Below are 69,744 nucleotides of genomic sequence, written 5' to 3'. Positions count from 1 at the left end.
TCCTGGTGCTCTTCGCCGCGGTTCCCTGCCCCGCTTGTTCGGGAGCAGGTGAAGCAGCCCCACGGCACGGCAGGGCCAGGTGCATACTCCCTCTGCTCTTCCCTGAGCAGGCCGGCGGGGCTCCTGCAAACTCTAGTCCAGACGGGACTGGCAGCTGGACCCCTCCCGGCTCCAGCCTTCCTTTACCCTGGCTGAGAGGCTGCCCGGTCTGCGGCAGCCGGAGTACGTGTGTCATCCGCTGCTGCTTGCCCTCGCCCCTCGGCCTCCCTCAGCCAGTAGGGCGGCCAGCAGTGCATCACCCCCGGGGCGGCACAATGAGGTGCCAGTGCCCCTGCATGGCTCCCTGTCTCTCTCGTGTCTTTCCCGTGCCTCCCGGGTGCCTCTGTGCTAGCCCGTGTCCCACGAAACTCATCCCGCGGAGACCGCGCGGACCACGGAATTCAGGGAGGCGTTGCGGGAAGCAACAGACCTCCTTGGGTCTTTGCCCCGCTCCATCCGCTCTGAGGACTGTCGTGGGGTACATTCAGCATCTCAGGGTCCCGCCTTCCCGGCGCCCTGCTGTGCCGGATTGCTGAGCTCTCCCTCCCCCGAGGGGTGCCACGCTCCCCTAAGCTGCAACCGACGAACCCCAAACTCATTTGAGAGCTGCAGCCAGAATGGGTTTTATTTCTTTCCTTAAGCTCCAAAAGAGAACCCTGGAAGGAAGGACATACACCTGCGGTCTCTCTCGCTCTCGGGACCCTCGGGACGTGTTCAATAACTAAGGTCAACGTGGCAGCCTGAAACCGGGGGAGCGAGTCAGGAAAACCCCGCTACGGCAACGTGGCTGCGGCTCGTCGTACCTGCTGGGGCTCCCCGCAGATACTGCTTCCACACCGCTACCCTTTTGGCTTGTTTAGAGGCACCTGGGACCCTATATCAGGCAATTCCGAGGCTTACCCCATAGCCCATGTGCTCTCCGCCTTTGCTCCTGCCTGATAGAGTACCTTTAGACCAGGAGAGAGCTGTACTGTAGCTGGGAGAGAGTCTCCAACTCCTGGGGGTGCCTCGCTTATGAAGGATTTTCACCTCTTGCTCCTGCTCTGACCTACCCGTGGGGCAGCGCAGGTGAGAGCTCTGCTCTTCCTGGAACATCCTGTGGGCTAGAGAGTGAGATTCACAGAGACAGAAGATGAAAAGGTTTAAAGATTAAGGGAATTTAAGGGATTGCTGCTACAGGGGATGGAAGGGTGTCGTGGGGTTCTGCTTCCTGGGTACTTTATTTAGATACTTATGGGGTAAAATGCAGGCGTTGCTCAGCATGCAGAACTCCAGCAGAAACCTCAGATCCGAGTGAAACAAGTGATTTCAGGCTTTGATGCTTAGCTTCTGAAAGATGCCTAGCAAGGATAGCCAAGAACAACTAAAGGAGAAGGACATTAGCCACATCTTTTTATTGGGAACCCCCGTTGGAAATCCCAGTGTAAGCCTCCAGCGTGGTTTGTGCATGTGCATGGTCAGACCCGTGAGACTCCAATGTCATCTTGGCCCCTGACTTGTGTGTACTGCTAAGCCCATTTCTTGAGTGCATCGTGTTCTGGGGTGTCACTGGTCAATGACATCTCATTAGAACTTCCTGTAATTGCCCACGTCTAGCTGGTGGTTGGGCTGTGGTCATTTCTCAACCAGCCTTTCTGGACCTTGTTACTGTAATTACTGAAGAATAAAGGCATGCCTGAAATTTGTTTACATGGCCTGAATATTCTGTATACAGGATAAATAGTACTTGTTCTTGTATCTCTAGCTAAATTTAGCAATTAGCAAGGAGCATTCAAAATAGTCCAGGAACCAGTATTACTGGCCATCATTTACTGAAACACTTTGTAGAAAGTGTCCATTTATACACAGCTGCACAAATCAAATGATATTTTTTGTTTGTTTGGTTTGTTTTGTTTTGTTTCATTGTGAAGACACAGTCTCGGACTGCGCTGGGGAGGTTTGGGCTGGAGGTGAGGAGAGGGTTCTTCACAAGGGAGAGTTGTTGCCCATTGGAGTGTGCTGCCTGGGGAGGTGGTGGAGTCGCTGTCCCTGGGGGTGTTCAGGAGGGGACTGGGCGTGGCACTTGGTGCCGTGGTTTGGTGGTCATGAGGTCTTGGGTGGCAGGTTGGACTTGATGATCTTTGAGGTCTTTTCCAACCTTGTTGATTCTGTGATTCTATGATATTGTCACATCCAGATTATTAGAAGTCAATAATATTAACATTGATGTTTTAGTGCATTTTGAACATAATCTCACCAATTTAAATAGAAAAAAAGTTCCAAAAGAAAAAGTAATCAGACGGCAACAACATTGGGATTATATTGGTCATAGATAAAAGACACTGTGAAAAATCCAGACCACTCTAAGGAGAATGACATCTCTACCAAGGATTTCACCACGACCAGGCTTTCACCCAACTTTTTTTTTCTTCTTTTTTTTTTTTTTTTTTTTTTTTTCTGTTGTTGATGTTTTGCAATAAATTAATCAGTTTCTGGGCTCCAAACTCTTCCGAGGGTCATAAATCCTGATGAAAACATGCTCCCTCTTGAAGCTGCACCTGGATCACTTATAGGAACATTTTTTAAAAATTTATGTAAAAGTTCCTTTCTGCCTAATTAAGTGGAAAGTTGATAGCAGGTTACATGAAAATTTAGTCTTTTATTTACATCTCAGAAGTATCCTTGAGAATGCTCTTTTTCTGACATGAGCTAGTGACAAACTTATCTCATACATGACCTAGTGTAGGACACATTAATTAAAGATTACTAATCAAAACGATTGCTAGAAGACTTTCCCCTCCCCCCCTCCCCCCCGATTTATTTGCTCTGAATTCCTCAATAACTATTTTTATTATATCAAATAAGATGTGCCTAAGGCAGATTTCCTCTAAATGAGCAGAATATTCTACCTCGATCTTGTAATGAAGAAAAAGAGCTCTTGCTTTTGGAAGATTCAGGTAGAAGCCTGGAAAGTTTTAGCAAGAGGATACTCTTTATGGGAGACTGATTTTGTAGGTATTGCTTCAATATGGCTGACAAAGTCTCTGTCAGTCTCCAAACCCCACATTTAAAAAAGATTCATTCTCTTCTGTGCTACCTTTCTATAAATAGAAAGGAGGGGAGGTAAGTCACCTACTAAAATATTTATTCATGATCAGCTGTGGAGAAGAAATGATAACCTCAGAGCAAGTTTGCCCTAGCCAGGTATGACAGTACTTCTGACAAATACACCTGTCTTCTGGGAACACTCTGCAAAGTTCTGATAGAGCTGAACCTCTAGTAGCAAACTGATACTAGCTGCAGCTATAAGATGAGCTAATATCCCACCTTGCTAAACACGTCCTGTTAATGGTAGAAGATATTTCAACCAACCTCTTCCCTTGGACATACCACCTGTGATTGCTCTCTCAAGGTTGTCCATCTAGCTGTTTTAAGTTCTGGCCCATGGTTTATTTTCATCCTCTTCAAACTCTTAGATGCCTCTGACACCTGTAGCCATGCTCTTCAGGATTCATTTCCTTTGTGGTGGTGTGGGTGGCTTTGTTTTTAATTTTTTTTTTTTTTTAATTTTTTTTTTTTTTAAATTTTGGACATGTTTTAAATCTCTTTCTTCCAGCCCAGGGTTCTGACAGCACCCTGATGCTGCTCACACTTTCTTTTAGCTAAGTCCCAAAGTCTTGCCTCTTTAATCTTTTCTTTCTCTTACCTCTCCTTTCCCTGGTGACTCTAGAGAAGAAGATGGCTTAAGATATCATCTTCACTGTGACAGCAGATGAGTATCCCTCTTCACCCAGTCAGAACGTGTCTTTGTAGTTGTTTTCAAAATGCCTTATCTTCATGTTTTTAAACATTCAGCATAGCTCAGAGTGAGCCCCTAGTTTCTCAGACTTCAAGAATTTTCTCCCACTCTCCTCCCTTAGTATTCCTACCAACCTTTCTGAACCTTGACTTTCCCTTACTGTCTTTTAAACCAAACTCAGGTCAAGTGTTACAGAATTGAGATTAATGTACATTCCTTTGACAAATAATCACCTTCCCTCTACCTTTACATAGCAGTGCATGGATATCCTTCACCCACGCGACCACATTCTGCTGTGCTTTCCTCCTCTTTTCTCTGCACAACTTTTAACAGTTTCAACACAACTGTTATGCTACTGTTGACAGCTGTGTGTCTTACTCCATCTTATTTCTTAACTACAGTGTTGCTGTATGTGCTTCTGCCTTTCTCATGCTTTCAACACTATCTGCATGATACCTTGGTTCTGCTCCCCTCTCAAGCTTCTCCAGCTTTGCCCAGTTCTCTGTCCAAGGAGTTTCCTGTGAGGTTCTCCTCCTAACCTCTCCTTAAATTTGACCTCTCTAATCACATCAGCAAAATGCTCAACAAACTCAAGGTAATTGGTAGCTGGATGGGTGCTTATTCCAATATGAGTGGCAATTCTACTCTTTCCTTCACCTTGCACGTCCAAGTATCTGTTGTCTTGTATCATACACGAGGCTTGTTCACTTTCCAGTTCCAGGAGTGTATCTCAGGTTTCATGCACAGTGGTGCTAGCTGAAGAATACAGTTTTCTCTCATCGAGATGTAAACATAGACTCACACATGTACACAATGTACAGACATGCAGCTGCAAGGCATTTCTAGGGCTCCAACTGGCCCAGGAGTTTGGACTCCAAGACATCATACTAGAACTTGGCCTCTGAATCCCAGCCCTGCAGCAGGCAATTATTAAGTTCATTAAGACCATTTATAGGGGCCTGGGCTCAAGTCAGTGTTTCCAGGGAAGGTCCACCAGAGATACCTTCAGGATTTCATAAGGGATACAAGTCTTCTCAAGGACCCTGCATAAGCTCTGTGGGGCAAAGATTCATCTTCTGTATGAAGATAGTATGAAAGATGACAAGTGATGATCTGAAATTAATTTTTGGCCATAGAATATGAAAGGTCCATTCCAATTACCAGAGGTAACAGCTCCTTCCCAACTTAAATCAGTATTATTATGTGTGGTTGCAAGGAACTCTGACTATGGACCTAAGTGCCAGCTTATTATATTATATATATGCCAAGGTTATTTTGCATCCATCTGTGTGGAAACAAATGCTGGGACCCAGCACGGGCTTTAGGCAAACTCAGGAATGTAGTGAGACAGAAACATGAGAATGCATGAGAGCCTTTTGATGAACCAATACACAAAAGAATATGAGAAAGGAATATGTACAGCATTGATGGCTGCTGAAAGGAAAGAGAAATCCATGTTCATGTAAGCAAATATTCCATCACTTTGACATTGTTGTTTTACTTGCTCCCCTTGGATTATCACAGCTTACACCTTGGTGATTCTGCAGTTAGATATTGGATAGTTACCTGTCTAAATGGTCTTCATCAATATGTTGGCATAAATAGCAGTGTCCAGCTAGGTTTTTACTTTCAGAGAAATTTCTAGGGTATGTTTGAGTATAACAAAACAAAACAATACAATATACGAAAGAACTGACATGGAGCCAATTGTGGTTTTACTTTCATATTCTTTACTCCTATCCATTTATTTGTCACTACTTATACCCTCCATTTTGGTACTGCTACTATTTTTAGCAATTACAATCATCATTGACATCAATAGCAGTGGGAAAGGTATAAGTAGTTGAAATGCGCAGTGCTCCTCTTAGGACCCTGTATAGGTGATGTCCATGTTATGTAGATTCCCAAGCAGTTCCAGGCTCAGCAAGCCTACATTTGCATGGAGTTGTGTATTATGGTTGGAAATAGGCCTAATTTTTGGAATTATGTTCAAGATCTGTCTGAAACTTTTCCTTGGGACTCTCATCTCTGAGCTTACATTGGAGCCTTTCCCTCTGGAATCACCAGACTGGGTTTTCCTCTCATACAGAGCCACGCATTTCCATAACAAAAGGCTGCTAGACCATCTCCCATCAGCCAGATTTGCCTGAATTTGGCCAAAGAGATAAGCTGTTTTCAGGAAGGGACCATCACAGAGCCTTCCCTAAGTACACTTCCTGGTAGTACAACCTCTTTTCCATTAGGAAACCAGCCTGAAAATCACTGTGCGTGTCCATGGACTGAAAAGTCTGCCAGAGATGGAAGAAGAAACACTCATGCATAGTGTCACATCAGCAGTGATCTGGCTGAGAATTAACTAATTTTAAATTTTTTTCCACACTGGATTGTTTTAAAGGTAGATCATTTTGACAGAACTAGGCTGGCAGTGAGGTTGTCACAATTCACATGGGCAAATGTGTGGGGCTCTTGCCCCCATGGGATGGCTGGCAGTGTTTGGGCAGTGTAAGGCCAGACCTTACAGCCAGTACTACCAGACTGTGTCTGATCAGACCCCAAACCAAGGTGTCCACACATCAGTTTGCAGAAATGCTCCCAGGGGCATGTTAGCTTCCTGGGAAGCCCCATGTCCCAGGGACTCAGCCCCACAGGTGGAGGACTCAGCTCCACTGATGATATCTCAAGTCTCAGAGATTCAGCCCTAGCAGCATGGGGCAGATGCACGGTGCGCCAGGATAGAGGAATGGAGCACCAGCCTCCCCTCTGGGGCCAGGAAGAGGGACGGAGCAGGGGCCCAGCCCAGAGCCAACCTGATGTTCGCTGACCATGTGCAGTGGGCCTCACATGGCTCTCAGCCAGGCCCTGTGTGTCCATGGCAGGCAAGAAAGTGGCGGCAGGGGCTTTTGGCTGCCAAATGAGGGGCAGCCTGAGTCTGGGTTTCTGCTTACATATTGCTGTGGTGAGGTAAAACATCAAAAGATGAGTTGGGTGACATCTGGAGACATGATTTGAAAAGATGACTCATGTTTGTGGACGTGTGTGTCTGTGACAAGATTGTCCTTTTTCCTCCCATGCTGAAGAACCAGAGGAGGTCAACCAAATGGATTGCTGATATATCTCCCAACTCTAGCCATGGGCCACCAGGTAAGGTCGTGCTGTCAGGGCTGGGGCTGCTGCAGCCAGCTCTGCAGGGAGTGACTTCCACGGGCAGGGAGGTTTGCGGGGTAATGAACAGCCTTATCGTCACTGGTATCTTTACAAGTGCTTAGATGGCTTTTTAATTGTGGCTTAATGCATTTAATTATGACAACTCTTCTCCATTTTCAAGTATGATGTATTAATATTACAGATCATTAACATTGCTAAATTACTGTAATGACACAGAGTCCTCAGTGTCCCAGTTAGATGGAAAAAAAGACCCGCTCTTCTCATTTGGCTCTTTTGTTATTTGCCTTATAGGAAATTCATGCACGATTCTTGAGTCTTTAAAGCATGTAGGAGAGGCTGCTGCTGCTGCTGCACCCTCCTTATTAAATTATGGATGAAGAAAATCCCCCATGTAAAACTTCCTGAGCCCGAGACAGCACAGGAGCTAATATTGTCTTTCTAATATCCACTTCATCAATGTAAAAGTTAGAAAGCCTTGGCTCTTGTGTGGGTGTCCCCCCCCTTCTCGTTCATAATTAGAGCAGACCATATTTAACATCTGCAAAATAGTCATGCTTATAAGGAATGAGAAATGCGAGATGTTCCATTCTGTTTGCAATGGTTAGACCGTTTTAATCTCTTAACTTCAATATATGTCCTCTAGCAGGCTATACTTCTTGGATTTCATTTTTAGATCCTTAAGGCTGCATATATCTGTCAAACAGACATAATGAATTTAAAGTGCTAATGCCTAGAAGACCAGGGAGGAAAAAAAAAAAAAAAAAAAGCCCCACACATTGAAATATATCCTTGGTTGATTAAATTACCACCTCTAGCTACTTTACCTCCTTATGTCCAGATTTCCCTTTTTACTTACCAAGTACCGGATCTGGAAGATGTGGAAGATCTAATTTAATGGAGAAAACCAAACCAAACCACCACCACCAACTAAAACCTAACCAAAACCCAACCCATGCATGGGTCTTTAGACAAGTACATGATTTATCTTTTCTGATATACGTCTATATATGCCTATATATGTCTACTACAGGACTTGCCACTGACTGGAGATATTTTTCAGTGATACCCAACCCTCAGGATGACCCTGGTGTGGGAGCCAGTGACTTTCCTGCACTCTCCTCCACTGAAGGTGATGTGGGAGGGTTGGGCATGGGGGGCGGTAATCGCGGGGGCAAGAAGAAGATGCATCCGACGGCGGCGGCGGGAGCGAAGGGTGGCCCTGTCTGGCACTTTGGTTCTGCCTCCTCCCTGGGGGCGCTCCGTGCTCCCCCCCCACCATTGCCTGGCCCCGGTGGGGCGGCCCAGGGAAGGGAGTAAGGATGATCCCGGCCCCGAGGACGCCGCGCATCTGCGAGGGACCGGCGAGCCGGGGGAGAGCGGGGACGGAGCAGATTTGTCGCGCTTTGAAATGAAACGTTATAATCCCTCCAACAATCCTGTTGACTGTGAGCTCTAGCGCCGGGAGTACAACACGGCAAAAAAAGAAAAAGAAAAAGAAAAAAAAAAAGAAAAAGAAAAAGAAAAAGAAAGATACATTGTTGGATAAACATCTCCTTATAGGTAAAAACTGAATGGGCCAAATAGATGAATAAGGCGACACAATGGGGGGGTGGGGGTGGGGGTAGTGGTGGTGAAAGGAAACGAGTCGGTGGCAGTGGAAGAGAAAGGTAAAAGTGAACAGAGGAGAGAAAAGAAAAAAATGTAAATGAGTGAGACAAAAAAGCAAAGAGAAAAAGAAAAGAGAACAAGAGGGGGAAAGAAGTAATATTTTCCTTGATAAAAATGCACAAAAGGGAAGATGAACTTTGTTCTTTTTCTCTTTCTACTCTCCTCTCTCTTTCTGCTTTTCGCCTCGCAGCACGCCAGCCTAAGCTGAGAGCTGTAATGTCATTAAATTGCAAATGCTTTTTCATTTCCGACACACACTGTTTACTTATCTGGCAAAAACATATGTTGGAAGGAATCCGTTAAATTCTGCCCATTGCCTTGGGTAAAAGTGCAATGGAAACGGACCCACTGAGCTTCTTCTTTCTTCTTCTTTTAGCACTTCCCTTATCTACAAGACTGCTTCGCAGAAAACTGGCTAGTTCAATGAAAAATGAAGATACAGCAGGAGATTAGAGAAGAACACTGAGCAAAAAATTCCTGGAGAGAGGGTCACTCCATTGCAAATGATTTCACTCCTCTAGATCTGCATAAATTACTATTTTTAAGGCATCTCCAAAGTCTGTATATTTTTCTCACTCTGTCAAACATTTAATTTCACGCCCCGTGTTCTGAATATGCTAAAATGCATATCTCTGATGCACCTTTAAGCCAGAAAAACGAATGCAAAATTGAAGATAAAATGATGTGATTTGCACTACAAGCCTATTACTTGAGGTATTTACATATAGTTTACCTCTGCAGTTCTGAGAATGATTTATTAAAAAAAAATCTGGATTAAGCTCATATAAATATGTATAAATCTTTGTTTAGAAAATAGATTTTGCAGCTGTTGTGTCAAAAAGTTCTTTAAGATTCTGTGAAGAATTTTCCTTTAGCCTGCTTTTAAAGAAAAAAGGGAAAAAGGACAGCATTTGACATCCTGCTTTGGCAGGAAGGAAAACACATGCACACACACACACACACACGCGTTCAGACAATCAGGATTTTTCTAAAGACTCGGTTGTTGGATTTTTTTTTTTTTTTTAATTTAATGTCTTTTTTATTTATTTCACACTTTTCTTCTCAAACTTGTCTGCTGCCTTTCCTCTTCCTCGCCTCATTCGCTGGGACTCGGTACCAGCCGCGCTCTGGGCTTTCCCGAGTGCGTGAAGTAGCGGGTCAGGTGTATCTAAACAGCTATAGGCTGGGGCAGCACAGACAAAACCAAACTAAAATTCCAAAGACAAGGAAAAGCATCTCGAAGCGGCTACCAGCCCAGTCCGGCTGTGCCTGTGTCCCAGCGGAGACTCAGCCCGGTCCGGCCCGGCGAGAGGACCTGCGGCAGTGTCTTGATTCGGGGCCTCGGCCCCGCTGCTGGTAGAGCCTTGCCGCGGCTCCCGCCTCTTCGGACCCTCTCCTTTTCTTCGCGCTAAGTAATGCGAAGCAAAATGCCACCCCACCCCCACCCCGCGGTTCCCTGCTCTTCGCCGATGGCAGGAAGGCTGGGCGGCAGCGACTCGGCAGCGGGAAAGGCTGGCTTCACTCCCCGTCTGCCCTGCCCGGCCGCTCCGGGAGAGGCCTCCTCGTCCAGCAGGTATCGGGCAGGGACGCTACTTCTGAAGTGAGACCGATGTGCTACAAGCAGAGTGTGGACCTTGCCGTGCCAGGCCAGACCGTCACGGCCCCTCACCGGAGCGCGGCACCTCTCGCCTGGCGACCATCCGGGCCGGGACAGCTCGTGGCGGCGCGGAGCGGCCCGAGGGCCCCCCCTGGCGGCCCAGGCCCGGCCTCAGCAGCCCTGCCGCGACCCCGATCTTGAGCGGCTTCCCCTCCGAGGGTGAAACGCAGCAGCACCGGTCCCCGGGGTGTCACGGCGAGGTTTCCCCCTCCTCCCCGAGCCGCCTTCCCCGGCGTAGAGACTTCCACGCCCTGGGAAGGACACATTTTCGCCGCGGGTGGGCCTGCGGGGGATGGCACCCATCTCTCCTTATGGAGAAACTTGCAGTTATCACCCCAGATGCAGAGGAGGGGTGTAGACCCTCACAAGCCTTGCACTGTCACAGCTGTAATTCATGGAATTAACCTGAATAAACTTAACTAAACCACCTCTTAGGGCACTGCTTGCATTTCCTTTCTCTAGCGCATGTAACAGCCATGACCGGGGGGGGGAGATGTGCAAGGAGTGAGAGCACTTGCTGGGATAACCACATGCTCGGCAGGGAGGAATAGACTTCCCAGATAACTTCAAGGTTAATTTGAGATTTAGCTGCAAAATCTAGACTTTGAATAATACATGAACTGCAACGATTCCACTGGGATATGGTGCCCAGGAAGCGATTTCCCCCTCTGCTCTGGTCCTACCATCCTCCTTTCATCTCCAGAAAAGAAGCCTCAGGTTTGCTGGTATCCCCAACAAAGAGATGTGTTGTCGCATGACATGACACAGTCACTTGCAATAGTGCAATCCATATTATACACACCACTGTGCATTTTGGTCTCTGGTAACACACCTCAGAGATAAGAAATTGAAACTCAGAGTCTACACATCACAAACTTGGTGGTAGAAATAGATCTATCTATATAGGTATGTATGTACATATGTATGTATATATGTTCGTTTTGTTGGTTTTTTTCCCCCCCTTTGAAGGTGGTCTGCTCTTCTGGTAGGTGCATGGCAATTTCCCCTTGCAGAAATACATGATGCTGAGGGCAGCTGCCAGCTCCTCTAGTGTCACTGGATAAAGGTTTTGTACTTTGTCCTTTTTGGCAGTTCTAGGCTAACTAAGGCCATTGACAGAGAGCCAGCACAGGTTGCTGCCTTGAAGGGATGGAGACCAGAGTCTGTACTTGTCCTCACAAACGTAGGAATGAAAGAAAAGCCAAATGTGTTCAGTTCTTGAGGAGAAGCAGCAATAATCCTCATGCACTGACGACATCAGTGAGGATGGTGTGGCAGTGGAGATTGCTGAAGGCCATCGCTTCATGTTTAAACAGGAGAAAAATGAAGTTACGAGGGAAATTAAGATGGTCTTGCAAAGGCCTTTATTTTGGACAGCAAAGGTTCATCATCTCACTGGCATCCCAGACATCCCATCCCAGAGACAGGTCTTGACAACCATCAAGTTATGTAGTAACCAAACCCAATTACTTGCAGGGTGAAACAATGATGTACAGAGAGAGGGCAACCCAGGCTCCTCTGCCATGTCTCTCTCACAGTAGTGGGACAGAACTAGGGTATCCTTACTGCAATCACAGAACACTTGTCCCTCTGCAACTGGCATTGTGAAGAATGTCTAGACAGTGTCCCTTTTTCAGAATAGGCTAGCTTGCTGAAGCTCCACAGGCTCAATAGTCAAGTGAAATCATGTACTCCATCACCTCCACACCACTGTTTCAAAAGGCATTTATTAATGCTCCCTGGCATATTCTACTTTTATGTGTCAAGACACTGAGTCTGCACTGTCATTACTACACCAAGATTAGTGTTCTTAGAGTCTTAATTCCCACTGAAAGCAACTAGAAAAGCTACACTTTGCCATGGCAGAAATGACACTAAGTAAAGGCTCTGTCATTTGAAGTTGCCTTTCTCTCACTTGAATTCCCCACCACACAAGCTGGCTTTGCGTTGGAGGAACAGATCGAGGTTCTCTCCACTGAGGGGACAGCTGAACACAAACATACAGAGACACTTTCAAGAACCAAAGTAGCTCTATAGAGAAGGACAGGCAAGCAATTGGATCACAGTAATGAACACGTATTTGCAAAACTTTGCAGTTACTGGAGACCTGAATACCACAAGTACAGCCATTCCAAGGGGAACTCATCAGGGACAGATGCTGTCTCTCTCCCTACCATTTCACTAATGAAAACAGGGTGATGGAAATAAGAGAAATTGCTGAGCTGTTCCCAGTTTAAGGCATAGTCCTGTTCCTTCTCTTACCACTTTGAGGATCAATGCTAACTTTAAGGAGTTTGCAACCACTTGCTTGGTCTTTTTCTTCCCCTTGGTGTGAAAGCTAGAGATGATCAGCTACCAGGGAAGCACTGGAGACATGATTGCATGGGAATCAAGAGTAACAAGGAAAGCAGAGAGAAGATCAAATATCCATAGCTCTAGAGGATGAAATAATTAAAAAGTATCTGTTGATACTGCTTAACTTTAAGTCTCTCACGACACAGACACTATATAAACTGCAATCCTTTCCCAAATTCCTCCCAACTTCCTGGCCCAGCATTGCCTCCAAGCCATTTTGGTTCCTTTCTATGAAAAGGGAGCAATACAAGCCCATCTGTGTTTCATGCACCAAAATCCTTATTCTGCATTGCTTTGATACAGTATTGTCTGAATGTATACCTTAAAATCCCTGACATGACTGGATCCTGTGTAGTCTATAGCAGGAATATATAGCTGAGCTCTGGCTAGCATTGCCATATGCAGTGTAGGGAACCTTCCACAGGGTTTCAGAAAAGTGGTTACAGCACACGTGCACCGGGCACTTTTCACAGTAAAACAGATCTGTTCATTTTTATTTTCAAAATACCAAAGCAGTAAAATCATGTAATTGAGTAATCACTTGCCAAATTTCCTTTTTTAATCTAATCTATTTTGAGTTACATGGGAGCCAAAATGCAAATTAAACTGGTAAGGTTCCAGGGTTTTTTTTTTCCTTTTAGAAAACACAATTTAAGGTACTCCTGAGTACGGAAATTTTAGAAACCATTTGTTTTGTATGCTGTAAACTTTGGAAAACAAGTTTCAGCTTGAAGTAAATTTTCAGAGGTAATAGGTTAAATAGAAGTCTCATGTAAATTTTGATCTCTTCCTAATAACTCCAGTGTTCATTTTATAAAATTTGCCATTGTTTTAAGAGGCTCAAGGGGTCAGAAACTAGGCAAAACAGTATCCACTCTAATGGAGCACATGTACACTCTTTCAGCTCTAACTTCCCAAAAAAGGAGAGATTCCTGAGCTTGATCATTTGTAGTCTCCATGAATAAAATTTTTGAGGGGTTGTTGCAGCAGCAAAAACCAAACTCTCTTGGCAGCCTAGGCAGCCCTTTATTACATGGTTAGATGGATTCTCACCATTCTACCAGTGCTTCACAAAAATCACACACTTTAGCAGATTATCAGTGATAGGGTAACAGCAGCCTTCCAAAATATTCACTGCTGGAAATATTTGCTCTTTGGGTAGCAGTTGTTCAGATGAAGTCTCTCCCTACCCACAGGCAGATCTTGTGAAAACCTGAGTGACCCCCGTGGTCACTTTCTGCCACAGTGCTGCCATCTGTTGCAAAAATGTGTACCCACTTAAGTCATGGCTGTTTTCATGGTGCTTTTCTTTTCTCCCATCAAGGCTCCTTCCTCTAACTGCTGCCTCCTGGGCCCTTTTGTAAGGCTGCAAAAGGCACAACCGACCCTGTTTGTTTAAAAATGTTTAAAAGCAGTAAACCAGGTTATTTTCTTCACTGTTAAAGGAAGAGACAGATCAATCCTTAGCATGCAAAATGCAGCAGAAGAAATACAGGAGTGAGAGATGGAGGAATTACAAGGCTGAGAGTTTGCAAAAAACAGATTGACCTTGAAGCTGCCTGTCTAAAGGGGATCCTTGCCCTCTTTGCTGTGCCTTTTCTACCCCCTCTTCAGCAGTACAACTGGTACTTCTCAAATCCTGATGACTGGTTCAGTGAGCTAAAACTACTGAAAAATATATATTTTTTTTCTTCTGCTGTTGCTAAAGGTTGAGTTTTCTACCAGTGTAACTTAAATATGCCAGGTGACTAGCCAGGGTCAGTTCAAAGGCAGCAAGAACAGTGTGCAGCCTGGGGAACAGGGACGCTCTTTTCTGTACAATTAACAGACCAGCTCTGCCAAGATCCCAAACCACAACCTCACATCTCTGATGGCTTAGGGAGACTAAAGACATTGTAGAAAGGGCAGAGGAGAGGCAGGAAAACTGCGAAATCAAAACAGACCAAGGATAAAGAGAATATGCATACTAGATGCAAAATACAGGCTGGACTGTGTGTTGATTGTGGGGAGAGATGGGAGAGGTAAAGAAATGACACTCACTACACTCCAAAGCTTATGTGCAAGAGATGAGAAGAGGGGAGGGAAAAGCATGGTAGGAGAGATAGAATGCACAAGACCAGAAAGAAATTCACAGAAAACAATGGTTTAAGAAAAACTGCAATTAGAACTTACTGTTCACTGGAAAACCACAGTCTAGCTGTATCAGTGTGGTTAGAAAAGAACAATCCTGTGAAAAACAGCTTCATGCTTTCTCTTTTAATGTCTGACACTTTCGAGGATCATGCGCTCTTTGTACATTGCATAGTAACACACAGCAGGTACAGCAGGACACCAGTTTTAGCCAGCCCAATAAACATTTGCTCCAACTAGAGGCATGGCATTGCATGGTGTCAGCTAGGGTTAAATAAAATATTCTTCCAGTTCTGTAGAGGACTGAGATACAAACAAAAAGATTTTGATACTTCCATGGTTCTTCATTGGCATGGAAACTAGAAAGGAATATTTGTTAGATCTGACTATGGTTGTCTTGTGTGGGAGGTCTTAATATGTATTAGAAACTTGACTATTTTTCCAATCAAGTGTTTCCTCTTACATTTACATATATTTATTTGTAAATACTAATTTTCCTAGCTGGAGCACTTTAAACGAATGCACACTAAACACATTCTACACAGAAAGGGAGCAAATAGCTTAGGGTACCTGTGATGAGGCCTAGAAATGCTCCAGCCTCCATTGTGCTGTTTGGGAGCAATACAAGGTGATCCCTGCTCACCGCTTGTAGGGCTCTTATAGACCAAACTGGTGATCATTTCTCCCAATCTGGGCATCCCACTTCCCTCTGCAACAAATAAATAATAACTGACATAAACGGGCACCTGCGCCAGTAGAAATGGTGATGGAAAGGAGATGCCCCCCCACATACAGACGTGGATTTCCTCAGAGCACAACCAACTTCAGTTTGCAGTCTCATCAGTACACACTTTACTGAGCACAGAAATGCACAGGCAACAGAATTTGTATACTCTGTAACTGCAACTTTATTTAAAACAGTACTGTGGAATGCGCAGAAACTTTCAAGTGAGATGTCATCATCTGACCTCAAGTAAACAATGCTGGTTCACATGGTCAGCAGCAGTAGCATGGCCTTGAGGGGTACATGCCACAGTCTCTTGCAGCAGTGAGGTGGCAGGTTGCCCACAGATGCTGGAGCATTCCCTGAGAGCTCCCTGGGTATGTGGCAGCTTTTGATGGACACAAAGCCACCTAACACATGTGCTGGTGCTACAGGCATACAAAAGGAGTGCTTTTGTCCACTGCTGTCATCTAACACACAGCTGACATAGGATGCATCGTGAGCTCTTCAGCTGTATGTGAGAGCCCCAGTTCATGGCAGAAAGCGTGTTTTAGTAAAAAAAACCCTAAACTTTTCCCAGTCAGGATGTGCTGATTGAAGAAAAGTGAAAGAAAGCTGGGAGCTATTCTTTCAAGATGAGGTTATGAAGCCAGATTGATAAAACGGGTAACTGTGTGAATAAGCATGAAAACAGAAAGTTGTTATCAGCTGGTCTCGCAGAAGATGTAAGTTAGGAAGAAGAGAGAGGCTTTCACATACTCAAAACACTCTTCAGGCACAACCCAGAGGCAGAAAGCTTCAAGCTAGGGTGCAGGTAAGTATGAAGCTCTGTAAATTAGTCATACTTGAAGACTCCCCCCTAAGACAGGCTGTACTGAATTAAACTGACATCTTCAATGTATTTGCGGTCACGCTGACCTATTGCTACACTATGTATCAATGATTTAACAACATAAAATTGGTGAGTGTTGGTTATGAAAGGATGCTAATAGACCACAGCAGGAACATATGTCCTTTATTCCATTTACCATAAGAAAATGATCCTTAATTGCAACAGTTATTTTCAAATTGTTGGATTCAGTGCCAAACTAAGAGCATAATGTTACCTGCTGACTTATGGGGCAATCTGGAAAAGATTAAAAGACAACACCTTGTGCTTCATATTTACACTCATCTTAACAGTGAATTCATTTTATGAATTGTTGTAGGGCATATTTATAAGGTGAAATTAAGATTCCATTTACCTTAATACTGACTGATTGAAGTCAGAGGGACTACAGGAAGTGAAAAAAATACTCTGGAGAATAAAACAAATAGAGTGCCTCTTTTGAAAGTCACATACAGGTTACTTTGCATAGATTCAAACTTTTATCAGGATGGATCATAAACTGTAACGTGCTTCTCATGTCTATCAGAAAATTCTATTTTATGTGTGAATTACAGGTCTTATACATGAGGACAGATAGAACTCTTCTACTGCATTATTTGAGACTGATCAAAAACAGGACGCTTTTTTCTTGAGAAGATGAAAAGTACAGAGATAAGCAGGGAAATAAAGACTGAAGTTTTAACCAATAATATTTTCCTGTGGTTATCAGAGGAATGTAATAATTAATCTTTTAATCATTCTGAAGATTGTGTGAAATCATAATATCTCATCTTTTCCAGCCTCAACCTGCCATTCTTGATCTGAATTACAAACAATAAGAAAGGAGATGATTTAACGAGCAACTTTGTCATGTTGCCATTTTGCCTTAGTCAAAGGCAAATGTCTAGTTTTGCCTCTGAACTAAAATGGAATAAGCTTATGTTTCAACTATGCTCATAACTGAGGCAAACACGAGTAGAAAAGCTACAGCTACTTTAAAGCTGGAACCCCAGTGTTTTCATATTTTCATAGACACATAATGAAATACATACTGTTAACAAGAAACAAACATTCATTTACCAGGAAAAAAAATCCATGTTGTGAAGAAATGTGTATGAAAAGAAGTCTTAAATGTGACAAGGACTAAACTAAAGCAAAAAGAAAGATTTCAGTCAATGGCAATAGGTATGTTCTTATTATGAAGGGGGAAAAAAGTCAGCATGATTTAATCATAATAAATAGGCACTTCAATAAAGTATATATTTACACTGGCTTTCTGAATGCTAGGGCATCACAAAGCAGTATGGCTTTATTACAATGGATGGAAGATGGCAACTACTTAGAACCCAGTGCCAACATGGATTATAACAAATCCAGTGAGTATTTTGTTTTTCAATTATTCATAGAAAATTTAATCCTGATTAAGTATCCTTGGGCAGGAATTCATGGGTAGTTGATGACTGAAACCAACATTTATTTGAAATGCTTCTGTTAATTTAATCTGTGTATATGGCTTAATTATGATTGAATCCTCAATGTAACAGAAATGAATTATATCAGGATTAAAATTCTACTACCACATCACCCATTCCATTTTCTTTGCCTTTTTTTTTTTTTCCCTTTAAAAGATGCAAGCCTGCTGTTTTAATTACCTTTACATTGCCATGTCTTCTAAGCCTCAACTACTGTTTAGACCTTCATTACTGGATGAACCTTTTAGTTATATTTATGGAAAAACAAACCAAAAGCCAACCAACCCACCCAATGAAAACAACAAAAACCCAAACAAACCAATATAAACCCTATTTTAATTTCCATTACTATTTCAACCAGTGTGAACATCAGTTGCACAAAAAGGCTTTGCCTTTACACCACTAGTAAAGTGTCTTGAAGTCAGTTGTGAACATTTTACACATTTTATAGAGGACTCTCTCTCTTGTTTCCCTTTCTTTCATACTTATACATTTTATAAAATTCATTTTCTGTAAAGCATGAAAATAAAATAACTTGTACTTGTCATTACATATCACACCAATTTCACAACTGGCCTATTTCAGACTTGTTTGAGCTTGTAGATGTTTTAATAACAGCATTTTATAACACTGTCAAACCTAGTACTGATATAAAGTAAGGACAGCGTTTTGTGTCTGTGAATGGGAGAGAAAAGGCTCGTTGTACTTTTCTGTGATGCAGCTCAGAACCACATCTACACAAACAATATTTATAAAATTATTCAAACTATGGATTTTCCACTCAATGATACTTTTAACAGATTAATCTAGAAACCTTGTCAGACTAAAGGTCTGTGAAGTGCTCCGATACTGTCACTTAGTTTTCCAGTGAAATGAATGTATCACACCTGCATATTCAAGTTATTATTGCACATTTATTACATAATGTCTTCTTCCTAAACATCTCAGAAGAGATGTCGATTTTTATGTCCAGAGGATACTGTTAGTGGCAATGTCACTGATGACAATGAAGATACTTCCCAATATAGACTGTGAGATAGAAAAAGTCTGTAGAGGATAACCATGGAGATGCACTGACAGAGGATAACGCCTATGGTAATAATCTAGAGACCAAAAGGAAAAAAAAAGTAAAAAACAAAAAGTGAAAACCGCCCCACAAAACAACCCACAATGAATTTCTATTGGCATGCTGTCTAAGTACTTGAGGTTTAACTTTAAGCCTTTTAATACTGCTGCAGTTACAAAAGATTTGAACATCAATCTCAAGCCCAGGATTCACTCTCACACCTGTGTGGTTTTATATCAGCAGATAGCCCTGGGCAAGTCATATAACCCTTCTGGCAGTCTCTGTTCTGGGGAATTTCAGACTTGCAATCCACCACCCATGCAGTTTCACAAGCAGAGGTGATATTTAAATATTCTATTCTTACAACAAACAGAGCAGGGGGGAAAAAAAAAAAAAGGAGAAAAAAAATGCCTGGAAACACTTTGTACTAGCACACTCATGGAACTGTTGAGGACAGTGATTTATCAATCTCACTTAGTCAAATATGTTTTCAGTGCAAGTCTTTCTAAATGTAAAAGACGTCTAAGGCAGTAGTTACGAAACATACAACTATTTTTTCTGAGAAAGCAAAAGCTTTGTACAGGGAGTCTTTTAAAACATGTTTTTTCAACATAAATAGGGTATTTACTGATGATGCATTTATTGTATTGAAGTACAATACAATATGAAAGACCTGAAAAAATAAATCTAATAAATCTGAGGCATTCATTCTTCTGACAAGCTGCCAGAGCCTGCAGAACTTGCTCTCAGACTGGCATCTTTTCTGCTCTTGATGTCATGTGCAAAACACGAGGATTTGTGCTGTGTTAAAGAAGGAAACACAGCTAAACCGTCATAATTTAGAGGTTGTAGATCATTACACTTGCTCAAATGCAAGAGCAGAGCAATTGCACTCCCTCTTCAGTAAGCTCAAAATTTGAAAACGTTGTCAAAATTTCCTTTACTGATCTCACCTCTAGAGACTGTCCTCCTGCTCTGATGATGTTTTCATCAAGTAACAACTAAAAGCCTCTTCATTAGTATCTCTAGAGGAACCTCTAGATTTCTTTTTCCCTTTTTTTTTTTTTTAAACAAACACAGTATTTTACTATATATTTTTAGTGGAACCTTTTTATTTCCCTTGTATATCCTCTACACAAATAAAAGCTCAATTTCTGAAAACATTTGCACACAAATGCATATATGTTTTCTATATGTCTATAAACATAGAGGGAAAAAAGCAAACTTTACCCTGGAATGAGTTAGTCAGTGAGGACAGTAGTACACTGTGTCTGAACATGGCAGGCTTCACACTGTAGTTCCCCAGCTCCCAGTATGTTTTAGCAACTAAGAAGTCCAGAGAGTCCACCTTTGCTTTTAACTGTTTAAAGCTTACCAGCCAAACTACCTCTCCGGACAGATTTCTTAATCTAAAGAATACAGTTCACCTATAGGTTCCCTGACCTATTTAGCCAAACAAAGGTTTTAAAGGATGAAGACTAAAAGGCAAACAACAGCAACGAAAATCCACTGATTTATCTTTCTGCTAGCTTTGTTAAAAGAATCCCCAAGGTGTTTTTAATTAAAAAAGAAAACAAGCAAACAATAAAACAAAACACCCCCTCCATACTTTCCTTTGACTTCACAATATTCCCCCCTCCCTGCCTTAACCTAGAAATGATTACTCTTAGATGATTCAAACCCTGTATGCCTTTGTAAAATATGACTCACATTAGCATCAACGAAAGCTGTGTGACTAAGACTTTTCAAGTTGCTTTGGGGTCATAAGATTAACAGCCTAAGAGCATGAGTTTGCTAACAAACACTGAACATGAAGAACAACTACTATTCAAATTCCATCTCTTTTATCTTGCCCGTACATACCTTTTCTCTTTGATATTCTCTGAATATTACAGCAATGGTTGCAAGACATGGGTGGCACAAAAACCAGAGAATGCAGGCCTGAAAGAGAAGATGAGTAGAAGTTATAGAATGACTACATGCCAGCTTAGAAGAAATGACAGTTAGAGGAACTGCATTTACATTTCTGTCTATTTTATGAACCCATTGTTTAATTTTTAATCAACAGAATGAAAACCACACAATGAAAGGTGGGATTACTGTTTAAAAAAGCTCTTTATGCCCTGTCAAATTAAAATGACTACTCAGAATATGATGACAGGGTGCAACTTAATCAAAATAGACACTTAAGCGTTAACTTTCTCATGGAGGAAAAGCGTTTCATGCTTCAGTCAACTGCATGTCACAATTATATTTACAGCAGAAGGGATCGGCTTCCCTGACGTAACCCATACTTTGGTGAAGGTGATATAGAACTCCCTTTTCAGCGTGCTTCTTTCTGCTGTGATGATCTGGTAAAGACCAGCAGCCAGTGACAAAGCCAGGCAAACTCTGAGGCCAATAAGCAGTCCACTTGCTAAGCCATGGTGTGAATGATAGCTGTGGTGATTCGTATCTTCAAACTGCTCCCAAATTAATAAAAAGCTCTGGAAAACAACAGGAGCAAAGTACATTTAAACAAGGTTACACTAGACCTCAGTTTATATTTCTATCATGGATTAAATTATCAGCACAACTGGTTGTGATCTACTCTGCTTGTTCAGGACTTTGCCATGTTGCACAAAAATACCCTAGTGGGAACTACTTTTTGGCACTACCTATTACTCTAAGTGCAGCTGGAAGGAGGAGAGTCTCACTCTTGCATTCTGTACTTTTTAGAAAGTTTGACGAGTTACAGTTTCCTCTAATTTGGACAGGATAAATGCTGCACCTTAGCATAAGATCCAAAATCACCACCTAGTTAAACAGTGGCCTACTTAGCAGGAAGCCCACTGAAATGATTCCACAGAGCTACAGGGAGGTGTCTCCTTCCACTTGGGATCCACAACCTGTAAAGCTTGTTTCAAAGGCAGGCGACTACGCCTTTTCTTTCAAAATCCTAACAGGATTCACTTTTCTTTTCAAAGATGGGGAAGTAAGAGGGTGGTGCGGCTGCCCCTTTTATACAATAGCCTAAAGGCTCAAGCATTCACCCAGATTGAACTTAGATCTCCCACAACTCCCTTCTTTGCCTAAAGGAAATCCAACTCACATCTCCCACCTCCTTAGAGAGTGCAGCAACTGCCAGGCTATAGGCTGTTCTTGGGTGGGCCACTCTCCACCCCTTCTATTGAAGCTGTGCCATTGTGGAGAAAAGAATTCAACATGAGCTAGGTCAGAAACTGTGAACGAGTCTGACTCTGCAAGCAACTGGCATGAAAACTTCCTAAGGTCTAGGAAAGGCAACATCACAGGTTCCAAATGCTGCTCCAACATCTGGACAAATGCTCCAGCCAACAGACAACTGCATCATAATAGTAATTTTCCTTATCTCTCTGCACTGTATCTCATTTGCTGCAGAATCCAATTTTGTAGAAACACTGTGAGAAAGCTTATTGATAGACTTTCCATGCAAAAACAGATTTAAGAAGTGCCCAGGTTCTGAATCTTACTTGGGCAGAAGGTAGGCACATGCCTCTTGCATAAAAAATGGGTCTTACTGAAGTGTATCATTTTAAGACTTTGGGAATGTTAATGTTAAAAATTAGAGTGTCCATAAAGGTTAGACTCTCACAGCACTACGTAAGCAGTGGAATGGCATTTTAAGACATGAATATACACTGGAATCCAGTCCACCTACTGCACACATCTCACTTGTACTTAGGTTTTGGGTACCTAATGAAGCAGGTTTTCTGAAGAAAGGTAGGCAAATTTGATTTATATGAGTAAGGTAGCTCTGAAGGCCTTCAGAAGCAGGCACTGTATGCCTCAATTTAGAAATCTAAATTAGTCAGATTCCTTTCTGAGCGCATTCAAAGGCTCTCTCACTACATGAATTACACAAAGACAAAAAGGTTACTGATATTAACTTTTTTTTTTTTAATGTGTACTCCATCTGTGCCTTCTGAAGGTGGGTGTCCTTGAGCCTCATCAGTTGAGATAGGATTAATTTCACTTAGAATATCATCAGGTAGCAAGCACTCCTGCGCTTTTCCCTTCCATTACCTAGGCCATGAAACAGCAAACATAACTGCTATCATTTCAGTCAGTCCACAACTACCTGAATGGAAAATAGATGGGACAAGCACAGATGTGAAGCATACATACATCTTGAACATCATTGATTACTAGTAAGCAATCCCATCAACGGGCTTCATATATTCCCACTATAAAGCTCTAAGTAATTTCAAGCAAACATCTTCAAATGATCAAACTAGACTGAGAATTCTGTCAAGGATTAAGTGGCTGAAATAAATGGCTCCTGAAACCCTGAGATACAGGACAGTATTTGGTAAAGTTATGTTTACAGTACTAGTTTTGGCATGAAATTGATGAATTGCTAGCACAAAAGTTATTTCAGTCCAGGTAGAACGTGCTCAGGCAATAAATAAAGTTCTACCAGTTACAGAATCACTGCAGTCTTGCACAAAGCACATTTCTTTTTGATATTTACACTTGGGAATAGTATTTAACTTCTCTGGACTGGACATACACTCTCTGAGAAAATACCCCACCCCCTCTAAACAGCTCCTCTGTATATCTACATTCCCAACTAAAGCATGCATCTGGAAAAAAGAAATATATGCTGATGGAGATGGAACTGTGACATTGCTTTAAGAAGAAACTTGAGGTAGATCCCCCAAAGACAGCTTACCTTGAAGGAACGGAGCTCAGAGGGTTTGAATTTTCCTTAACCTATGCCAGTAGTAACAGCAATGAAGGAAGACACTTTCATGAGAAGATGACAAAGAACAGGAATAAAGGAATCATGAGAACAAAGTCCAAATCATCATGGGAAAATAGTGTCTGACAGGAAAGTATGCTCTGGACTAGCCCTTTAAAGAGTGTAAGCTGTGCAAACAACACAGGAATCAGTTGATCAAAGACTATGTGTAGTGACAGTAATGTAAGATCACAGAAATCCAGCTTCCTTCAGTTTCATTACTTAAAATAAGCAGAAGGCAGAAGCATTACAGGCAGAGATGGAACTGTCAGTGCAACAGACTGGAAACTGGAACAAAGTAAATGTGTCATTGCTCTTAGTAAGAGCCAGAACTGTTCTCACTCACCAGAGAAAAGCAGGATCCTATAAAAGCAAGTTTGTGCTATTGAGTGTTTCTAGGTTACACTGTATTAGGCAATCCATTCCTCAATAAAGGATGAGCTTTCAGAGGCAAGCATGATCTTGAAGTAAAAATCTCTTTGGCTGGCTATGCCTGAAAAATTAAGGTCAGTAAGCCCTGAGAAGTCCCTTACCTTGACCATAGAATCAGGTCACATGGCTGCAGTATCAGGAAGAAGCTGAAAAAACACCCAGACAGCAACGTACTGAAGTGGATATCAGTGACGTTTTTTGGTCGGCAGCGAGCAGAGCTAAGTTTGAGCTCTGAGAAGAAACTGGGGGGAAACTTTAATTATTATCCAAACAATAACTCTGTATAGTAGGCTGCAGACAAAAGAACTGAATGAGGTAGGTAGCTGAAAAGCTGACTTGCACTAGCTTTGTCCAACATTAAAGTCACACTGCTTCTTCATAGAGTGAAGAAGAATGACCATCTCCTTTATTTACATAACACACTGCTCAAAATGCCTGACTTCACCTGCACATATTTCTGACCTATCTTGCTTCACAGGGGATAGCAACCAGTATCCAGTACTGGTCTTCCTCTTCAAATGCTAGAGGAATGCTTGCCATGGACATCATCCTGATGTTCCAAATATACAAGCTGAAGCTCCACATCCATACAATGAGGAAGCAGACACTCCCTTTCTCTATGCCAACACTGACTTTATGGCAAGCCAAGACAATACATCAATCTCCAGTACAGGCAGGTTCTCATGGGACAGATCATCTCTGAAGCAAGGAGAAGAAGGAAGCAAGAAAGAAATGAAAATTAACAGCAAGGTAAAGTGAATTAACTAGCTGCTTCTAACCTAGTATCTAGTACTTGCGTATCTAATGCCATGCAATGCCAGTACAGTAAAAAATGCTTTAGAGCAAGGTCAGAGGTATGGGCACACCTTTGGGGTGTACTTAAGAACCCATGTGATGTGTGACATCTAATGCAACAAAGATTTTATGTCATTTTAGTCTGGTTCAAAGTGATCAGCTATCTTTCTAGAATCACTACCTCCACTCTGATCAGCAGTGAAAAGTGAAACTGCTGAAGCCAATGTGATGCAAAGGCCTGCCATCAATAAAGTTCTGAAGAAGATTTCTGTCTCAGCACTGGAGAGTGGAATCTTTAATGAATACAGAGTGGCCTGGGCATTTTTTGTTCTGAGGCTGGAATAAAGAACAAGTTAAGGCAAAGGGAGATGCTAAATGGCAGACTTGTCCCTCCTTTGAGATGCTGCTACTTTGCAGCTGCAAAGGCCACAAGAGATTTGCTGACTAGGAGGCTATGTCCAACCTGTACTGATGGTAACCTGTAAACACAGCCTAAGAAGTTGCTGTCATTTGTGACAGAAGAAAATGAAAATATCCATAGCATCAATAGAAATCCTGAAAATTTGTCCAAGTAATTCAAACAAGTAGCAGACAAACAAGGTCAGATAGTTTGCCAGTCAAAACTGCAGTTAAGTTGAATAACATGTTTTCCCAGGCAGTCCACTTGCTTGACTTCCCTGAAGATGAGATAAGGACAGATAGTGTAGAACATCAATAAAGCTAACATGGTTCAATCTCTAGCTGTGTTAGGGTAATAGATGTGATTTCCAGCACCCTCCACAGCAAGTCCTTTGAATATCTCTGACTATTCACACAAATCTGTCTTTTGGCATGAGAGGAAGCTGATTCTCCTGTGAGAATCGCTGGGAAAACAGAAGTTGTTCTGTGTTTTTAAACATATGTTCTATGTTTAAAAGTACTGATTGATTGTCCTGTTACAGCAGGTCTAAAACCTGTGTCAATCTAGACAGACCAGTGAACAACAGACTAACCCAGACGATGAAGTCTGGAGCTCGTTACCTTTGACAGAGGTGATGTGGTCTGGATCATGCTCCTCTGAGCTCAACAGACACATTCTGCACTAAGAGGAAAGCTGGAAGAAGGTGTACCTTGTATGTACTGAAGCATGAGATAGAAATCATCCTTTCCAGAAAGGGCAAGGGTAGCCATGGTGTCAGGGAACTTCTGCTGCAGACAGCAGATACTGAGATGAAGGTGCAAAGTGACCCAGGCAATTACATACTCTTGACATCTGTATTCTGTTCCTACAAAACTGCTAAATCTTATGGTACCAGGAGGAAAGATGTGGTAGAGCTATGACTTGGTGGTGAAAAGTAAGATAGAAAACTTTGTGTCAGTGCTTCAGTGCCGCTCAAAAAGCCATCACAAATGTATAACGGACTGGTGGTGGGGAAGCACCACGTATTTATGGTACCTGCTCAAATTTTTACCCAAGTAACAACCAAAAAAGGATCCAGCTGATGATAACAAGTGTCCTTTCTATACAGTAAAAAGGAAACAACCACCACCACCTTTCCAGTCTGAAGTGACAGACTTCTAACACACCCATATATATGTACAATTGAAGAAGCATGAATAAAATTAAATACTTCAGAAGTCTTCTTTACTACCAACATGTAAAATTTCTGGTGCTAGACGGGTGTCAAAGTAAGGTGGAATGAACCTATCTTTAAATTTCAACAGTCTCATTGGTCTTAATTGCCTTTGGTTTACACACTTAATTAGCAAGAAATGTCAGCTCCTAGCTGTTTTAGCAGTCCACTTATTTATTTTGGAAGCAGCACTAATTACAGACACAACTCAAATGGTACAAAATCTCCACTATAATGTCTTCCTCATTACTGTCTCCAGTTTCTCCCTGCTCCTCTCTCAATAGCTTTCAGATTCTCTTGTCTTTATGCTGCGATTAAAAAAAATTTGTTTACAAAAGGTACTACCAGGGTTGGATGATCTCCATTACAATTTACTTTTAAGTTACTAGTTTACTTGACTTTCTAATTTATACTAATGGAAAATATTTGAATGAAACTGTGTGTCAGACAATTTGTATATTTGCAAGACCAATCCTGCACATAAGCCTTTCAAGAATTCCCTTATATTGATTGAAAAGTCCATCAGACATCCTATTTGAGGAGTTCTAAGACGATGCTGAGAATTTTTTTTTGTGACAATTTCTCACAGCAGCATTTCTTGTCTTTCATGATTCTTGTTGCTGCTCCCACAAAGTAGTTCACAACTCCTCAGTTGTACTGGCTACAGCTATTTCTAGGGCCACATTATAAATTAGGTCAGTAAAACGACTGTGGTAAAATGGCCCTTTCCGCCCCCCCCCCCCCCCCCCCCCCCCCCGCCCCCCTCCCCCAGTTGAGATCATTTCACCCATCTGGTTTACAGTATAATACCATGAACAATTGGCACAATCAGGAGTTTGGAAAACTGTGGGAACTTTTTAAGTGGTTTTACTGCTGAACAAAAACACACTCTGGAACTACACATTAAATTGCTGAAGCAAAGAGAAGGTGTTGTTACCTATTAGACATTAGGATGCACATTATGCTGTGGGTTTTTTTCCCCAGGCTTGATACTCCCTTCCTCATAAAATATTGAAATTAGTTGGTTCACGGTCTGTCATATTTAACAGCATCTGTGTACCTCAGTTTAAGAATGAAGATAAGATACTAACCTGTGTAACAACAACTACTACAGCAATGCCAGTAGATGTTGGAGTGGAGTCCCACTGGAGAGGCCTGCCATGAGATTTCTTCGTTCTGCCTATCGTCCAACCCATACACAGACTCAACAATAAATATAGCATTTGTATCTGTGAGACTATGTCGCACACTATGGGAAACAGAAGCAAAGTAAAGTCACAATAAAAATATTTTTTTTCTAAAGCAAAGAGGAATGTTCTATATACCCAAAAAGGAAGGATGGACATTTACACCTCTGCTATATGACCGTTAATTATAATTTTGATGTCAGTTTGACTAGCTAAGGTTGCTTTCCCACAAAATGTGGATATTTTGAGTGGTTTCCAGTGACCAAACAGACCATTATCAGCTTTCCTTTAGTTATGCTGCAGTTCTGCAACAACATGGGCACAGGGCCACATCTTTCCAAATGCTGCTCTTGTGCCAGAGAAGTCTGGACTTTGGAGTCCATCTGCATAAACAGACTTATAAATGCTAAAGAATTCTAATCATGTTCATCACACTGCAAATATGAAACATGACGAAATGAACAACTTTCTTGGTTCTGATTTTGTTGTTGTTTTTGTTCAAAAATCAGGTAGTTGTATTGTACTTTAATTGCACTATGTCCAAAGGATGCAGTAGCTTGTGACAGAAAAGACAAATATTGAGGACAAATTGCACTCTCAGACACTTAGAGGGGAATTTATAATGAATAACCCTAACAGAAACTTCATCTGGAACAACTTGCTTATATTTAATTTTATTAAATGCTTCATTTTGTGAAGTCCATTTTTAATGATTTTTTCTCTGTTTGGGAACAATTAACACATACTCTATAAAGTTGCATACTCAATCAGCATCTCAAACCCAGGTTTGAAGCTCTATCTGAATAAAGAAAACTTCATGCTAGATTATATAAAGCCTTTACTTGTTAGCCTCATTGAACTACTCCTGGCAGTAGAAAGAATGGAAGACTTATTTCTGGGTGATTGTAAGCTTTAGACCTGGAAAGTTTTTGTCTAAACCTTATTGAACAATTTTCAAGTTGATGTTTGGACTTGAGTGTAAAGCACCTCATTGTACTGGTGTAGCAAAGATGTGCAACAAAAAAAAAAGATTCTTGTACTATGTAAATTGCAAATTTGGTTCAAAAATTAGAGAGTGGACACTACACACAACAACACTTTCCATCTGATTAGTAGTTTAGTTCAAGTAAATTTGTTTCTTATTTGTAATTTTTCCTTACACTATCAGGTACATGAAAAATATTTGTGTGTCACAGAAGCAAGCTTCTATTTTTATGCAGTTGGACTGTATTATAAAAGATAAATGTACCTCCACATTTACTACAAATATTGGCACAGAAAACGCTGTCATTGTACAAAGATTAATTTGCAGCCAAAGGGACTGTGTCAAATGAAGATCAGCTTTATTTCCCTGACACCAGCAATACTAGCAAGGTATGGATATAAAACAGACTTCAACACATTATTCCTGGGATCAATCTGGGATTCTCACAGTTTAAATGCTTAAATGCTTCTTTCTTAATGTTTAAGACACTTTCACTGTTTAAGAACTATCATAAGCTTTTAGAAAATACAAAGTTGCTAATTCTTTAATGAAATTAATTGGCACTGATTTTGGGAAAAATCATCCTGGGATTATTTTACAGTGCTAGTTACAGAGTCATAGAGCTTGCTAGGGAAAATTGTTATGTGAACCCAAGGCCTGCCAAACCAGCATCACAAGTCCAAGCTGGAAAAATGGCTGAACAAATCTAGATGTTCTAGACAGCATTTTATTTTCTGTCACTCCTTAAGATAATTTGCCCTATAAGTTACAGCCAGGCATAGTAACTCAATCATATCTTGGATATAGATATTGTTCTGCTTGAGTGTGGTAACAGTTCAAATTGATTTCTAAATAACATAGCATAAGACAAAAACGCAGTAGTGGCTTTAATCTTTGGTATTCCTGCACAGCCTGCCAAAAAGAAAGCAAGCTCAGAAAAATGCCTGAAATTACAAATACTGTACAACAGCCAGGGCCAGTGTAACACCACATGCTACTGAGCTGATACCATGTTTGTCCAACATCCTCACAATTCATCTACTTGGGCTGTTCAACAGGCATAATAGTATTATTTATCACATTTCAATCCTACCAAAAGTGAAAAGATAATGTTTTTGTTATAAAATTATGCACTTGAGTGTCAGTATTATTTGTGCGATTTATGTGATTAACTCAGGCAGTAAATGAGACTGAAAGTCAGGCCTTCATATATGGTAAAGAGTAAATGGTGGTAGGAAAAGAGTAATTGCTTGGGGTAGCATCTGGACAGGCTTGTAGAAAGAAATTATGGCCCCACTGAAGTCAACAGAAATTTTGCCATTTACTTTTAACTCAGGTTTCTGTTCTAAGAAAAATGTCAGCACCTTCCATCTTCAAACTATGCTACTTGTTATCAGCCATTCCTCAGAACTGTAATTGACACTGAAGCTTTCCACATTTTTATTACTTCTGCTCTTCTACCTTTTTTTTGGGAACTACAAACCTTAAAAACAGTGGGAAAGGAAAACTCAATATTAAAAAATATTTTATTGCTAGTAAGTTTTGCTTTAAGCAACTACAAGTGGGCTCTTCACTACAATACCTACACAGAAAATGTAGTATGCAGCTACTCTCTGAAGTTCTGGCTGGGTAGTTAACACTGGGTTTCTCACTGGGGAGGAGATATGACTACCTCCATACTCTCTATTTAATTTAAGTTCAGGAGACATGAGGGAAAGTTTAACAATACCATTGCTGAGGAAGCTGCAAGGACCTGCTAAGTCAAATAGTTAAAACAAGAAAGAGGCAATTACTGTGGTGCCAAGTGCCATCAAGAGGCTGTTAGTTCCAACTGCAAGCTTCCTAACATGCTCTAGGAAGGAAAATATTTTTTCTCCATATGCTGTTACTATCACAGAATCACAGAATGTTAGGGGCTGGAAGGGAGCTTGAGAGATCATCTAGTCCAACCCCTCTGCCAAGGCAGGATCACCTATACCAGGTCACACAGGAACTCATCCAGGCAGGTCTTGAGTATCTCTAGAGAAGGAGACTCCACAACCCCCCTGGGCAGCCTGTTCCAGTGTTCTGTCACCCTCACAGTGAAATAATACTTCCTCCTGTTTCCATGGAACTTCCTATGCCTCAACTTCCACCCATTGCCCCTTGTCCTGTCGTTCGGCACCACCAAGAAGAGCCTGGCTCCATCCTCTTGGCACTCACCCTTTACATATTTATAAACATTAATGAGGTCACCCCTTAGTCTCCTCCAAGATAAAGAGCCCCAGCTCCTTCAGTCTCTCCTTGTAAGGAAGGTGTTCCGCTCCCTTAATCATTTTTGTGGCTCTGCACTGGACTTGTTCAAGCAGTTCTCTGTCCTTGAACTGAGGGACCCAGAACTGGACACAATATTCCAGATGTGGCCTCACTAGGGCAGAGTAGAGAGGGAGAAGAGCCTCTCTCAACCTACTGACCACAACCTGTCTAATACACCCCAGAACAGCATTGGCCTTCTTGGCCACAAGAGCATACTGCTGGCTCATGGTCAACCTTCCATCCACTAGGACCCTCAGGTTCTTTTCCCCTTCACTGTTCTCCAGAAGCTCAGTCCCCAACCTGCCTCAGCTTAGCTGCAAGGATGCTGTGGGAGACAGTGTCAAATGCCTTACTCTCAAATCAAGATAAACCACATCCACTGCTCTGCCATCATCTATCCACCTGATTATGTCCTCACAAAAGGCTATCAGGTTGGTCAGACATGACTTCCCCTTGGTAAAACCAAGTTGACTGCTCCTAATGACATTCTTGTCCTTGATATGCCTAAGAACAGTGCTGAGCATAAGTTGCTCCATCACCTCTCCAGGGATGGAGCTGAGGCTGAGTGGTCCATAGTTACCCGGGTCCTCATTTGCCCTCCTCCAGTCCCCAGGCACCTCTCCTGTCTGCCATGACTTACCAAAGATGATGGAGAGTGGTCTGGCAATGACCTCAGCCAGCTCCCTCAGCACCCCATCAAGACCCGTGGATTTATGGATGTCCAGATGACTTAACTGTTCTCTACTATCCAATGCTATTTTCACTACCACAGTACTACTTTCTTGGGGTGCTTCAAGCTAATCAAAAGGCAATGTATTTTCTTAGAAAGAATCCTCCAGTGCTTCAAATGTGAGAAAAAAATAGCAATAATTAATAAATACCTAACAGTAATGTTTAACCCTGAAGAATCCATGAATAATGCATTCTGAGAAGGAATGTTACAGGAAGTTAGCTCTATTGAGAACCCAGAATATCTATACAAAGTGGCGAAAACCACTCTGTTAACATAATTTTTTTCATCATTCTAATCAGATTACTTGTGCTTTAAACTACTTGCTTTTCCATTACAATCAACATTAAGTTTGCTGGTGAAACGACAAACTCCATAAACATAAAACATGATTAAGACTCCTAAAAAGCTTTGCTACTCGAAATCATGCAAATTTAGCAACCCTCTCCAATGTATTGAAATTGTTACTCACAGTATCACACAGTATCACAGTATCACTAAGGTTGGAAGGGACCTATTTAAGTGCTTGTAGGAAGGAATCTTCAGAAAAAAACTATATCCTTTAAAAATCCTAAACAATATGTAATTGTGTAATTTTAAATACAATTATTGCAAACATAGAGAATGAAACTTGTTTTTCCAGAAGAACAACTTTTAGTATTTTATAGTGATACGGCCCATGATCATAATACAGTCCAACAACAGTATCTGCTAACGTATTATACAGATTCATGTATAAGAATATGTAGCAAATAGTAGACAAGCATACTTACATTCTGCCAGACTTCCCATAAAAGGTGCTCCTATTCCATCTTTGGAATAACTGATAAAAGAATGAAAACATGATACTTAAGTAAGTGAGGCTTACATGCATGTTCTCCCTTCAAAGTACATTTAGGCTGAAAACTCAGTCCTATGTTTCGTCACAACACAAAAAAATCTTGTACCAATCTTTACAACACAATGTTCTTTAAATCTTGAGACTGAAAGCAAAAATAAGCAAAGATACCTTGAGAAATGCAGGTAGTTGGCAAAAGCTGAACCAGCCTGCAACAACAATGCAATTGTCAACACCTTTAACACAGTATGCATAGGCCCATGCTTCTTAATTGTTTGCCATAGGGATTGTGCATATATGCAAGCAGTTACGAAGTATGCCAGGACAAGCAGGAAAAAGAATTCATGTAATCCTGTGGGGAAAAAAAAAAAATACATCTTAGATTTTATAAAGAAATGTTGCTACCAGCCGTAAATAATTAAAACAAAGTATGTTTTTTATATAAGCACTGAGTAGCACTTTGTAACTGTCACCCAAAAGTGGCAGTACAGCTAAAATGAGTAAATCCTAGCCTATGTTATCTAAGAAAGTCAGTGATTTTTTCCAGAGAGCTGATTATTATTTGATCTGACAAAGTATTCTTTTGTATTCAGTACTATCTTTTCTGAGTGAAGGAGAGATTCTCTTCAAACGCAAATAGCTTTGTAGCAATTGCTGAAATAGGATAAAGTGGCATAGTTTCTTGAGAAACAGAGAATAATTGTAGGCCATTTGATCAGTCAGAAACATTTATTAAAGGACTCATTTCTAACTCTTCTTTCCTTCAGTTTTAAAGGCACAATCTGAGATTATAGAACTGTGAAGAGACTTCTGTTGAATGTATGTAACCACTGGGTGTCACTATTCCTCCATAGAAAATAGTTCAAAACCCAGAGCTGATCAAGACAGGAAACTTTTAGATAAAGAAAAATGGAAAGAAACACAGCACAGAGAAGAGTAAGTTCATGGAGTTGATTTTTTTTTGTTTTAAACCAATCTGAGACAACGTCTCAAGTTTTTGGCATTATTTACAAAACAGAACCCCTATAATTTTCAATCTCTCAGTGCCACAGAATCACAGAACTGCAGAGGTTGGAAGAGACCTTTCTGATCATCAAGTTCAACTGGTCACCTAAAGCTTTACAATCCCACCACTACTGCAAAGTTACTACTACTAAACCATGTCCCTAAGTACCACATCCATATGTCTTCTAAATACCTCCAGGGATGGTGACCACCACCTCCCTGGACAGCCTGTTCCAATGGCTGATAATCCTTTCTGTGAAGAAATTTTTCCTAACATCCAATCTGAACCTCCCTTGGCAAAACCTGAGGCTAGTTTGTCTTGTCCTGTCATTTGTAGCATGTGAGACCAAACCCCACCTCCCTCCAACCTCCTTTGAGACAGTTGTAGAAAGCAATGAGGTCTCTCCTCAGCCTCCTCTTCTGAAGAATGAACAGACCCAGTGCCCTCAGCTGCTCCTCCTAAGACTTGTGTTCAAGGCTCTTCACCAGATTAGAGACTTTTCTTTGGACATGCTCCAGCAATTCAATGTCTTTCCTGTAGTGAGGGGCCCAAAACTGAACAGAGTGAGGTGTGGACTCACCAGTAGCAAGGAGGGAATCACATCCCTACACATGCTGGTCACACAGTTCCTGATACAAGCCAGGATGCCATTTGCCTTCTTGGCCACCTGGGCACATTGCTGACTCATAGTCAGGTGGCCATCAATCAACACCACCAGGTTCCTCTCCACTGAGTAGCTCTCCAATCACTCTTCCCCAAGCCTGTACTGTTGCATGGGGTTGTTGTGGCCCAAGTGCAGCACTTGACACTTCACCTTACTGAATCTCCTACCATTGGCCTCAAGGCCATCTATCCAGACTGGGAAATACTTAGTAACTGTCACACAAAAATGGTGACAGAGACTTCTTGCCCTTCAGCAGATGGACATGTCCACCCAACTTGGTCTCCTCTGCACACCTACTGAGGGTGCACTCAATCCCCTAATTCAAATCATTGATAAAGATGTGAAACAGAACTGGCCCCATCACCGAGCCCTGGAGAACACTACTTCTAACTGGCCCCCAACTGAATTTAATTAACTCCATTCACCACAACTCTCTGGGTCCAGCCATTCAGACAGTTCTTTACCCAACACAGTGAGTGCTTGTCCAAGCCATGAGCAGTCTGTTTCTCCAGGAGGATGCTATGGAAGACTCTGTTGAAGGCCTTACTAAAGTCAAGTAAGGTAGGTAACAGCAACTGCCTTTTCCTCATCAACTAGGCAGGTCACCTTGTCATAGATCATACTGGTCAAACAAGACTTGCCCTTCATTAACCCATGTTGACTGGGCCAAGTCATCTTGCTGTCCTGTGCATGATGCATAATGTCACTCAGTAAAATGCTTCCCTGACGACCTGGATCCTCAAAGTTTTTTCTACTGTCTGTTTTTTCTACTCATATGAGCTCCCAAAGGGTCAAAGCCATTAAGCTGTAAGCAAAAAGGGCAAACAAACATTCCTCACAGAAAACTTAGCAATTCCTTCCCCAACCTTCCTTGAAACTGATGCCCACAGAATCAGATTCTGAACAATGTCTATCCGCCAGCAGCAAAACAACTCTGCTAAAGACTTCCAACAAGCTCCACCCAGAGACTAGAAATAGAACACTTATACCCATTTCAATGTCTATGTTGAAAAACATTACAATACTACGAGTTCTGAATTGTTGCTAGTGCCATAATTTCCATGGCTCAAAGTAGTAATTTTTGGCATGTATATAGTGAAATGCAGAAAAAGAGCATAAAGTAATGAAAACAAAAATTTCTCTTCTATACCTACATGAAAGCATGATTTATGAATCATGAACCCATGCATTTTAGATGAAATCTCTTATGCTTTCTGCTTCAAAAGACACTCACCAAAGTTGGCAAGGATTCTGGACATAAGGTATTTCTCACCCATATGGGTACACACAGAAAACTCCTTAGGAGAGCCAACTAAATTTTAATAAACAATTAACAATATTGAATAGAAAGCTCCTTCCAACCAAAGACAAACTGTGGATGATTGGCTTGAGACCAAAAGGGTTTAAGAGAAAGTTGCACTGAAATACAACTATACAAAAAATAACATAATACCAGCAGGGTAATATCAGCCTGGTCTATTTAAGTTTCCCAACTTTAAACTTATGAGTTGCATATGTATCTTAGTTTGAAATACCTAACTTCAAAGATCTTCAGAGCACGGTCTACCTGTTTAGCTTGCCCTTAGAAGGGAACTAGCATGTTGTATGTGTGTAAAAAATCCCAACTGTATAAAATGTTAAAGATTACTTGCCACGATCAGCAGTCATACCTCCTCATCCCTCAAGGCAAACATCTTAATCACAAAGTTACAGTCTTAAGTTCTTTCCTGTACTTTCCTTTTAGACCATTTTAACTTCTGAGATCTCCTGTGTCAGGCCACAGTTTTAGTAACTGAAGTACAACCTATATTGAACCACCTTTATGCACCTTTTAGGTACTTGAATGAAAGAATGAAGAAATGAAACTGAATATTCTGATACCCTAACATTCTAAGTTGCATACCTCTGTGAAAAAATGGCAAACATTATTCTCCAGAGAGAAAAAGGAAATCCTCCTCAGTTCTTTTAAAGTAGACACAGGTACTTAACTATGTAACTTCAGGATTCTATAGTGTAACTTCTGTGTCTGTTTAGTTTGGAAACGACTGAGAGGGGATTGTAACATTATCTAAAGGGCAGGTGTCAAGAGGATGGGGTCAGACTTTTTTTTTTTTTCAGTGGTGCCCAGGACAAGGGGCATTGGGCACAAACTGGAACACAGAAATTACCATCTGAACATAAAGTAAAACTTCATAACTAAGAGGGTACTGTAGCACTGGAACAGGTTGCCCAGAGGGGCTGTGGAATCTCCTTCTTTGGAGACTTTCAAAACCCACCTGGATGCAATCCTGTGCAACCTGTTTTAGGTGAACCTGCTTTAGCAGGAGTGGTTGGACTTGATGATCTCTGGAGGTGCCTTCCAACCCTTACAATTCTGCGATTCTGTGATTCATAGCAGCGATGCAGGTTTTAATTCTGAATAAACAGAGGTGTTTCTCTGCAGCTGTGGAAGACATGGCATATACAGCTCATCTTGTTTCCTTCTTGTTAGATCTAAGTATGTGCATTCAATACATTTATGCACCTCCTCACATAGCATGCAAGCTGTTCAGAGTTCTGCTTCCGAGTCTTACAAAATTAATATAGAGCTGAGATGCCTCTCTAGAAGGCTTGTACACCACTTCAAGGGCTGCATGGTATCTTATGGCTGCTTTGTGGCTTGATTTAACACAATAATGTTACTATTGCTTTGTGAAATTCACTTCTGGATACAAAATTCACCAAATAAAACCTACCAAGTCTGTAGATTAAGCAGCACAGTTAGGAAGTTAAAGAGATGGGTAACTCAATTATAAGCAAACCAAATTATTAACAGTGATACTTTCTTACAGATTCTGCTAAATATTTCAGTGAATATTTTCTTCCCTTCAAAAAGGGAGTTGCCTTTGTTCCCTCTGTACTCTTCTGAGACCAAGAACGTCAGCAGGGAATATGATTCGGAGCATAGCAAGTAGGTTCATTCTGGGTATGTAGGTTAAATCTGTATGTGGAAGGCAGAATAAGCCTATTGGGCTCTTCCTTTTCACAACAAATTGAGGTTAGTGGCATACCAATGAGGCCTCCCAGTGACGTTAAGCACTGCAATTAAACATACATCAGATTGATTTGGATTGTCCAAAACACACATTTTTATGTAGACATTTCTTTAGCTGCTGTCTTTAGTTACTTCTGGAAGTTTTTGTATGTAAAAAAATTTAAAATTGTACTTCTTAAATAAAATCAGGACTGACAAATAGCTCATGTGCAGTCTGTGATGACTGAGATACTTTGAAAAACCTAAACACTGAACCTAAATTGTACTGGCAAAATGTTTTATTGTGCGTGTACTCGTGTTGCACAGAATCAGATTTTACACAGCTAAGGGATTACATTTAAATTACATCATTTAAATCAGGGATTAAATTCACATCCAAGCAGCAGCTTACAGTTTCAATATGGGAGAAATGCCTATCAGCAAAGGTGTTAACACTATTATTCCTTGTGTGGCTATACTTCCACTTAGTCAAGTTTTGGAAAGTCAGTCTAGAGAAAGGAAGGTTTACTCTGTAATGCCAGCAAATGAATTAAACTTTATTGTCCATGAGAAAATAGAGTATGAAATACAGAAGACTCTCCTATTGATTCTCCACACTTTTCCAAGCACAACAAGTACTGATTTGTTTGTGTGATCAGATCCTTAACTTACAAATCTGATTTTAAGAAAAAAAAAATCTTACCAGATTCCCCTGCGCTAAAGTGATCTAACGGATTCCCATCTGCGTCTGGGTTTAGTAAGACCATTTCAAACTGAATATCCTCGGATTCAGAGTAATTCTCCTCGCAGGTGAACTTGTCTACATAAAACACATACCATGTTTCTGGATAAGGAATCTGGGATACTGTCAGATTTTGCTCTGTGTGGTTCACAGTCACTTTGGAAACAAACGAACAACAAAAACAGGAGTAGATATTCAATCAGTTGAGTTTTAGCAAATCAGTCTATGAATTAAGAGAAAATTTAAATCCACAGTATTATGTACAGGCTATAAACTACATGCAGTATAAACCAGTCTTTGTTTTGAAAACTAGATGTAAAACCAGGGACCAGAATTCCAGCTTAATCTTTTGTTTCTAATAAGTGCAGGCAAGGGTCGGTGAGGATATGTACCGTATTCCATCTCTCAGCTTTTGGCTTCACTGGGAGGGTTCCTTTCTTCTAGAGGCCAGTAACTGCACCAAACTGGAACAGCCACATGTGAGCCTGGTAAACTGCAACGCGCAAGCTTTCAAGGTGTATCTTATCATACTTTACAGCTTCTTCCCCAACATTAGTTTCAACTGACAGCTAAGGGTTGAGATCATTGCCCAATAAAATTGCGTATTTCACATCAAATGGCATTTAAAACCAACTATGTAAGAGACATTATTTCATCTGCTCACTGAACTTACCACTATTTTTCCTAAAAGCAACTGTTAAGCAAGCACAATCTCTTAAAAATAAACATTTGCTGCAAATGAAACCTGTGGCCCTATATGTTTGGGTAAAACTGCAAGTAATGCAAGTACTGTTACACTGATTACTGAAGTCCAGTGCTGATTAGCTCAGCCACAAATGAAAGTCATCTCTGTAGAAAAAACAATAATATAGTAAATAGATTGTAGATTAATTCTCCGTAATAATTTGACAATGACTAAGAGAAAAATGTCATTTAAAATGTGCAAAATGAGCCATTTCTGGCTTTTTATGCCTTTCTAGATAAAAAAAGCTGCAAACATACACACAAAATCACCTTTAGCAAATTCATTATCTCTAAATATTTTGCAGACAAAATTTAAACTAATTTCTAAATTGAAGCCTACCTCTGAAAAACCTTTATGTAATTTAAATACACTTGTTTCGACTTATACTTTCTGTTCTCTCAAGGCATGAGCTGATCAACATTAGGATCCAGGAAGAAATGTATGGGATATATCTTCGCAGCAACTGTCATGAAGTACAGATATGGACAACACAAGAACTAAAAAGAAAAACAAAGTCTTCAAACACAGGCTATTGGTCTTCTGTAGGTGATGCCAAGTATGCATTCCATTCTGGAGCTACATATCTTATCAATCAAATACATAAAGTTAAACAGCTCCTGTCAAAAAACTGCATCTCAAAGGGATGGCTTCACTCTCCATTTCAATTCTCAGCTGAGTTCTGATAGTGTTATTTGCATCGAGACTTAGAATCACACAGAGCATGTTTAATCAGTTTTCCATCCAAGATGAAAACTAAATCACAAGAAATAAAGACAAAATAAAAATGGAATTGATTTTGCTCAAGATCAGCAAACAGAACCAATTCACCCTGTAGTCACGATTCCCACATGCAGCAGAAAACAGCAAGCATACTGCTGTGACAGACAGGGGGGGCAGACCAACCACTGGCCGTTTCAGCAGCACTTAATGTTCAGTTCAGATCAAGGGTAGGGGAACTGCATCCTTAAAAATGGCACCCGTGTAAAGTTTTCTTATGGCATGTTCCAGGAGATAAATTTATTACTCTAGGGATTCTGTGCCACAGAGGAAATGCATTTAACAAATAAGCTGTATTCATTTAAGATACATTTGAATTAAATTTATGACATTAATTTAGTTTATTAAAGGAAAATTCATGCTCTAATTAGATTTTATAATATTATGATCAATAATTGGTGCAAAAATTATTATTTCATTATGTTTGTCTTCCACGGAATGCTCCATTTAGATAGATACTCAAGTAAAGCTTTATCCTGATTAGCTCATCTTCGATATTGTATTAAAAATTCTCTAAGATGTTTTGTATATCAAAGCATGACAGGCTTATGCTGTCATGAAAATAAAAGACTCTTGTCTTTGAAAAATGACATTTCCACAGAACTAGAGAACAGAACTCTCCTGACAAATGAGAAATATTCCTTCATAAAAGAACAGACATGAAGATAATCTACCTAGTATGTATTGCTGTAATTCTCAGTTCAAATATTCAAAATATGAATACAAGATTCAATGAACACCAAACTACAAAATTCAAGGGGGAAAGAAAAACTTAAAATAGAAACAACAAAACACATTAATTTCCTCAGATGACCTTACAGACCGGAGAAAAAAACAAACAAATCAAAACAAAACTCCAAACAACAGAGAAAAAAAAGCTTTGCAGGTATAAAGTTACCCTTTTACTGTTTATCTGGGCTACACACTCCCAACTCATAACCACTTACTTAAGAAATTTAGAGGTAACTGCAGCAGGCTCCATTAGTTTACCTCTAAATTTGTTTCATTCCACTGCAATAAAAGTCACAATTCAAACTGTACATTTGACTTTCTCAAGAATCTTGATTCTCAAGTTCTTTAGTTTCATATTGCAACGGTAATCTTTGTGAATTCTTTCGAATATTCAATGCAATCATTTTTTTACAGAAAAGTCTGAGATTAAAAAAAAGGTTTTTTACTTCAGAGTTGAAGAAAAAAATCTCTTTATTGAATGAGTACTGAAAACTTCAGCCAAATGCATCCCCTTTCTGAACTGTGGACAAGTGAAAGCATGAGACTGGGATTGGTCGTGAAGTTTGGCTGTTTATATGTTAAAGTCATCATGTGTCAGGGACTGTTCATTTTCCAATAAACTAAATCATAACTTGCAAAGTCTTCTGAAGTGATGCAAACAAAGCAATTTTATTTCCTTGTAATAATTTTTAATTACAGAAAGCCGAAGTCCTGCTTTTACTTAAGTTGACACAAAGCCCAGATTCATTGAATACTCTGAATATGCACCCAAGAGGGTTCCACATAAACAGCTTAATTCGTAAGAAGAAAGTAGCAACTCACTTGTCAGCTGAGCTTTAGAGAACCTCTCTGTACAGCTGTGATCCTGGATACTGTTTTGTACCTTCTGCCATTCCTGTGCTTGAAACAGGTGAAGTCTAGCTGCTTTTGTCACAGCTACTGCTACGTTCTTGACTCTGACACACAGAACAGCATGGTCACCTTGATATTTAAAAAATAAAATCAACTACTCTGCCTTCATGTCAGTTACAGACAAAAAAAATAGCATAGTATAATTTTTTGTAAGTAGCAACACTACCGCCTCACTTCATTTCTTAAACTTTTACCACTACTTCCTGTAAAAGCCTTTACACTCTTTCAGAAATAATTTCTACACATGTCATTAACTTACTACTGCATACATAATTCTTTATGATGGTGCTTAAATAAACCTTCACCCTAACACAAATGTCATGAACCTTCTCTACTACTAACAGCCTCCCCTCTCCTGCCCTTTTTTAAAATGGATTTCCAGATAACAGTTTTTTTCCTTCATCCCACCTCAGATGTTATTTTCTTAAGTTCAGATAAAGATGATACCTCAATCAGTCTCAATAACTGGTTCAAAGTCTAGTATTTTATGACCTTTGAGCATCACAGGGTAGCTCTTGAGTCTAGTACAAGGGCTGTATCACATTTTCCTTCATTCCATTATTTTCTTGCAAACACTCTCATACTGCTCCTCCAATCTGGGAGAAAGCCTGCATAAGTATTATCTTTCTGGTTGTCTTTTGCAGCATTTATTAAAACTCTTTGGCCATGAAGTTAACTGAGAAAGAAAACAGTCTCTAAAATGCTGAGCATACTGGAAAAGCATGCTGACCGGCACAGCCTCATTGTATATGGCACTCACCACACTTGCATAGATCTCTTTCTGAAAAATAAAACTTCTGTGGTGAGGAAAGCTATTTACAACCTGTATTTCTGCAATGCCCATTCTAACAGGATTCTAGCCCACTGCTAGGCCTCTTAAGTAACAAGGAATTGATAATTTAGGAAAGAAAAGGTCATTGGGAGTAATCAGGTGCAAATTTACATTTTGATGCATGTTGACCCTAAAAACACCCAGGGAAGTGAAACGAACACGCCCTTCTCTCCTGTGGTGGCATCCCAGAAATGCATGCGAAAATCAAAATGTCTCTGCTCTCCCAGGTAACACTGTCACATTGGACTACGGGACACGAAGAGCTGCACCTTTCCACCCACTGACAAACAGCGACGCTGTTTAATGTAGCACGACGTGCTGCTATCAGCTCCCGTTTATCACTGCCTCTGTGCCGCCCTGCCTTGGCCCAGCGGAGTCCCGCTTCTGGCCAAGCTCCCCATCACGCCACCTCCCGCTGCTGCCCCAGGCTCCTCTCCGCCCGCAGCGCAAATCAGACTTGTTGCACACCCCGGCGGAAGACGGGCTGGCCCCGCTGCCCGCCGCTGCTCCCCATGCCTCTCGGCCAGCAGCCCTAACGGTTCCCTCGGCGCCCCAACGGCTCCTCGACCCCCTCGCTTCAGGACGGCGGACAGGGACTCTGCGGCCAGGCCGCGCGGCCACTCGCTCCCCCTCCTTCCCCTCCCTCGAGCACCCACCGTGGAACTGGAAACGCGCCACGGGCCGCCAAGGCTCCAGCCGAGCGGCGGCACTGACGAAGCCACCTCGCAGCGTCTTGCCCCCAGCGCCCCACCAGCCGGCGGCGCACAAGAGCCACAGCAGCCACCACCTCATCCTCGGGCCGCGTCGCCAAAAGCTACCCCTCATCCCGCCCCAGGGGCTCGCGCCGCCGCGTCACGTGACCCGCCCCTCCAACATTACAAGCGGGCGCGGGACATGGGAGTGGGAGGGCGGGAGAGGAGAGAGAACCAATGAAAGCCGCACGCGGATAAGCGTGCCCGCCCCGGCGGGGCAAGGCCTCCTCTGTTGGCTGTGCCAGCCCCGCCCCTGCCACCGTACCGCGCTCCTGCCCTGCTATACGTGTCCGTTGCTGGGTTTGGCCGTAAATTGAGAACTACAGTCGTAAAAGGGGACGGTCGCCATAGAAGGCGGAGACAAATCTCTGGCTTTTGCGCGTGGCGCGCTCGTGGCGCTGCCGCTCGCTTCCATTGTTGAGGAGCGCGAGGAGAGGGGAAGGTGTTTTGTCACGCAGAATCTTGCGGTCACTGCGGGCTTGGCCATTAAACCCTTGGGAGTGCCGCCTCCAGTGGTGCGCATGTGTAGGTGTGACGTCGCGGCGCAAAGCGGTGCAGAGGTGAGAGCCGCTACCGTAAAGTGCAGATGATGTCGGGTCTAACGAGTCCAGTGGAGCTGCGCGTTTTCGAGAAGCGGCTGCTGGTGACAGGCGGTGCGGGGTTCATGTGAGTGGTGGTAGCAGTGCTCCAGGCGCGGCCTCGCCTCTCAGCTGGCCCGGGAGGGGTCTGCCGGCTTTCTTCCTGGGGGCACGTGTGGGATATGGTAGGTGGAGGGCATGTGGAAGCGGGATCGGTTCTGTGGTGCCGTCTCGCTTTCCTGTCCCCGTTGGGCTTGTCCTAGCCGGCTCAGCGGCGCCACCGGCTCAGGGCGCGTTCGCTCAGGTAAAGGCTGCGGTAAACGCAGCTGTTTCTGCAGCTTCGATTTCCCCCTAGAGGCTACCTGTGCCTCTCACGTGTCATGGATCTTGAGATGGGAAGCTGTGTGCACAAAACTGGGCTGCCGCCCTGCACTTGTCTGTCCGTGTTGAGGAAGAAGATGTTTGGTGAGAGAAGGTGCCGACAGTGAGCGTTGGTTCTCGGTCCTAGTCAGGGTGGGGTATGGGAGCGGCGGTGCTTTGAGCTAAATAGTGTTATCATATCCGCTTCCCGGTGATACGGGCTTTGTTCGAGGCAGAGAATGATTATTAAAGTCCGCCTTAAGGTAGGGCCCTTCATCTTGCTCAGAGGCTGAAGCTGTAAGAAGACTAGATTTCTGTGTTTGCCCCTCAGCTTGGGGGCCCATTTGAACCTGAAGTCTCAGGGGGAGCTACTTGTACGGAAGACTGTACTGACGAGAAGTTAAACCTGGTAGCCAGGCTGTCATTGCTTCTTACGTCTAGCATCACTGTTGGAGAGTCAGTAGGAAAGATGACTGCTTAGTTCTTCTTAATACTTAGTGCATAACCTTAAAAGTATTTTAGAACGGTAATTGAATGTAGCATGTAATGTTTTGAGGTTTTTTAGGTGGCTGTGAGCAGTGCTGCTTTCTTTTGTTATAGCATGAGCTTTTAATCAGACTTTTAATTTCATAACAATATGTACTTAAGGGCATGATCTATAGAATAATGTTGATGTATCTTAAAATATATCTTATTTCCTCTTTGAGTACAACTCCTTTTCCCCCCAAAGCATTTTGATATTGCTGAGCTTATTTGTAATTTGTTATCTCATTGTTACCATAAAGCTAACTATATAATTGTAAAATATGTTTTCCTTCTATCTTACAGTGCTTCACATGTAGTTGTCTCCCTAGTGAAAAACTACCCCAACTATCTGATTATAAATCTAGATAAGGTAAATGTCTTCTTTCTTGGTATGGAAAATTATTTTAAACAATTTTAATGTAATCTGTGTTGAAATTTGTAAGGGTTATTGTTACCTAGTACATTTTTTTTTTTTTTACTATCAATTTGTTCCTATGCAAAAAAAAAAAGGTAACTGTTGTTCACGTTTACTGTCCTGTACTCATCACAAATAATTACTTGTAACAAAACAAAATAATAATTAAAAAGTAAAGGGAGATTTTAAGTTCTAAAGTTATGGTTAAGAATTTTTGGAGTTAGAATATCTTTCATAGTTTTGTGTTTAGAATATCTTTCATAGTTTTGTGTTTCTAAAGCTTCTTTATGTCTGCTTGCAAAATAGCTTTTCTTTTGTAAAAAGTTTTTACTTTGTTCTCAAGCTGTCTAGTAATTAGGTTGGATCTTAGCTTGTTTACTTTCACAAGGACCAGTTCATGACACTGACCAGGTATTTCTCCTTAGCTCGACTACTGTGCAAGCTTGAAGAATCTTGAAACTGTCTCTGAGAAAGAAAACTACAAGTTTATCCAGGTGATAAAGCCTTTTTTTCTAGGAAACTTGGCTTTTTACTGATCTTTATGTCTTCATACTAAAGTAATGTGGTCTCCAGAGCTCCCCAAACCAAAAACCACTGCTTTCATGTACGGTAAAGCTGAATTACTATTACACTGACTCATTCTTGACAATGAATGTCATATGCCAGTGTATGTGACAGTTGGGTGGATGTAACGGCATTTACTTCATCTCTTTATCTTAAATCATCCGTGGAAGTTGGTGACAAGATGTAGTGTGTTCTGCCTCTTACATGAAGTAGTCTTTTGAAAGTTAATGTATTTTACCATATAATGCAGGTACAGAACTGGTAAAAATCTGGCAGTAGAGATGAGTGGTTGTGGGTATAATTGTTTCTCTTAATATAGGTAATATGGACTCAAATTCAGCTCCGTCATGCTGTTGTGATGCTATCTTAGGTTTTGCATCTTCAAACACTGCTACTTATAACAGTCTGTGATGTGCAACACGTTCTGTTAGCATTAGACATCAGGCTGCATTCTTGTTTTGCTGCTGTTGTTGCTGTGTAGGAACAGGGTCTTATAGGAACATTCAATATATGCTTTTCCTTTTTAAAATTACGCCAATTAAATTAGCTTACTTTTTACACAGCCTTATATCCAGACAGGAGATGGGTTTAGTTTTGTTGTTGAGATAAACATTCTAACTGCTGGGCTTATGTGCTGAAGCTCTTCTGAAATAACAACTTTGGGGAAACTTTGTCAAAGGTGGTAGATGCCTATAAATATCTGAGGGCTGGGTGTCAAATGAAGTGTGGCAATCTTTTCAGTGTTGCACAGTAATAAGGAACAATGGATACAAACTTGAACATAGTAAGTTTCACCTCATCATAAGGAGAAACTTCTTTACGGTGAGGGTGACAGAGCATTGGAACAGGCTGCCCAGAGAGGTTCTGTAGTCGTCTGCTCTGGGGTCTTTCAAAACCCACCTGGATGCATTGTGATCCTGCTTTTGTCAGAGGGGTTGGACTTTATGATCTCTGGAGGTCCCTTTCAACCTCTAATGTTCCATGATTCTATGTAAGTTAAACATACCTCTTATATTCTGAGAATTTCTGTTGTGTGATATGAATTGCATGAATGCATTAGAAAAGCCTTGTTACCTATGTATATATGAACATTTAATTGTTTAGGACAACATAGAGTTCTAGAAGGCATCCTAGCTCAGATTCCTATGTGAGGTAGCGGGATACTAACAAGGAATGATGTGTCTTCTGACCTAGAGTAGGAATATATTTTCCTAAAACTTAGATCAGTACAATTCATTCTAACTTTTCAGGGACTTTTGGGTGTTTGGTGGTTTGTGTTTTTTTTTTTTTGGCACTTCTTTTTTTTGTAAGGAAGTTTGATCAGAGCTTAATAGCAGATGGTGTGCAACCACACAGTTTACACTGACAGAAAAAAATACACTGTAACAAATAACGTCTGGTGGATGAGCCCTGTGAGTACCGTTCTAATGGTATTGTTACTGACCTTAGAAGAGAGAAGCAAGGGTAAATGTTGTAGTGATGCTGTAGAAAAGAAGCCTGTTTTAGAGGTCAGAGAAGTAAAAGTTGGGAGAACTTGTGTAAGAGGCTGTATGAAGGATGCGGTTTTATTACAAGTTCTGTTGTTGCTCAGCACAGTTAAACTGAGTTTGAATTTAAGTGGTGTGGGGTTTTGTTTGGTTGTTTTTTTAAAGTAAATAAATGTAACCATTTAGTTCAACATAATGTGTGAGCCAGAAGTGGTTGCTGGGGCGTGTCAGTTCTGTTCAGGGATGAGAAATAGGAAAATCAGTTAACCTTCCTCCCATCTCTGACATACTATACTTCTCTTGAGGCTGTTCAGAATTGTTGCTTGTGAACTTCTTAAAACATAGATGCATTCGAACTATTTTTAGATAATTTTCATGTTATTGAAAATGCAGAAGTCTTTGTTTAAGTTGAGCCAATAGGAAAATATCAAAAGCTTTTCGTCAGCTTGCCTTTACCTTTAATGTAAACCTGTTGCTTCTGCGCCAAACTAGAGGATGGCTTGTGGGTCCATGCCTGACTCGTTTCTAAATTTATCTATTAAAATACCAATATCCCCCCCACTCCCCAAATTACCAGAACAAACCATAAAACCGAAAATACGTGCAAGTCATCCAATTGTCTTATTTTGACAGAAGTGGAAATCCGCTTCACCTTTTATAATGCCACTAGGTGTCGCTGTCCGATAGCCAGACTCTGGTAACCCTCTTGTTTGTTCTACTGCTATTGAAGCCACACACGATATCTGTTGTGTGTATTTTGGGGGATGATGCCGTTTCTTATGTTAAATAATAATTCAAATCCTGAAATAAGTTTTGTTGTGAGGGTTGCTCAAAATAGCTCTGGGGACTGCAGCAGAGGAGAGGCATGGACCTGCTGGAGCGGATTCAGAGAAGGACCACAAAGATGATCAGAGGGCTGGAGTACCTCTCCTATGAAGACAGGCTGTTCAGCCTAGAAAGAGAAGGCTCTGGGGACACCTTATAATTGCATTTCAATATTTGAAGGGGACCTACAGGAAGGCTGGGGAAGGATTGTTTAGAAGGTCTTGTAGTGATAGGATCAGAGGTGGTGGTTTGAAACTGGAGCAGGGTAGATTTAGCTTAGGCATAAGGAGGAAGTTTGTTAAAGTGAAAGTGGTAGAGTACTGGGACAGGGTGTCCAGGGATGTGGTTGAGGCCCTGTCACTGGAGACGTTCAAGATCAGAGTTGATGTGTCCATGGGCAGCCTGATCTAGTTGGAGATGTCCCTGCTCAATGCAGGGTGATTGAAGGAGATGACTTTTGAGGATCCCTTCATACCTGATGCAATCTGTGATATTTATATCTGGTTTTATTATAGACATGGCATTGATAAATTGACCCAAGCTTATCTGGTACTGCTATTTGCATCCTCTGCTTCCTCTGTAATTTTTTTCCCCTTTAATGCAATGCTTGGTACAAATGAAAGCTTAGTATTTTCTAATCAAAATAATTTTTTTGTTTGTTTAGGGAGATATTTGTGAACCTGATTTCATAAAACAGCTCTTTGAAACTGAGAAAATAGATATAGTCCTTCATTTTGCAGCCCAGACACATGTAGGTGAGTAGTATTTTGGTATTATTTTCTGAGTATGTTTGTTTCAAATACATACTGATTTTTTTTCTATTTTCATATATAACAAGGATACAGTTTGTCTCAACAAGTTATATGATTCAAGATTTGATGGCCTTTTTAACTTGAGGTTCACAGCCTTACTTTACAAAGTGCTTCACCTGACTGTTGTCTCTGTTAGCTGTGCATAAATAGTAATTCCTGGCATTTCTTTTGCATTACATTTTAAAATATGATCTAGGCATGTGTAATTGCCAGGGTACTGGTGGAGTCATGAAGACAATGGAGTCTCAAGTTTTAACTCAATTTGCTCCAACCTTGCAGGAAAACCCCCTATGTAGAAGTTGAAGGCTTAGGCATAGTCCCCTTCAGAATCCTACCAGGGTGCTAAAAATAGAGAATATGCTTAGAAGTGCCTATTTCAAATTGCTGCTTTTTAGTAAGACTATTAAAGAGAACTATCCTTACTATACTCCTTTCATTGAGAAGTTCTCAAAGAATTATGCAGGAAAATACTTGGCAAAAATTGTCAGAATTAAACCAGATACTAGTTAATTAACAGTAATAGGTATATAGTACTACATTATACAACTGAGTGATACTTTGCTTACTGAGCTTGTACCTTCCAGCTGGAGGGGGGAGGTAGTTATGCTACCACTTAAATAAAATTAGGTAATTTGTTTGCAATGGAAGCATCTATAGCCAATAAGCTTTTGCTCCTGATTTCAGCCTCTTGTACAGACCAAGGATATTGTCTTGAAGTGTCTTCATTTAATAATGATCTTGCTATCTGCCAATCAAAGAACTAGTGTTGAAGTCCCAGTCTATATTGCAGCCTCTAATATTATGGTTTGCTGGGAAGTCCTGTCTTGGCTAAAAGTAATCAGAATTGCCTGGATTTTTTTTTTTTTTTATGTAGATCTTTCATTTTGGCGTGCCCTGGAGTTCACTTATGTGAATGTTTATGGCACTAATGTGCTGATTGCTGCTGCACATGAAGCCAACGTGGAGAAGTTTATCTATGTTAGTACAGATGAAGTATATGGAGGTAGTACTGATGAGGTAAGATTAAAAATGCGTGAGGGTTTTTCTGGTTTTAGTGGTTTCAATCTAACTTTCCTTGGCCTCTGTAAATTCATGACTTAGTGGAACTTGTAAATAAGCACTGGTTGTTTCTAGAAAACTTAAGTATCAAAACTGTCCTAAATAATTTTTTTGTTGTTTTTTTCATAGCATGCTTTATATTGAATACATATTACCTGCTCTACAACTACCTTAAGGGAGGCTGTAGACAGGCAGAAGTTGGTCTCTTCTCCCAGGCAACCAGCACTAGAACAAGAGGATACGGTCTCAGGCTGTGCCAGAGGAGGTTTAGGCTGGATGTTAGGAAGAAGTTCTACACAGAGAGAGTGATTGCCCATTGGAATGGGCTGCCTGGGGAGGTGGTGGAGTCGCAGTCATTGGAGGTGTTCAGGAGCAGACTTGATGGGGTGCTTGGTTGCATGGTTTAGTTGATTAAGTGGGTTGGATTGGTTGATAGGTTGGACGCAATGATATTGAAGGTCTATTCTATTCTATTCTACTTAAAGCAGTGAGATAACAGATACCTTTTATTTAGGACTAAAAGGTCAATTTGCTAGCTGTAGTGCAATGGTACTCTTAAGGATTGAACCTCCTGACCTGTTTTTGTGAGGTACTTTACTACAAGTATAAAAATATTACTGCCAGTGTTCTAGCACTCTCCTGTGTTTGATAAACACACTCTTTTGTTAACTATTCTTCTGCTGTAAGTGGAAGGGTGATTTTATCAGTCTGTCATCCTTGATATTTAGGGATTTTTATTTTGGTTGCAGTTGCAGCTTTTGTAACTTTTAGATTTTTCTGGGCAAAACAAATTGAGTAATGCCAGTTTTTCTTTTGATGTTAGGAATTTGATGAATCTTCACCAAAACGTCCAACAAATCCCTATGCTTCCTCCAAAGCTGCTGCAGAGTGTTCTGTTCAGTCTTACTGGGAAAGATACCAAGTAAGTTGATAGAAGCTTCAAAAACTCTGAAGACCATACTGACATGTCTGTGTTACGTATGTAAGAATATAAAAGAAAAATCAGTACTAGTCCACACAGTGACAAGTTTTTTCTGATTGCTAGTCTTGTAGTTTGGATGTATTGGAGGTTGTCCATTACTTATTGGTGGAGATATACTACAGGACAGTGAGAAGTCAGATGTTTTAAAACTTTTTTAAAAGTCTGAACTGTAATGTCCAAAACAATTCTTTGATAAAATGGTCAAAAAAACATTAGCAGTTTAAGAAAATAGTGTTAAACTTGAAGGAAATCCATCGATATAGAAGTAAAATATGCAAAGATCAGTTTGTAGTGAGAGTAGACTTACAGTGAAAGCAAAAAAAGCCAGGGGGGGCAGAGGGGATAACCTTGTCACTCAGATTTCTTGAAGTAAAATGTTCAAAATTTTGATTAGTCTTTTGGTTTTTTACATGTGTTGTTGTTGATGTAAGGCTGACTTGAATAAGATATAAATGGCTGTGAAACATTTTCCTGGAATAAGTATTAGTAAGCCAATCTTCAGTCAACCAGATAGATCATGGAGGTTCCTAAGCAAGATTGAGAGATTAAAAACATTTGTCACTTTTGCTTCTGACAGTCTGAGAAGGCTGGAGGGCCTTGCCTGTTTGACAAGAAGCATGGATAGCTTCATTCATTCATGTTTGTAAGGGCATATGTATTTGTCAATAAGCACTGTTGGTATGTAAGTGTATTATTTATTGATTGGCAGGAAGCCTACAGGCTTTTAGTTGTATACATTTTCTTACATAATGACTTTCCTGTTTAATGCTCTTAAGTTCCCAGTTGTTATCACACGGAGCAGTAATGTTTATGGACCTCATCAGTACCCAGAAAAAGTAAGTTAAACCTGTGCTTTACTCTGAGCTCCAGTGTACAGTAATTTAGGGTTGTCATGATGTTACTCTTTTCTGACTTTGGGGAAAAAAAAAAATAAAAAAGCACTGTCTTGCAAACATATTTGTGTACACTTGACTGAGATTGTATGTTTTGATCTCACACTAGCATGTCTTACCATCAACACAGTGAACACATCTTTTTGCCTTGCCAGTAAAGCATCAACTGAAGATTTTCAGTATTTACATAAATTTTATTACAATGACTTTGTAATTTTTCTATTTTTCAAGGGATATTTAACTGCCTTATGCCTGGTAGGTTTCCCTTTCTAAGTGCATTAACTCGCATGTCATATGCTGTTGTTATGAACACTTAATAAATGGTTCGAACATTTCAAACACTATATTGTGAGATAAATGTTTGGTCAATAAAGAGAGATTCCAACATGTACAGAACATAGATAAAATGAAGCTCTAGCAATCAGATACAAGGTGAGTAGTAGTGCAGAACGACTTGTTCTTTGCATGTGTCCATACACACCTTGTGGGCTTTTAAAGGCAGTTAGTTGTGAGAGGGAGTTGTCTTTTCAGGCAGTACTAAGCTCTGTTGTGCTAGCAAGTGGAAATACACTGATAGCGAACTCTTTGGAGTTTGGAGCTTGTGTGAAGTGTAGCTATGTTTTGCTATTCTAGTGAGGTATACTTTAATTTGAATTGATTTTTATGGGGGTTGTTTTTGTTTGTTTGGGGTTTTTTTGCAAATGAATTTATTTTTCCCTACATCATTGCAGATAGATAAGTGTCGGCTTTTAAAATATGTTTTCCAGTGATCAATGTCTTAAGAAATGTCTGGTTACAGGTTGCATGATGTTGGGAGTATGTTCAGGGGATGTATCACTGTTTATACTTGCTTTCATCTTCATCATATATGTATTATTCCTTAGGTATTCTCTTCTAGTTGTTGCCAAGAGGACAATATTAAGCTATATGCATCTTTAGTTTTACCTTGCATGCCTCCTCCTATGATTAGGGCAGTGAATTAAAATAAGTGAATTGGAATAGATTTCTAATGGTTTCAGATAAAAAAAACTTCAACAGTGGGGCCAACTGCCCTGAACTTTCTGGGACATTGTGAACGGATCTAAGCTTGTAGCTCAACATAATATTGTAAATCTTTATGCTGTGAGCTAGTGGTTATCACTTGGTCTGTGTTTACTTATCTTAAAATTCTCCGTTGATTCTCTTCCAAATGTAACTACTTGAATCACTCATTCTTTCTGATTGTAGATGTACTGCAATTTGCTGGATGTTTAAACTATGATCTAAACTCTAATTGAACTCTAATGCACTTCTGTGTGTGAAAAGCAATGGAACCATTTTATTTTGTAAAAATGTTACATTTATAATTACCATTTTGTAACAGTTGACCAGAAGGATAAGCTTTACAATGCAACAGACGCATCTGCTCTTGGGGAAAAAAAACAACCCCAAATCCTTGAACTTTCTGGATTTGATGCATTCTTTGATTAGACTTAAGTAAACTTAAAAGTATAGGGTCTTATTCACATACTTAATGACACTTCCTGGTAAAGGTTCATGTTCTTTGCAGAATAACAGCTTCTAAAATGGACTAATGATTTTTGTTCAATTCCTTAGGTTATTCCAAAGTTTATATCTCTGTTGCAACAAAACAGAAAATGGTAAGTATTTATTTTTTATTTTAATATCTGTACTAATTACAGTTCTAAATAGTTTGTAAAATTGTAATTTTATAACTAAGTTATGAATAGTTTATTTTAATAATAGGATTTCCTTAAAGGATTGTTTGCATGTCAGCTACTTAAGGTACCTTCAGTAACAGCTAACAGCAAAACTGCTTAAAACATAAGTCAAATAAATGGAATGCTTCTATTTAAGTAACGAAAATCTCTTCCCTTTTCCTGATTTTAAGCTGTATTCATGGTTCTGGACTTCAGAGAAGGAATTTCCTTTATGCAGCTGATGTGGTAGAAGCATTCCTTACTGTCCTGAAGGAGGGAAAGCCAGGTGAAATTTATAACATTGGAACTAACTTTGAGATGTCCATAGCCCAGCTTGCTAAGGAGTTAATCCATTTAGTGAGTAAACAGTTACCATGCTTTTGTATACCAGTCATTACACATGTATATACTATTCTGTGAACTACTACTACTTTTGTAGCTCTGAGAGAGCTTAGGCTTGTAGTGTGTCTTAGAAGGTGATTGCTGTGGAATGATGGACTACCTTTTCTGTATGTAAATTTGCAGTACAGGCTGTCATGCTGCAGCACTTATCCCAGCTGAGACATAAGTGGCATGATGATAACATTTAGTGGGGGATTTTTCATGCTGGCTACTTAAGTTTTGGTTTGAGAGTGTGACACTACTAAACTCTGATTATGAATGGTTAGGCGGTTCTTGGATGAAAGAAAAGTATTGGAATTTTAATCTGTTTTGATAATTCCAGTAGTTTGAGAACTCAGTTTTGACAGAAGACCATTTCTGTCTGTGTGTTTTGGTTGATTGGTTGGTTTGTTTTTAACAGACTTAAATATTGTTAAAAAATCTATTTTAAAATGTATATTAAGACAGTGCAAGGTGTGTGGTGATAACTTTTGTTATTCTTCTTGACAGATAAAGAAGACCAGTTCAGAATCTGAAATGGAGTACTGGATGGATTATGTCAAAGACAGGTAGGAACATAGCAAAACACAAGCAGGATGGCTTTTTCTTGAAGGCTTCTGCGACTTTTGCAAACCATTTATTTGGGAAAGTGTTTCTGCTCTGCACAAGGGACAACTTTTGAAGGAGTAAGAGCTGGTTTGCTTTCCATTTATTATTTGGATTTTTAGGTTAGAGTGTATGTCTTGAAGGGGAACGTGTCTGTCTTCAAACTTTTTTCAGGCTTCTCATTTAGGTTTAGTATTTTGACCTTAATGAGACTACTTCAGACTTACGTGCTTTATAGGCAAGACCCACTCTCCACAGGTGGAAATATGCACATACAGAGTGTAGTTAATTTTAGATTCCTATCTTAAGCTGAAACTGCTATCTCAAAAGGAGATGTAAAACTCTGAGGTGCCAAAGTTAGTGTGGTAGCAAAAATGGATAGCTTTCATAGATATGCTTTTGCTGTGTGTTCCCTCCTTAATTTCAGGCTTGATTTGGCTCTGTTCTCTTATCTCAGTTTCTTTTCTGCAGCAACAGTGAGCCTCTGCTTACTTTAGATATCACTCTCCCTGGAGTGATTAGAAATGATGTATTTGCTGATGGCAGTTAAGTATTGCTGTGGCCTTTAGAATTTTCACTTTCTGTTCACATTTGAATTATCCTGGAAACTGAAGTGTTTAAATGTATCAATTTTTGGTTTTAAGAGGAACTTTCTTCAGAATCCTATCTGAGTGTATTGCAGGAGTCTGAACACATTGCCTCGGGCTGATAGGATGTGACTGTTCAGTAAGATGAGTGTAATTTAGGCTGAGAGGTTTCTTCATGTGTATTGGGCCTTGTCCTTTAATCTTTAAACATAAATGGGCTTTGGAAGACTAACCACATAGGAATACATGTTTCAAAGAGTGTTGAGGTCTTAAAACGATTCTTAAGATACCTAGCTAATGATTATTTAATTCTGTAATGAGCAACTGAAAGGTCATGGGGGTCACTTGCCATAGAAAAATTAGTTCTGCTTCTGCTTAAGATTAGCATGTTTTAATAATGATAAGTAGCTCATTTTTCTGCGCACTTGGCTTAACTATTCAGAATGCTAGTGCCAGTAAACCAGGAATGCTAGACTACACTACCAAACTGCCAGGTTGTGAAAGTGAAAGTTTGTGCTATGTTTAAACATAGGGAATCTCTTTCTGTGTTGAATGTTGCAGCCTGGGATTCTGCATATTCAGTATTACTAAGTTTGTGCAGCTAATGAGGCACTGTGATGACAATGCTTTGGAAGTCTGTATTTCAAATTTGAAGTGTTTGGAAATTTGTGGGCTTTCAGAATGAAAAATGTGAATGAGGATAATGGAAAACACTGGTTTGTGTTGTGACTGTCTAAAGAGTTGCAAATGCACTGATCCACGCAATTGTATTGGCAGCAATTTGAGTTTTGCATTCATTTTTGTGCCAATAAGATGTTAATTCATATTTATTCTAGTCAATTCTAAGTAGCTGACTGTACGAACTGAATTGTATTGTAGCTGCACTCAGCTCCTGTGTATTTTTTGAAGGCAGTATTTTTTGTTCATGTTGATGGGATTTTCAAAATTGAAGCATGCCTGCTTTGAAGACAGCATGAGGTACTGCATCTCTAATGAAAAAGCCTAATCACATTGTTTTCCGTGTGCATTTTATACTTCTACAGACCTACCAATGACCTGAGATATCCAATGAGCTCAGAAAAAATGCACAATTTAGGATGGAGACCTAAAGTGCCTTGGAAAGAAGGAATAAAAGAAACAAGTAGGACTGACTTTGATTTAGATGTGATGGGACAAGGGAAAGGGGGGAAAATGGGTGCACAGGTTAGTTAATTTGAAGTAAAGAGAATGAATTTAACACTTCAATTTTGCATAAAATTGGCTATTTTTCAAGTAGTGAATTTACCTGATTTAAAAAGGAAGATTAATTGTGTTAAAGTGCATAAAGTACTAGAATTAATTGCTTTTTAATGCTAGAATAAGTTCAGTGAAGAACTTATAAAATTGAAACAGTATGACTTTTTAAAATATTATAGACTACATAATAAACTATTAGCACATTGTTGGTCTTATGTTATTGGTAGGCTGTTTGGATTTCCTTGTTGTCTCTGGCTGACTTGACTAATCAGTATTCTCTTCATACTAGTTGAATGGTACAAGGAAAACTTTCATAACTGGAAAAACACAGAGACCGCTTTGGAGCCCTTTCCTGTGATGGAGCCATTTGCACAGCTCAGTGGTCCATAGGGTAGTGGAGGACCTGAAGGAATTTATTCTACCTCACACAGTCCTTTCTTTGAAGCCTTCAGTCAAGTGACCACACTGATGTATTCAAGATAAATGAACCATGGTGAATACAGAAACTTGGAAAAGGGTTTCAGCACTTTCTAAATGGAACAATGGTGCAATACTATATTCTCACTAGGTATTGATTTTAAGGACCTATATGAGGTGAAGAATATTTATAATGCAGTTAATTAGTGTAACTGATGCCAAATCTGCTATTTTAATAAAGTAAATAATTCCAGTTACAGGTTTGGGGTCTTTGAATGAAACTTGTTTTTAGCTCTGGAATAATTCATATGCATTAATTTGGTTTTGCTCTGTAATATGTTATTTTTGTCACTTTAAATATTTATTTTTTATTAAGGGGAAAATTATGTACTTTATATGCCAAGAGTATAAATCCAGTGGATACAACCTAGATATGGTATCCATATGATTCAATAATTTTCTCTGATGCAGTATTACCTTCTGTAGATGACTGATTAAACTTGTATCTACTTTGTAACTTTAAATGCCCTATTTTTTTAAGAGGGGTGTATGTGTAAAAGTGTCAAGAAGTAGTAAGTGTTCTTACTGAGATTTCCAGAAGCATTTTCTTAAACTTTACTCTGTATTAGATGTCATCTTTTTACTGTGTTACAATAAGCATGTCTTACATGCTTATTTTCTTAACTGCAATTGTAACAAACTTGAAATACTGTAATACAAACATTCCAGTGATGTTATTTCCTGTGATATGAAGGCTATTTGTGGAGGGGGAAAAACCCTCTTGTCTTGTGAGTTGTGGGTTAGTGCACGCTTCCACTTTTTAGTTTGTTCTGTTTTGGTGACAAACATCTTGAAAAAATAATTGATTTTTAATGTAGAGTTTTGGAGGAAACTTCAGGAAATGTGTCAATGAATCATTTAGTAATAAAAGTTACGATGCAACTGGTTTCTCTCAAATAAACACACTGGAAAAGTAGATGAGAGTTTTAAATTTATTTTCAGGAGACAGTAAGAACTAATAAATATTTAGCTTCCCTTTTGTTTGGCTTTGAGGTGGCAAACATAAAAAGAAAAACTCTTCTCTGTTTTATTACTGTAGCTTCTTTGTTTGGTATAGTCCTACATCCTTCTCTTTGCTTCTGCAGAAACCTGCGCCTAGGATACTAGGGTGTACTCGAATTGCTGTAACTTCTAAAGTATCAGAAATTGGGATTTAACTCTCCAAACACAAGTGTGTGCAGAAGTCCTTCCCTTATCAGCCTAAGTATAGGAAGAGAGACCTTCTACTATCTGAAGGGGCCCTACAAGAAAGCTGCTGAAGAACTTTTTGAGGTGTTGGGTAGTGATAGGAGTAAGGGGAATGGATCCAAGCTAGAGGAGGGGAGATTTAGATTAGATGTCAGGAAGAAGTTCTTCACCGTAAGGGTGGTGAGACACTGGAACAGGTTGCCCAGGGAGGTGGTGGAAATACCATTCCTGGATGATTTTAAGGCCAGGCTGGATGTCGCTCTGGGCAACCTGATGTAGTGGAGGGTGTCCTTGCCCATAGCAGGGGGGTTGAAAGTAGATGATTCCTGGGGTCCGTTCCAATCCTGACAATTCTGTGGAGAGTGGATCTTGGGGCATTTGCCTTAGCTTTGCCCTGACACAGGTGCAGTAGTAACTGAACATAAAATTTAATAGTACTGACCCAGATAGCCTCCAGGTAGTGTAGAAATTCTGATAGTGTAATCAGATCAGAAATACACAAAAGAAAGCAGTAGGGTGAAATTGCTTTATTGAATAGAGCTTTCAAAAGTCTTTTGGAATATTTTGATGCTGAAAATGGAAGCTTTGACATTTATGTCATTGTTGCAGGATCACAGCATGTTAGGGGTTGGAAGGGACCTCTGGAGGTCATCAAGTCCAGCCCCCCTACCAGAGCAGGACCATGTATTCAAACAAGTGATATTACTGGAATTTCAATTTTTCAAATGATCCATTAATTTTTAGTGGAAACTCTTGTAATTTATTTAAATGCTTTTGAAGATTTATTCCTCCCAAGTGTTTAGAGAAGTTTTTGGTTTAGTGTTAGTAATTTCTTACATATAATACATACATGCACATTAAAAAGCATATGTTTTAAATTTTAAAATACTAATGTAGAAGGCTTTTGCATTGAGCTACTTTGCTGTAGGGCTAATGGCTAAAGGGCTAAGCCTTTACTGGTTGAGAAAACAGCTGATTTTGCCATTAAACTTCTGGCTTTTGTCAGAAGAAAAGAATAAAGGATCAACTAGTGAGTTGTTAATGGGGGAAAAATGTAATGTTTTTAGTCTTTATTTCTCACTTTTTTTACTCCAAAAGTAGGAAGAAGCATTTCTACAGAAGGGGTAAGGCTGTAAAATGCTGAACACAGCAGTCATTCAGTCCACTTTTCTCAGGGTTAGTGGCATAGAACACTATGGTTACACCAGTAAGAAAATGGAGTAAATGTGTATGTCACTTTAGTTGCTAACACTTTCTAAAGGACTGGTCAGCTTCCATCACACTTGAAAATATTTGATTGCAACTGTCAGTTCTGCATCTCTTTTTGGGGTTACTGCATTGGGTTGGATAAGATCTTCAGGAAACACTGGGGGATTACTACCCTATTGATGTCCCAAGTCTGCTGTTCAATACCTCCTTACAAGTAGTATCTGAAAGATGAAGCAAGCAGCTAAGGCAGGGCCATCCATAGTCCACCTGCCCTGCAAGTTGTGGATAGTGGAGCCTTTGAGTGTGTATAAGTTGTGGTTTGTGGGATGGAGGTCATCCTTACTTTCTCAAAGTCTTTCTCTTGTCTGACCTTGGCACTTGCTTGCATCTGTATGCTGCTTGGTATTAAGGAGTGCTAGCTGTGGGTGAGGCTGGTTTACATTGTCTAAAGATAACTGACCAGAAAATAGCTTTTCTTTGGCCATCCTGTCCTTTGCTAGATACAAGAGGAGGTTATGAGAGGAAAAAAAAGTGTGGATGGTGTTTCTTTTGTTGTTGTTTATGGGTTTTGTTTTGTTTGTTTGTTTTGTCAGGATTTTTTATTGTTGATCCCCAGGGACTAGTGCTGGGCCCCATCTTGTTCAATATCTTTATTGATGATCTGGACAAGGGAATTGAGTCAGTCATCGGTAAATTTGCAGACAACAGCAAGTTGGGAGCAGGTGTTGATTTGTTAGAGGGTGGAAAGGCTGAACATGAGCCAGCAGTGTGACCAGGTGGCCAAGAAGGCCAATGGTATCCTGGCCTGCACCAGAAATAGTGTGGCCAACAGGAGCAGGGAAGTAATTCTGCCCCTGTACTGAGTACTGGTTAGGCCACACCTTGAGTACTGTGTCCAGTTCTGGGCCCCTCAATTTAAGGACATTGAGACACTTGAACATGTCCAGAGAATGGCAATGAGGCTGGTGAAAGGTCTCAAGCACAAGCCCTGTGAGGAGAGGCTAAGGGAGCTGGGATTGTTTAGCCTGGAGAAGTGGAGGCTCGGGGGACCTTATTGCTGTTTACAACTACCTGAAAGGTGGTTGTAGCCAGGTGGGGGTTGGTCTCTTCTCCCAGGCAACCAGCACCAGAACAAGGGGACACAGTTTCAAGCAGTGCCAGGGGAAGTTTAGGCTTGAGGTGAGGAGAAAGTTCTTCACAGAAAGAGTTAATTGGCTATTGGAATGTGCTGCCTAGGGAGGTGTTCAAGAGGGGATTGGACTTGGCACTTGAAGCCATGACTTAGACAGGTTGGACTTCATGACGTCTGAGGTCTTTTCCAATCTTACTGATTCTATGATTCTATGATACTTTTGGAGGTGGTTCTTCCCCCTCCAAGTCCTATTCTGGAAGGGTACGAAATAGCACAAATTTGGTTTCCCATTTGTGAGAGACTAAATCTTGTCTCTTGATGTGACTCAACAAAGATAAAATCACCTTTGCTGCTTGCCCAGACAATAGAAGTGTATTGGGCAGAGCCACTGCATAATGACTCTCTGGAATGTGCATGGACAAGATAATCTGTGTCCAGAGGAGGGCAGCAAAGCTGGTGAGATGTTTGGAGCACAAGCCCTATAAGGAGAGGCTGAGGGAGCTGGGGTTGCTTAGCCTGGAGAAGAGGAGGCTCAGGGGAGACATTATTGCTTTCTACAACTACCTGAAGGGAGGTTGTAGACAAGCAGAGATTGGTCTCTTCTCCCAGGCAACCAGCACCAGAACAAGAGGACACAGTCTCAAGCTGCACCAGGGGAAGTTTAGGCTAGCTATTAGGAAGAAATTCTTCATAGAGAGAGTGATTGCCTATTGGAATGGGCTGCCTGGGGAGGTGGTGGAGTCACCATCACTGGAGGTGTTTAGGAGGAGACTTAACAGAGTGCTTGGTGCCATGGTTTAGTTGATTAGATAGCGTTGGATGATAGATTGGACACAATGATATTGAAGGTTTCTTCCGACCTGGTCTGGTCTATTCTATTCTATTCTATTCTATTCTATTCTATTCTATTCTATTCTATTCTATTCTATTCTATTCTATTCTATTCCTATCTCTACCTATCAGCTACCTCGGAAAGGGAGGATGGTGCAATGATTCACCACCTGGACACATACCTAAAAAACTGTATAAAAGATCTGAGCAACTACTGGTACGGGAGGAAGAAAAAGACCTGGACAATGCCACTCTGAAGAAAATACCAGGAGAGAAAAGGACAGAGACATCACCATGTAGCCTGGAAGAAGCAGACCAGGAGGAGCCCTCTCTCCGTGTCCTAAGCTCTGCCTGCTGCAGCTCATGGAGCTGACGAGGCTGCTCAGAGAAGGACTTGGACTTGGACTAGGACTTTTGGATCTCTCCCTCCCCTCCTCCAGCAGAGGACAGCACAGCCAACAAGGCAGCACCTTTCCTCCACAGACCCAAACTGTCTTGCGGGGCTGGAGGGGTGGTGATATAATTCCTTTCCTCTTCTCTCTCCCTCTTCTCCATCTCTCTCTGTTTTTTTCCTCTCTCTCTCTTCTGTTCCATCCACTTTATTCTGTTAATAGATAGCCTCGCTGTTGATATTTTGGCCTCATTTGTGCCTCTAATTTCATAACATGGGAATATTCAAAAGAACTGAGTCTCTTTCCCTCTCTGGACTGGGGCACCGTTAGGAGAAAGTTGTAAATAGTTCAACTGGACTCAGAATACTCCATTTTGCTAAAACTGTTCTTATGCTCTTTAAACATCCATGAAATGCTAATATGTTTCTACTTTTCAGTAAGAGTAACTTTCATACACACCCCCAAATTTTGCTGGTGAAAGAAGTGGCTGTATTATTAAATGTACTGTATCTGAGACTGAATTATCCTTCTCTTTTGTTTTCATTTATTTCCGTTTCACCTGGCAAAACAAAGGCTTCTAAAAATAATAAATATTAGAATAATCTGGAGCTCTGTTTTTTTGTGGCAATGTATAAAAATTCTACAGCCAATAGTGTTTTGACTTCTACAAAGCGTGTCATTACACTTTTGGAATTTATCTGTACCAAAGATCACAAGATTATGTGAGCCACTTAAGTAGGAGACATGCTCATTAAGTGTTCACATTCATCATTTCTCAGCAAAATGTTCATTTCCAGTGGCAATGTGAAATCATAAGAATAGGGGATTTTGTATCAGTATAGTGTTTGTATGCCCTTCAGTACTATGATGCATGTTTGGGTTTTTTTGTAAAGTATCCCTAATGGAAGTTTTTTTTCCTGGAGATTTTATTTTCAATCACTGAACTGAACACCAAACTGACATTTTGATATCTTAAAATACATCAGAACAGAGGTTGTCCACAAAAGAATTTTCAGCAGTCAGACAACCTGAGAAAAATAGAGAATCACAGAATGGTAGGGTTTGGAGATCTAGTCCAACCCTCCTGCCAAAGCAGGATTACCCATGGCAGGTCACACAGGAGCACATCCAGGCAGGTTTTGAAAGTCTCTACAGAAGGAGAGACTGAGCAGCCTCTTCCAGTGCTCTGTCACTCTTACAGTAAAGTTTTTCCTCATGAAGTGAAACTTCATGTGTTCCAATTTGTACCTGTTTGCTGTTCATCCAATCACAGTGCACCACTGAAAAGAGATGGGCCCCTTCTCCTTGACACCCACCCTTTAGGTATTTGTAAACATTAATAAGATTCCCTGTCAGTCTTCTCCAGTCTTGCAGCCTTCTCCACCTTGCAGCCTAGCTCCAGGTCACACACACAGTATCACACAGCATCGCTAAGGTTAGAAGAGACCTCGAGGATCATCGAGTCCAACCTGTCACCACAGACCTCATGACTAGACCATGGCACCAAGTGCCACGTCCAATCCCCTCTTGAGCACCTCCAGGGACGGTGACTACACCACCTCCCTGGGCAGCCCATTCCAATGACTAAGGATTCTCTCGGTGAAGAACTTTCTCCTCACCTTGAGCCTAAACTTCCCCTGGCACAGCTTGAGACTGTATCCCCTTGTTCTGGTGCTGGTTGCCTGGGAGAAGAGGCCAACCCCTTCCTGGCTACAACCACCTTTCAGGTAGTTGTAGAGGGCAATGAGGTCACCCCTGAGCCTCCTCTTCTCCAGGCTAAACAATCCCAGCTCCCTCAGCCTCTCCTCATAGGGCTTGTGCTCAAGGCCTCTCACCAGCCTTGTTGCCCTTCTCTGGACACGTTCAAGTGTTTCGATGTCCTTCTTAAACTGAGGGGCCCAGAACTGGACACAGTACTCAAGGTGTGGCCTAACCAAAGCAGAGTTCAGGGGCACAATGACCTCCCTGCTCCTGCTGGCCACACTATTCCTAATGCAGGCCAGGATGCCGTTGGCCTTCTTAGCCACCTGGGCACACTGCTGGCTCCTGTTTAGGCACCTGTCAATCAGCACCCCCGGGTCCCTCTCTGTTTGGGAGCTCTCCAGCCACTCCGACCCCAGCCTGTAGCTCTGCAAGGGGTTGCCATGGCCAAAGTGCAGCACTCGGCACTTGGACTTGTTGAATGCCATCCCGTTGGACTCCGCCCATCTGTCCAGTTGGTTGAGGTCCCTCTGCAGAACCCTTCTGCATTCTAACTGACTAACATCTTCTCCTAACTTGGTGTCATCTGCAAACTTGCTGATGACTGACTCAATCCCCTCATCCAGATCATCAATGAAGATGTTAAAGAGGATGGGGCCCAGCACTGATCTCGCATCCTTTTCTCATAAGACATATTTTAGTCCCATCTAGTCCAGGATGCTTGTGGCCCTCTGTTGGACCCTTTCTGAAAGTAAAAGAAAATACAGGCATATGCAATACCAGATATTCCTGAGGTTAGTTTGTGAAAAGGCTACACTTAAAAAAGGAGGGATCTGTTAAACTCTTCTGTTACTGAGGAAGAAAGAGAGATTTCTTTGGTTTGTTTTGACTAACAGAAGGGAGAAGCAGCAGACAATCTTGCACTACAGCATTTCTCCCCGTGTGGCATGCAGGGTGAATCAGGAATGGGTGCTCTCACAGGTAGCTTTTTCTAGAACCATGGGATGTGCAAATAAACACAAACATGAGATGTGAGTGCCCAGCAGCAGTGCCAGATGTGCTAGTTTGCACATGTGGGTACTGTAGTGTTTTTAGGCTATGTCTTTAAATTTAGTTACAGATTTTGAACAGAAAAGTAGGAAAATATAAATAAATCACTGTTGGGTGTAAAAAGGAAAACAAAAGATTATTCTAAACAAATTCATTGGATAAATATCTATAATAAGATGAGACGTACCAAACCAATTCTCTCTTCTTTGCTGATCCCTGCTGTTTGCTTTGCTTGGGAGAGATTAACTTGCTTGTTGGCTGGCCTTGGCTTCTGTGTTTAGTTAAGCCTAACCCACTGCTTTCTTTCCGCTCCTTTTCTCTCTTGGGACAGGGGGGTAGGGGGAGTGCAGATTTTCATGTGGTTTGCTAATTGTAACTATCTGTATAATATTGTAAATACTGTATATTTTGTTCATATTCATTGCAGTCCATTGTAGAGTGTAGTTTTTGCTTGTAAATACAGCTTCATTTGCTTCTAACTGAGTTGGTCTGGCAAAGTTAATGCTGAGGGGGAAACTTCAACCGACCACAGGTACATTCTCAGCTTTCAATCCATAGCTGCAGGAATGCCATATCAGCTGTTGGTTGAAAAAAATGCTTAACCAACAATGTGAAAACATTTTGAAAACATTTTGATCAAAATTTCTTAAGATTATGCTCAGTCAGGCTCTGTGATTTAGGCAGACACATAGAGCTCTGGAATATGCCCCTCTGAGCAAGACCATGGGAAAATGATGATGGAGGTGCCTGTTCTCTTTTTGTCTGTAGAATGTCAGGTCTGTCAAACTTAAAAATAAAGTCCCTGAAAGCTCTGAAGCAAAAATGCTGTCAGTGTAATAATGTTCTTGAATCCCACAGAGTAGTTGCTGCTCCCGAATAATCCAGGGAGCCACAGCTGAAACATTTTTACGCTGATGTGAAATGCTTGTATGTAATTGCTGCACTTGTCTTTGTTAAGGCATAATTTTATTTGCAGTGACTCGTCACCAATTCGTTTGTGGTAGTTATGGTGTCCAGTGACACAGGACAGATGACAACGTGTATCCTGGGCTTACACGATTAACAACCAACTAATGCATGGGAAACAAGAGATTAGTAGCATTTTTCAGAAACCGCCGCCACGGGAGCCGAAATAGCTCAGTTGGGAGAGCGTTAGACTGAAGATCTAAAGGTCCCTGGTTCGATCCCGGGTTTCGGCAAAAGTTTTTTCCCTCAGTCTCGCTGCTGCCTCTCTCAGGGCGCTGGCTGCGTTTAATCCCTCACACCGGCCAGTCGCGAGCCAGGTTACCCAACGGGTGGATACTGTGCTCACGCTAGGTCGGCAGTCATGACCGTTTGTGCGTGAGCTTGTGGCAACACGCTGTGTTGACTGCCCCAGCCATGCCCGCTGAGTGCTGGGACTGGAATTTCCTGTTGTTTTGCTCAGCTGGGTTGTGGGTTAAAAAACAGTGCTGAATTTCCAATGATTTCATTCGCATGTTTTAGGGTAACGATGCCATTTTATCTCTGTTGAAAGTGTGGGCAACGACACTTGTCAGATGATGGCACTGATACAGAGGTGCTGGTCTGCAGGCCCTCTTGTACCAACAATCCACAGCAGCCTGGTGCGGGGCAGTCCTTGGCCTGCCTGCACTTCACACCTCTGGAGTGTGCCTGACAAAAACACTCAGAGATGATCTGCAAAGGTGTCAGGGAGCTGTGGAGCTTCCCCATCCTCTTTACCACTGCTTTGTGCTGTAGAACTGAGGAGGACAGGATGCAAAGCAAGACGCGAAATCAGAGAGTTGCCAACACCGTTTGTGCCTGCTGTTCTCCCTGGCAACCAGGAATGCAGCATATGGGGGGCGGGGGGCGTCGCCTTCCAGTTCCCTTTTCAGCTCATTTAAGTTTAAGCATTTTATTTAGGATGGAAGAACTGAAAGTAAAAAGCTTAATTCCTGGTACCTTCTCTGCCCTCCACCACCTCCCACTGTAGGTGGAGACACAGTAGAAGAGAAAGTGAAACTGCACAGAGAGGAGCAGGATGGTGTAAGGGGTTGGGCCAGGGAGGGAGAGAGGCTCTCAGGAGGGTGGGAACAGAGGGAGACAGAGGGGTTAGAGATTGGTTCTCGTCAAAATCTTGAGCAGAGGTCAAAATTCCTGGATCTCACTATTCCTGTGCTGTCAACAGGTAGCTGAAACTATATCTGGTTCACAGGAATCCTCAGGAATAATTTCAAGATCAAAAACTCTGGTAAAGCAAACTATCTTTACTGTTCATGTATTTCCCCCAATCCTCTTCTCACTTCTAAATTGGGAAAAATTCTAGCTATTATTTCTGTGATAGATCAAAGATTTTTTCAGTAGCTGGCATTTGGTCATCACAGGATCACAGGATGTTAGGGGTTGGAAGAGACCTCCCTAGATCATTAAGTCCAACCCCCCCCCGACAGAGCAGGACTGCAGAATCTAGTGCAGGTTGCACAGGGACACATCCAGATGGGTCTTGAAAATCTCCAGAGAAGGAGACTTCACAACCTCTCTGGGGAGCCTGTTCCAGTGCTCTGTGACCCTCACAGTGAAGAAGTCCCCCCTCATGTTGGGGTGGTACCTCCTGTGCTGTAGTTTATATCTGTTACCCCTAGTCCTATCACAGGGTGCAACTGAGAAGAGCCTGATCCCCTCCCTCTAGACACCCACCCCTCAGATATTTATAAACATTTATGAAATCCCCTCTCAGTCTTCTCTTGTCCAGACTAAACAGCCCCAGGTCTCTCAGCCTCTCCTCACAGGGCATGTACTTTAGTCCCTTAATCATCCTGGTAGGTCTCTGTTGGACTTTCTCCATCAGATCTGTCCCTCTTGAACTGGGGAGTCCAAAACTGGATGCAGTATTCCAGGTGATGTCTCATCAGGGCAGAGTAGAGGGGGAGGAGAACCTCCCTCGATCTGTTGGACACACTCCTCTTAATGCACCCCAGGATCCCACTGGTTGCCTTGGCCACAAGGGCACATTGCTGTCCCATGGATAACTTGTTATCCACCAGTACTCCCAGGTCCTTTTCCACAGGGCTGCTCTCCAGCAGATCACCTCCTAACCTGTACTGGTGCAGTTTATTCTTCCTTCCCAGATGCAGGACTCTGCACTTATCCTTGTTGAACCTCATTAGGTTCCTCTTTGCCCAGCTTTCCAGTCTGTCCAAATCTTGCTGAATCATGATGCCCAGCTTTGTTTTGGTAAACCAAAGAAATAAAACTCTTTGAGCCTCTCATTTTAAGACACTTTCTCTTGCTTTCAGGTAATTTTTTGTAACCTTTAAAACATAATGCCTCCAGAACAACACACAGAAAAAATATGTTTCACTATTGGTGCCAGCAGTGCAAAACACAGCAGTAAATCTGCTCCTTACCAGTATTCAGCATTTTCCATCTATTTGTGGAAATGTATCAGTCTTTGTTTTAATCACAGCATCACACCAAAGAGGATGCACTCACTGCTGATAAATATTGTTTACTTTTGGGTCTTTTTTGTTCTACTGAATAAAAGAGTCATAGAGCAAGCTTGGATGTTTGACCTCTTGACTGTCTGCTTGGCTTGTGCACTAGCACTCTGATGGCGATTTTCCAAGGTACATTTGCTATGGAGGGATGAGCCCCACATAGTGCAGACAACAGCCAGCCAGTGCCATACAGCTGGGGGTCCAGGATGTAACTGCAGCTGGTTTTAGGCAGTAGTCTGGCCATACCCCTTCAGTGCTGTACCAGAGGTTGAGTCCCCCCTGCTATCTATCTCTGTGAAGTCCAGTAAAGACATAGGTAACTCTTAATCCCTCAAAGTGTCTGATTTTCATTAGGAGTACCTGGGCATGCAGATGTATGACAGTTATGTGCTGTGGTAGCATCCAAAATTTCTATTTATAAGCTAAGGATAGCAATTCCCTTCTCAGAGGTTTTGTGATGCTAAACACAATTTTTGTGGAACACTGAAATAGCAAGGGTAATAGCCATGGGGACACCGAGAAGAAAATCTCATTTTCGTTTGCTATGGGATTTGGATAGCACACACTGAATAAGGCCTTGGGTCTTATGTGGAAGAAGGGGATAGAATTAAGAGATAACCTTAATTCTGGTATTTTAAAACTTCTGTCTGTTTGATTTTGCAGGCTTGATGAAGGTTTTTAATGTGATTTGACAGGTTTTGGAAAAATAACCCCGAGTGTTGCTGCTTTATTGCTTTTATGTCACAATATTCAGACGTTTTTCATTCAGCTCTAACTGTCTTCTTTTTTAGCATTACTACTTTCTAGGTTTCCTCTTGCCAGCAAACATCTCTATTGCAATTTATTTTTTTACTAGTTCGTTCCCTCAAGATGCGCTTCCTGCTAGGAAGCAAATCCAGGCTACTTTCACGTCTCGCTGACTAAGCCGTTATGCTTTAGTCACATGATTGCTTCTCTGCAACTGGGAAACTTCTCTGCTGCTACAGACATAGTTACATATGTTTGTGTAAATGACCATCAAATGCTGAAGTAGATACCTCACAGGGGTTCAGAGAAAAAAAAAAATCACATTTTATGACATTGTTTCAGCCTCATTTGAATATTCAAAATCTGGTGGATTTGGGTTGTGTGCTTTCTCCCTAGCCATCCTTGGCTACTGTTAAGGGTATGAAAACTGTAGTGGAAGGTGCATCTCAGGGGGAGGTGTACTGCACATCCTTTTCCTGCTGTAAGCTGTAACAACTTGAAATGACACAATATGGCAAATAATGAAGAAGCTTAAAGCTTTACTTTGATATTTCTGACAGTGGTGGGACTAACTTGTTGTGCCTGGCATTTTCCATAAGCTTTCCGAGGGTTTTAACAAGTTCAGATGTTCCTTGGACAAGATGCTCCTCCTCCTCTTTCATGCCATCAGACTTGCACATCTGTCTGATGTGCCTCTTTGAACCTGCAGGCAATTTCTGAGCCTGGTATTTGTTACTGCCTTGTCTGCCTTTCAGCAGTGAATAGAAGTTACTCACTTGTACAAATAGTAAAATTTCCTTCTCTTTGGATTGAAAATTGAATTAGTGTGATAGAAAAGATTTGTTTCTGTCTCTTATCTAAAGGATTTCTGACTTTGGCTCCTTCACCATCTGGTAAATCTTACTTAATTATGATGTTATATGTTGTTATAGTATGATAGATACAAGAGATTTAGAAAACATGAATCAAGACTCGGAGTTATATATTTTTAATAGCAAATCTTATTTCCAGGTCTTGTAGAAGAACTGGAATTGTGGTTTTCAACTTTCTAGGGAAGAAACTAATTTAAAAAGAAAACTGAAATTTTCAACTGATGATGCATTTCTAGAATCTAGAATTTTTCCCCCTGATAAACAGGTTCTGAGAGCTTTGTCCTGTCTTGAGTTCAGCTTAAGAACCTCATGTAATGATTTTTTTTAATGATCCATTTCCTTGGGAGATGTTTTTGTGGGTTCCCCCCACACCCCACAACAATATATTCCAGGGTTCCTGTTTTGTGCTTTTGTAGAAATATCACAGTATCACAGTATAACTAAGGTTGGAAGAGACCTCGAGGATCATCGAGTCCAACCTATCAACACAGACCTCATGACTCATATTCCACAGAAATGTAAAAAAAAAAAAAAAAAGAAAAGAATTCATAAAGAATTTATGATATAGTTAACAAGACATATTTGGGGCTTTATAGTTAGCCCAGGCTAGAAGTTGATGAAATAACTGTGGACGTGAAGTCACCTTTGGACAGCCTTTGGGCAGGTGATCACCGTAGCAGTGGTGCAGAGGCAGATTTAAAAAGACTCAATGGTTTTAAGGGTCTTTTCCAAATGAAACCATTACATGATTCTATGAATATATTGTAACATGTAAATTGGTTTTCAGGAACAGAAGTCCACTAACTAGAAAGGGCCCAGTTAAATATCTGCTGACTTGCTGGAGCGTGTCCAGAGAAGGGCAACAAAGTTGGTGAGGGGTTTGGAACACAAGCCCTATGAGGAAAGACTGCGGGAGTTGGGG

General features: G+C 41.1%; 2 protein-coding genes and 1 non-coding gene across 7 annotated transcripts; 2 read left to right on the top strand and 1 right to left on the bottom strand.

Annotated features, from left to right (window-relative positions):
• Nucleotides 1-15,692: 15,692 nt before the first annotated feature.
• Nucleotides 15,693-42,917, bottom strand: GPR180 (G protein-coupled receptor 180). 5 transcript variants are annotated; one of them, XM_068166889.1, is made up of 9 exons: nucleotides 42,639-42,917; nucleotides 41,061-41,219; nucleotides 37,946-38,140; nucleotides 32,731-32,911; nucleotides 32,495-32,544; nucleotides 27,616-27,773; nucleotides 21,217-21,408; nucleotides 20,786-20,863; nucleotides 15,693-18,959 (listed from the first exon to the last, which is right to left on the bottom strand). In XM_068166889.1, the coding sequence occupies exons 1-9, from the start codon at nucleotides 42,805-42,807 to the stop codon at nucleotides 18,801-18,803; spliced, it is 1,341 nt and encodes a 446-aa protein (XP_068022990.1). In that variant the 5' UTR covers nucleotides 42,808-42,917; the 3' UTR covers nucleotides 15,693-18,800. The 5 variants fall into 5 exon arrangements, with proteins under 5 accessions (XP_068022990.1, XP_068022991.1, XP_068022993.1 ...); XM_068166890.1 differs by having other exon boundaries at nucleotides 37,946-38,062; XM_068166892.1 differs by lacking the exon at nucleotides 37,946-38,140 and having other exon boundaries at nucleotides 42,639-42,916.
• Nucleotides 42,918-43,300: 383 nt separating this feature from the next.
• On the top strand, nucleotides 43,301-61,552 carry TGDS (TDP-glucose 4,6-dehydratase). Its single transcript, XM_068166888.1, has 12 exons — nucleotides 43,301-43,400; nucleotides 44,501-44,567; nucleotides 45,038-45,106; nucleotides 48,153-48,243; nucleotides 49,175-49,317; nucleotides 50,183-50,281; nucleotides 51,118-51,177; nucleotides 52,831-52,874; nucleotides 53,126-53,291; nucleotides 53,826-53,884; nucleotides 55,552-55,649; nucleotides 56,034-61,552. Exons 1-12 carry the CDS (start codon nucleotides 43,321-43,323, stop codon nucleotides 56,132-56,134), a joined length of 1,077 nt encoding a protein of 358 aa, XP_068022989.1. The 5' UTR covers nucleotides 43,301-43,320; the 3' UTR covers nucleotides 56,135-61,552.
• A 3,298-nt stretch (nucleotides 61,553-64,850) lies between these two features.
• TRNAF-GAA (transfer RNA phenylalanine (anticodon GAA)) lies at nucleotides 64,851-64,923 on the top strand. Its single transcript has one exon. It is a non-coding gene; the product is annotated as a tRNA-Phe (tRNA).
• The last annotated feature ends 4,821 nt before the right edge of the window (nucleotides 64,924-69,744 follow it).

The sequence above is a fragment of the Melanerpes formicivorus genome, unplaced genomic scaffold (assembly GCF_026170545.1).
Source record: "Melanerpes formicivorus ecotype bairdi unplaced genomic scaffold, bMelFor1.0.p_v2 SCAF_110, whole genome shotgun sequence".
Lineage (NCBI taxonomy): Eukaryota > Metazoa > Chordata > Aves > Piciformes > Picidae > Melanerpes > Melanerpes formicivorus.
The sequence above is the reverse complement of the archived record's forward strand: the minus strand, read 5'-3'. Positions and strand labels throughout refer to the sequence as shown.

Coding starts and splice junctions, on each gene's coding strand:
- GPR180 (XM_068166889.1), bottom strand. CDS start 42,807: ATGAGGGGTAGCTTTTGGCGACGCGGCCCGAGGATGAGGTGGTGGCTG. Junction 41,220..42,638: donor GGCGCGTTTCCAGTTCCACG/GTGGGTGCTCGA, acceptor TTAAATATCAAG/GTGACCATGCTGTTCTGTGT. Junction 32,912..37,945: donor CTTTAGCGCAGGGGAATCTG/GTAAGATTTTTT, acceptor TTTTCCCCACAG/GATTACATGAATTCTTTTTC.
- TGDS (XM_068166888.1), top strand. CDS start 43,321: ATGATGTCGGGTCTAACGAGTCCAGTGGAGCTGCGCGTTTTCGAGAAG. Junction 44,568..45,037: donor TGATTATAAATCTAGATAAG/GTAAATGTCTTC, acceptor ATTTCTCCTTAG/CTCGACTACTGTGCAAGCTT. Junction 52,875..53,125: donor TTGCAACAAAACAGAAAATG/GTAAGTATTTAT, acceptor CCTGATTTTAAG/CTGTATTCATGGTTCTGGAC.